The 67917-nt window shown below is 34.6% G+C and overlaps 12 protein-coding genes across 17 annotated transcripts in view; 5 read left to right on the plus strand and 7 right to left on the minus strand.

Moving 5' to 3' along the window:
• LOC120258816 (serine/threonine-protein kinase SAPK3-like) overlaps window positions 1–2097 on the minus strand; it is a 2728-nt gene extending 631 nt beyond the window's left edge. The window contains 7 exon segments of the mRNA XM_039266249.1: window positions 33–137; window positions 226–318; window positions 387–479; window positions 592–645; window positions 739–840; window positions 1391–1465; window positions 1746–2097. Of these exon segments, the coding sequence (XP_039122183.1) occupies window positions 33–137; window positions 226–318; window positions 387–479; window positions 592–645; window positions 739–840; window positions 1391–1465; window positions 1746–1868 (645 nt within the window). The 5' untranslated portion in view covers window positions 1869–2097.
• Window positions 2098–5060: 2963 nt separating this feature from the next.
• On the plus strand, window positions 5061–8484 carry LOC120259495 (calcineurin B-like protein 1). Of its 3 annotated transcripts, none has more exons than XM_039267108.1 (9): window positions 5062–5246; window positions 5318–5494; window positions 6273–6355; window positions 6627–6686; window positions 6833–6941; window positions 7026–7078; window positions 7213–7293; window positions 7366–7478; window positions 8158–8484. In XM_039267108.1, the coding sequence occupies exons 2-9, from the start codon at window positions 5416–5418 to the stop codon at window positions 8219–8221; spliced, it is 642 nt and encodes a 213-aa protein (XP_039123042.1). In that variant the 5' UTR covers window positions 5062–5246; window positions 5318–5415; the 3' UTR covers window positions 8222–8484. The 3 variants fall into 3 exon arrangements, with proteins under 3 accessions (XP_039123044.1, XP_039123042.1, XP_039123043.1); XM_039267109.1 differs by having other exon boundaries at window positions 5075–5133; XM_039267110.1 differs by lacking the exon at window positions 8158–8484 and having other exon boundaries at window positions 5061–5246; window positions 7366–7482.
• Window positions 8485–8663: 179 nt separating this feature from the next.
• LOC120259496 (tubulin-folding cofactor A) lies at window positions 8664–10773 on the minus strand. Its single transcript, XM_039267111.1, has 4 exons — window positions 10638–10773; window positions 10337–10491; window positions 9037–9123; window positions 8664–8972 (listed from the first exon to the last, which is right to left on the minus strand). The coding sequence occupies exons 2-4, from the start codon at window positions 10487–10489 to the stop codon at window positions 8874–8876; spliced, it is 339 nt and encodes a 112-aa protein (XP_039123045.1). The 5' UTR covers window positions 10490–10491; window positions 10638–10773; the 3' UTR covers window positions 8664–8873.
• Window positions 10774–10803: 30 nt separating this feature from the next.
• LOC120259492 (pentatricopeptide repeat-containing protein At4g17616) lies at window positions 10804–13487 on the plus strand. Of its 3 annotated transcripts, none has more exons than XM_039267102.1 (4): window positions 10804–10924; window positions 11075–11165; window positions 11240–13302; window positions 13402–13487. In XM_039267102.1, the coding sequence occupies exons 2-4, from the start codon at window positions 11097–11099 to the stop codon at window positions 13436–13438; spliced, it is 2169 nt and encodes a 722-aa protein (XP_039123036.1). In that variant the 5' UTR covers window positions 10804–10924; window positions 11075–11096; the 3' UTR covers window positions 13439–13487. The 3 variants fall into 3 exon arrangements, with proteins under 3 accessions (XP_039123036.1, XP_039123038.1, XP_039123037.1); XM_039267104.1 differs by having other exon boundaries at window positions 11240–13307; window positions 13402–13477; XM_039267103.1 differs by lacking the exon at window positions 10804–10924 and adding an exon at window positions 10925–10951.
• On the minus strand, window positions 13442–15080 carry LOC120259494 (uncharacterized protein At1g28695-like). 2 transcript variants are annotated; one of them, XM_039267106.1, is made up of 3 exons: window positions 14899–15080; window positions 14187–14555; window positions 13442–14118 (listed from the first exon to the last, which is right to left on the minus strand). In XM_039267106.1, exons 1-3 carry the CDS (start codon window positions 15055–15057, stop codon window positions 13624–13626), a joined length of 1023 nt encoding a protein of 340 aa, XP_039123040.1. In that variant the 5' UTR covers window positions 15058–15080; the 3' UTR covers window positions 13442–13623. The 2 variants fall into 2 exon arrangements, with proteins under 2 accessions (XP_039123040.1, XP_039123039.1); XM_039267105.1 differs by having other exon boundaries at window positions 13444–14118; window positions 14884–15080.
• Window positions 15081–16037: 957 nt separating this feature from the next.
• LOC120259132 (coiled-coil-helix-coiled-coil-helix domain-containing protein 7) lies at window positions 16038–17961 on the minus strand. The gene is made up of 3 exons (XM_039266675.1): window positions 17793–17961; window positions 17245–17321; window positions 16038–16385 (listed from the first exon to the last, which is right to left on the minus strand). The coding sequence occupies exons 1-3, from the start codon at window positions 17890–17892 to the stop codon at window positions 16341–16343; spliced, it is 222 nt and encodes a 73-aa protein (XP_039122609.1). The 5' UTR covers window positions 17893–17961; the 3' UTR covers window positions 16038–16340.
• A 1351-nt stretch (window positions 17962–19312) lies between these two features.
• LOC120258129 (SKP1-like protein 9) lies at window positions 19313–19786 on the minus strand. The gene has a single exon (XM_039265480.1). It carries the CDS (start codon window positions 19784–19786, stop codon window positions 19313–19315), a length of 474 nt encoding a protein of 157 aa, XP_039121414.1.
• A 360-nt stretch (window positions 19787–20146) lies between these two features.
• On the plus strand, window positions 20147–20656 carry LOC120258131 (SKP1-like protein 13). Its single transcript, XM_039265481.1, has one exon. The coding sequence runs from the start codon at window positions 20147–20149 to the stop codon at window positions 20654–20656; it is 510 nt and encodes a 169-aa protein (XP_039121415.1).
• A 310-nt stretch (window positions 20657–20966) lies between these two features.
• LOC120258865 (26S proteasome non-ATPase regulatory subunit 2 homolog A-like) lies at window positions 20967–28425 on the minus strand. Its single transcript, XM_039266316.1, has 25 exons — window positions 28266–28425; window positions 28075–28175; window positions 27418–27538; window positions 27282–27341; window positions 26802–26869; window positions 26425–26467; window positions 26241–26306; window positions 26074–26112; window positions 25918–26000; window positions 25384–25498; window positions 25228–25302; window positions 24877–25035; window positions 24323–24430; window positions 24125–24229; window positions 23896–24036; window positions 23660–23764; window positions 23357–23578; window positions 22898–23011; window positions 22594–22809; window positions 22424–22483; window positions 22236–22349; window positions 22062–22147; window positions 21839–21947; window positions 21550–21728; window positions 20967–21452 (listed from the first exon to the last, which is right to left on the minus strand). Exons 1-25 carry the CDS (start codon window positions 28332–28334, stop codon window positions 21377–21379), a joined length of 2634 nt encoding a protein of 877 aa, XP_039122250.1. The 5' UTR covers window positions 28335–28425; the 3' UTR covers window positions 20967–21376.
• Window positions 28426–29548: 1123 nt separating this feature from the next.
• Window positions 29549–32053, minus strand: LOC120257969 (10 kDa chaperonin 1, chloroplastic-like). The gene is made up of 6 exons (XM_039265283.1): window positions 31830–32053; window positions 31692–31742; window positions 30724–30789; window positions 30593–30640; window positions 30119–30148; window positions 29549–29839 (listed from the first exon to the last, which is right to left on the minus strand). Exons 1-6 carry the CDS (start codon window positions 31968–31970, stop codon window positions 29771–29773), a joined length of 405 nt encoding a protein of 134 aa, XP_039121217.1. The 5' UTR covers window positions 31971–32053; the 3' UTR covers window positions 29549–29770.
• Window positions 32054–36160: 4107 nt separating this feature from the next.
• LOC120259306 lies at window positions 36161–56417 on the plus strand. The gene is made up of 23 exons (XM_039266886.1): window positions 36161–36308; window positions 39776–40772; window positions 41227–41339; window positions 44682–44890; window positions 46174–46293; window positions 46817–46945; window positions 47053–47178; window positions 47358–47413; window positions 47517–47616; window positions 48064–48181; window positions 48339–48551; window positions 49205–49529; window positions 50668–50761; window positions 51189–51297; window positions 51432–51700; window positions 51817–51944; window positions 52611–52845; window positions 53517–53705; window positions 53800–54086; window positions 54285–54492; window positions 54569–54808; window positions 55089–55174; window positions 55951–56417. Exons 2-23 carry the CDS (start codon window positions 39937–39939, stop codon window positions 56096–56098), a joined length of 4338 nt encoding a protein of 1445 aa, XP_039122820.1. The 5' UTR covers window positions 36161–36308; window positions 39776–39936; the 3' UTR covers window positions 56099–56417.
• Window positions 56418–64739: 8322 nt separating this feature from the next.
• Window positions 64740–66174, plus strand: LOC120258134 (BOI-related E3 ubiquitin-protein ligase 1-like). Its single transcript, XM_039265484.1, has 4 exons — window positions 64740–64956; window positions 65020–65093; window positions 65173–65513; window positions 65613–66174. The coding sequence occupies exons 1-4, from the start codon at window positions 64910–64912 to the stop codon at window positions 66120–66122; spliced, it is 972 nt and encodes a 323-aa protein (XP_039121418.1). The 5' UTR covers window positions 64740–64909; the 3' UTR covers window positions 66123–66174.
• The last annotated feature ends 1743 nt before the right edge of the window (window positions 66175–67917 follow it).

The raw sequence follows: 67917 nt of genomic DNA on the forward strand, positions 1-67917 counted from the left end.
AGGCAAGCATAGGTTTAGTGTATGTAACTTACACTAATCGTCTTCCTGAAATTTCTCGGGTCTTCAGGTTCTTCAAATGGGTATGAACCCACAAGCATTACATACAATGTGACACCACATGACCAAACATCTGCGATCTGGACCAAAGAAGATCATGGTATTATCAAATTGATTGTTGAAACTAAAAACAATGCACTGGAATGAAAAAAATAAATAAATAAATACCTTGCCGTCATATTCGTGCCGGGACAGAACCTCCGGCGCTATGTAGGCAGGAGTTCCAACCGTTGATTTCGGTTGTGAATGCAACAAAGCAGACTGCAAGTTGTATTATAACCATGGACCATAAAAATCGTATAAATTACAGAGCAGAAGAAAAATAGTACCTTTGAATAACCAAAGTCACATATTTTCAGGCGAGGAATCGGACTTCCATCCAGGAGAGTATTCTCCAGTTTAAGATCACGGTGACAGATTTCCTACAATGTCAAGAAGGGGAACTGAAATGGGTCGTTGATTCCGCCAAACAAAAATTAAAATTCTCAGCTCAATGGTGGATCACAACCACAATTTACAATAAAATTGATATACCATTGAGTGACAATAACTGACTCCAGAGATCAGCTGCTGAAAGAAAAACCGGGCCTGTTGATGATGTAGACAACATCGAGTGATAATTAAATTAAACATATAATATAATGCAAGATGATTAGAGGAAAGTGGAAGACTATGAATAACCTCATCCTCACTAAATCGACCGGCACTACAAATTCTCTCGAAAAGCTCCCCACCGGCGGCGTATTCCATGACAATAGCTAGCTGGGTTGGTGTTAACAAGACCTGCAGTATCAACGTACCAAACCACCGAAAGAGAAGTAATTAAGTAAAGTGATCAAATGATAAAGTGAGCATTGAATAATCAAACTAGAATATGGATTTTTCTTCTCATGGTTTTACATGAGATGAGAAAATCAAAAAAAGATTTAGTGCACTGTCAGCTGGAAAGGGAGAACATCACACAATTGAAAAGAGAACATACAAATAGTCACTAATTGCATGAATTTGAATTGTATGATCAACAATGAATGTTTCCTTTTGTCCGGGGAATAAAACTTTTTTGCGCATGATAATGCATGAGATGCCCTTTGAATGCTAAATTATATAAAGTCATTATAAATAATGGCAAGGAAAGAGCTAGCCTGGAATCTGAAGCTTTAAAGTGTGAAATTCTCGACATCAAGATAGCATCAACATTAAGAACTCTATTGACAATGTTCTTCTATATGTTGACTATGAACTCAAGAAAGAATCTAAGCAACACAGCTTACAACCTGGTGATGATAATGAATGGACAGGAAAATAAGCCGCCATAAACAGGATTGGATTATACCTCGCGAAACCGAACAATGTTGGGATGCCTCAATGACCTGTGATTAATGATTTCTCTCTGCACATTCTCATCAATCTGAATCCAACCAAATGAGCAAGTTACAAGATGAATTTACAAACATTAAAGTCAAAATATCAAACAGAAAATTGTCTACAGTTAACACTCTGATGACACATGAATGTAAACAACAATTGATTGATTCAACAAAGAACAAAAAGACACTTAAAACTTAGTATTTGAACTGCATTACATTAGATTAGAGGTCAATAAACCATGAAACAAATTAACTTCAAGTAAAACCCTAAACAGAAACCAAGATTTTTTTCAAACAAAAATGGAAACTTTATCCCAATACCTTCTTCCCTCTCTCAATATACTTCACTGCAACAAGCTCCTTGGTCTTCTTATCCCTGACCAACCTCGCCACGGCAAAGTTCCCAGATCCCAGCTCCTTCAACGCCTCATACCTCTCCTCCATCACAGATAGAAGTTAGAACCAGAGGCAAAAAGAGAAAAACAAAGAGGAAAAGAAGAAAAAGGTGAGATCTTTGAGGTGTAAGAGTGGATAGGATTAGGTTATCTTTGGGTTTGAGAGGCGGAATTCATGGATACACACGGAGGGGATTGAGTGGCAAGAAGGAAGGCAAGCTTCTTCTTCTTCTTCTTCTTCGTCTCGGGGACGCGTGGGGTTTCGAACTCCATGGTCTTTTGTCGTCGTCCGCCATGAGCTTGGTGTTTGGTGGTGATGGGACCCATGTTGGTTTTTGGATCTTCTATTTGGTTCTGAACAGCGTTTTTCCTTCTTTAACAAATAGAGTCTTGCCATCTGGCGTATTTTTTATTTACTCTTGAGTGAGTTTTATTAATTAAATAAAAAAATGAATTATAAATCCATCACAGTTTTTTTCTAACATTTGAATTTCCTAAAGAGATCCTCAAATTTTCAGTACACGTTTTTCTTTTGTCATTGCAGTTTACTCCCTATTTAATACACTTAATATGTTATTTTTTTCTATTTAATATTTTGAGTTTTCTCTTAAAATTTGACGTTTCCGTTTAAAATTATGTATTTTCACTTAAAAAACAGAGAGTCAATTCTGTCAACATTAGCCACATTTATGCTATAAGATCTGAAAAGAGATCTGTTAGAAAAAAATGACCCTCTGGGAATACTCAAAGTCAGAAATTTTTTTTTGAATATCTTAATTTCAGAGGGACAATTTGTTCATCACCAGAAAATATAATCACAACATGCTTCTATGTTTTCTTTGAAATATTAATGTAATAATTTTTTTTATTTATGTACTAGATTAAATGTCTTGTATAATGATGATTAACTAGAGACATTGGTAAAGAATTAGGCTCTCTCACCTCTTTGGAAAAGTCTAAAATTCTTGGGGTTTGCCATGTAATTAGCAAATTACCTTTCCATGGTAGTCTGTTTGGACAATAACGGTGCGATATTTTGAACAGGTGATATACTTTTGATGGTAATTGTTTTTTTTTATGTCACTAATATTTATGTACTTATGTTTCAGGCTTCTATTATATTTGATTTTTGTCATTTTGATCACTTCTACCTTATATAATCAATTATCTCTAATTATTTTTTTTCTTACAAAATTATGTTTTATAATTATATATATATATAATTTAATTACCAAATTTTTTGTTTTTGTCAAGAAAAGATTAGATTGACGACTATATTTATTTTTTATAAATAATAATTGAGATGAACTGTTTATCATAAGTTAAATATAAATAACAAATTTTACACCAAAACATAATAATGATTTACTTATGTGTATATAATCTTATATAGTTAAAAAGAAAATGGTTGGTTTGATAATGTCTCCACACCAAATTGCATTAATTTGAATGGAAAAAGGTGATTACGTTGATATCCAATAATTTATACTATTAATTTCAAAGCAATATTATTTACTATTAAGTGACCAAATTGGGTGAGACTTCAAATCAAAATTAGCTATTTCATTAAAAAGATTGGTGCAAATCTCTGATGGGACAATGGCTTTAATTAAGAGCTTAAGACCGACTCTTAATAAGACTTAAAACACACTCATTAACATGGCACAATCAATACCACAAACCGCCCATTTAATAAAAGTTTTATCAAAATTGTTATTAAACAGTATGACTTGATTTTTGTTCTTTTATAAGTCTAACAAGATGCCATTGCACATGATGCATGTTCTCCGTCCAATCAACAAAAGCATCACAATTTATTTAATATATATATAGATATACATTAAGCACTATAATTAACCTAATATAAAATCCAAGTAAATTAATTGAAATCCCAAGCTATTTAAATTTTCAAATACTAAAATTTGGAGGAATTGATTGCGCTTTTACATGTTGTTTTTGTTTCTAATATAAAATCTTCGACCCAATAATTATATTTAGAACATGATCTATCACCTCAACAATAAAAAAAATTAATATTTTATTATACTTCTAGATAAAGACGGAGAATTTTATGTAAAAAAGCTAATATATAATTTTATTTATTTATTGTAGGTATTAAGATGATATTTTATATTTCCCTTTTATCATATGTAATTTAATAAAATTTTAAACAGTTGTAAAATAACAAATTTGTCTCACTAAAATAAACTTTCAACTTTTAAAAACATTAAATAAAAAAACTTATATATATATATATATATTGAATTAAGCATATGCCTTGTGATTATATTTTTAGAATATTTTATAAATATACTAATAAAAATAAGAAAATTAGAATAAGTTGAATTAATTAAACAAATCAAATTGTCATTATTATTATTATTTATTTTTATTTTTTTTTGTCAAGCCAAAAAAAATTATTAAGCACAAAACATCTCAAAACATACACAAATTATAAATAAGCATCACCAGGCTACATCACTAACATTTAGAACCAGTCCCACAATTAATTAAACTAATAGAACTAGCATAACTACTCTTACAAAAACAAAAGATTTGAGACAGAATAAAAACAAATGAACAATATAAAAATAAACCTAACCACCATAACATGAAACTTATTTATACCCATTTAATTCTGATTAGAAAACTGAACACTGTACTTCTAAATTACAATTTTCTTAATCTATTTATACACATCCTCCTCACTAAAACTTTGGTGCTGAAATTTCTACCTTTCCAAATAACATAAAATACAGTAAGTAAAAGTTGTTCTTCTCATTTTAGCTAATAAAGTTTTGCTCATAATCTCTCTTTAGAACCAATTGATCTCTTTTCTCCAATTAAAAGACTTTCTCTTCACATTAAGAGCATGTAAAACCTTCATCCATACATAATTTGAAAACTGGCAATAAAAAAAAAACAAGTGGAATTTATTTAACTTAAAACAAGCTTTAAAAAAATACAATAATTGATCCCACTGTGACGTCACAGTGCCGACTAAACAGTTGGTCAGTGACGTCAGAAAACGGTAAACAAACCCCGCGTCACGACAAAAACATGCCGCTCGTTTTCACGGTCGTTCAATTCCTCGCTGGCGACTCAACGGCCTCTTTAATTCCTCGCCACGTATTTGTACTGTGACTCAGATCACATCACCACCGTCCGATCCTCAACACCAGCTCTGGAAACAATCCTCACCGTCCCTTTCCTCTATACAACGGTTTCCTTTGGCGAGCTGGAGTTGGTCGTGGAATTCTCCAGGTTAGGGTTTCACCATCCTCATTTTCTCCATTAAAGCTCTGAGCTTTCAGGTCGTGAATCGAATTATTCTTTGCATATATTGTCCTCGTTGTCCTTAAGGCCTGGGTTGTTGATTTCTGGGGAGTTGGGATCGTGTTTGGCGTTGAATCTTTCATCCAATTGGGTATTTTTTGTTTGTTTATTGTTGGTCATGAGGTATTGGATTTATTAATTGGTTTTTTTATTTGATTTCAGATGGGAGATTGGGATTTGTTTTGATGGAGGTGTTGGAGGTGGAGTGGAGGTGTTATCTGGGGCACTGAAAGCTTGGATTTTGGCCAGAGTTGGTGTAAATGGGTTGCTTCCAGTCGAAGGCTCGGAGGCAATACCCGGGGTACGAGGATCCAGTCAATCTTGCGTCGCAAACTGCTTGTAAGTCTCAAAGACCCATCTTCTCTTGAAAAATTTTCTCGTTTGTGGGGAGCTATTGAAGTTTTGGTTGATTGATGTCTTTCCATGACATTTGATCATCAATCCTCAAGTATATAATTGCTAGGTGTTTTTGGGGATCCAATTTTGATTGTTGATCAGCTCACAACTTTTTATCGGGATGTTGGTAGTGCTGGTGTTTAGGGCTAGTAATAAATGTGTTTGTTTGTTTGTGTGTTTTGTCGTTAATCAAATTGAACATCCAGAGTGGCGGTTTGAACTGTGTTTGCTTATGCTGAGAAAGATTTAGCTCATGGAATATAACTTAACTGAGATTCTTTTCTTGCTAAACTTTAGAGGAAGTGTTGTTGGCTAGGTGTTTCTTTGTCGCTGCCATATTTGCTTTAAATAATAGAACTTGGGCTAAGAGAATGATGGGAAAAATTAAATAGAGACAAGAGCTTTACTGCATACTTCTTTGATTGATAAGTGTGTATTTGCTTCTGCATTTGCTATGTTGGTATGCTGAAAGAAAGATGATTCTGTAACTCTGGGAAATGATTATCAAAGAGTTATAACCTCGATAGAAGCTCCTTTCTTTACTTTGTAGTCAAAATCACTGCTTTGTTTTCATTAAACCAGGTTGCTGGAAATGTCTCCATAATATTAGATGGCATCTTACCATTGCTTCTAAGTACAAAATATTAAGTACATGTTTTTAATAGGTAATCTTATTTGATTCCAATTTTTTATTCTATCTAAATGTTCTGTAAATTTTTAGTCAGTGTCAGTGAAGTTGAGGCACTGTTTGAGCTGTTCAAAAGCATTAGCAGTTCCGTAGTTGACGATGGGTTGATAAATAAGGTAACGAGAAATACTATTAAACATTTATGGTTGTGATCTTTTCTTATTTTACCTGTCTTTTGGATAAAAATTCCTAAATATAAAAGTTCCATCATTAGCTGGGAATTTGATGAGTCTTTCTCTGTGATCTTTTTCATGTTTTCAGTTCTTCATTTTCTTTCCATCAAATTCTAGGTTTTCTATCTCAGTGCTGTCCAAACAAATGCACATGCTATATAATGTGTTCTTCTTTTTTCCTATTTCGTGACCTTGAATTTTACTTCTTTTGCAGGAAGAGTTTCACCTTGCTCTATTTAAGAACAGAAAAAGGGAAAATCTTTTTGCCAACCGAGTATTCTACTTATCTGGACTCTTTGAATCTACTTTTACGTTTCTTTCCTAATATGCCAATGTGTACTTTATGTTTCTTATGCTTATTTTTGACCTAAAATATTGTTTTAAATTTGTATTTCACACCTTTACTTTGTTGGCATGCAGATATTTGACTTGTTTGATGTCAAGCAAAAAGGAGTCATTGATTTTGGAGACTTTGTTCGATCTCTCAATGTATTCCATCCAAATGCTTCGCACGAAGATAAAGTTGATTGTAAGATCAGATAATGTTGAGTGTTTGATGTATTACTATTAAACCATTTCCACCATTCTTACTCGATTTGTTATCACTTTGCAGTTTCATTCAAGCTCTATGATTTGGATGGTACAGGTTTCATTGAACGGAAAGAGGTGCCCCGATCATGTCATCTTGTTGTTTGTTATAAGAACTGATATTCTGTGTTTTATTTATTATTCCTATTTAAAGCATGCGGAAAGTGAAGCCTGCAACAAATTTCTCAGTATATGTTTTTCTGACTTTACAGGTGAAGCAGATGCTAATTGCACTTCTATGTGAGTCAGAAATGAGATTGTCGGATGAAACTATAGAGATGATATTAGATAAGGTAGTCATGCTTGTGTTTTGAGTTTTAGTTGGGCCATAGTTTTAATTTGAACTTCATGTTCACTTTAAGCAGACCTTTTCGGAGGCTGATGTGAATCAGGATGGAAAGATTGATAAATTAGAATGGCAGGAGTTTGTGTCTCGGAATCCATCATTGATGAAGATAATGACTCTTCCATATCTCCGGTAAGGAACATAATTCCACATCAGACAAATCACCCAACAACATTGTTGACCTTAAATAATGTATGACATTTCTATATTATCTGCAACATGTAGTCTTCCTTGCAAAATTTTATTTGTTGGCTTCATGTTTAAGTAGAGGAAGATCATCATTTTCCATCAATAAGGACAATCCTTGAGATAACCAAGATTCCATATACCATAGAACGCTATTATAAAAGAATAGCTTTTATTAATGGTGAACCCATCTGTGATTATTTGGTACTGAAGTAGGTAGCTATGAAGTTTAAAGTGGGTGTAAGAGATATTATTCTGTTGCTCTTAATTCTTTTTGTTTTTGGCTGAAAACCTAGCAGATGTTCTTAATTAGGTCTTAAATCACCAACACCGAGCCACCTACTAACATTAGATGATGATATTTAATTATTCATGACAGCAAAAAATAGGTAAAGGCGGTAGGGTGACAATCACTATTATTTCTAGAAGTTTGCAAGAATTAAACTTACAGAGCAGGAAAGTCAATATTGTCCCACCATATAGAATGCAGTATGTCTAACGCATTCTTGCATCAATAGTCATATTCATATGGACCCTTTTTTTTCACTTAATGATGCTTGCTCCTTGAAAGATGCGAATTCATGCCTGTAATCTACTTAATGTTGCATCTTGTCAAAATTTGAAGGGATATAACAACAACATTCCCAAGTTTTGTGTTCAATTCGGAGGTGGAAGACATTGCCACATGAGATAATCTTTTAAAAGTGATCACAGCTTCGATCACAGTACAGATGAACTCATCTTCATTTTCATGATGAACCTCTGTATCAACATTGCCATGGATTGTTTTTCATATTTTGTTGTATATGGGTATGTATATGTAAATTCCTTCACATCCCGAATGTAATGTGTCTGCAGAGCTTGTCATTGTTGCAAATATTGCAATTCTCGGTTTTTTAGTTGAATGATGTCCCAAGTTGTACTCTTTTTTGGTTGATGTTGTTGCCTTGTATTTTGTGTATGTGTGCTCATGAAAAATCATGATCATTAGGTTACTGAATTGTGAGAAAACAGAGGAATGAATGAAAAATAATTATTGATACATTCTTCCCTTTTATTTGCACTGATTTTTTCAAGAATTGTTATATAAGGAGCCAAAAATTTCTCACAGGACAAAAGGGATGAAAAACATAGTACAAAAGAAATGCAGCAATCTTTATCAAGTATCAAGTTGATGCTTGAGATAACATTGTTTATAAGCACTCAAGAGATAACATTGTTTATAAGCACTCCAGAGTCAACATTGTTTATAAGGATATAATGCTTGAAATGGGAACAGAAGAAAGGTAAACATTGTTTATAACACTGGATCAACATGTCTCTTTTGATTAAGTTTGTCTCTCATTCCTCTTCAGCTTGAAATAAAGTTTCAACATCTGCAATGGTGTTCTCAGCTTCCTCAATCTCAACTCCCTGTTCATTAGATTCCTTCAGCTCAGCCTGTACTATAATGAGGTTAGTAAAAGTTCAAAAAGTAAATTGCATCTTGTAAAGATGTGCATACCAATGTTGCTTTCAAATCTGCAAGTGAACTTTCCAATCTTTTGCGGCAATCGGGAATCATCATTCTCGATTCGGCCAGCACATTCTCCTGCTTATGAAATAACAGATGAAAAGAATAATTTGGCAGGTGTTTGTCAAAACTGACACACTAATTTCCAAAGGAACAATCTTATGGAAGAGACATCTGAAGCTTAAAAATAATTGATGTTTATTCATCATGTTGCAAGGATTGTAGGTTGTATATGATGTGAGAATTTATAGCCACATTCACAACACTGTCTTGAACTTGAACATCATTGCTTACTACTGGCACTATCAAGTGTTGACATAAAAACAAAAACACAGAAGATTATGCGCAAATGAGAAGAAAGCTCTTTTGATACATGTTGTTACATTTATCATTCAGAGTTTCAAACAAACTAATGATATACTTTCCCTGACGAAACAAAATAAGATCTGCATAAAAGCAAAAAACTCAATTGATACATCTTCTTATGTTCACCATTCCATTTTTCTTTCATTCAACCAAACATGAGAACAATTTAACCTTCTTGTGTTTTCATTCCTTTTCTTCTATTTTTCCACAACACAACAAACCCTAATCCTAATACAATACATCAATAAACGAAAAGGAACAACTACGTAAATGGGGCAACGAAAATGCATTAAAACGAAAACTATAACAACAAATTTTGCTTCCATTTACCAAAATCAATTCTTTTGCTTTCCCTTCATCCAAAAACACCTTAATACAATACTTCAATAAAAAAACAACAACTAAATAAATAAGTAAATAAATAAGAAAACTATATCAATAAATTTTTTTTTTTTTACGAATAAGCACGCCCCCATTAAATGGATTACCAAAGAAACAAACGGATAGAGTTTCACTAATTACAGTGACTTAAAAACTTCTTAAAAAAATCCATATATCATGCAACCATGGAGTGATAAAACTACTATTTCTCTCACGGGGGACCCATGCCATTATCCGATAAACAGTACTGATACACATACCCAAATCCAAATATACTGCGTGTACAATATAAGAAACAATACTTCGAGGGAAGGATTCGCATACTTCGCTCCTCTTTCACTCTTATGTCTTACCATTGGATCATCCAAACAGTAATTTCATTCAATCAAACAAAAGAGACCAAATTTCCTTTTTTTCCCCTCAATCCAAACAAACCCTAACAAGATACTTCAATGTAGGAAAACACAATCAAGATCCAAAATAAACAAACAAATATATTATGCAAAGAAAGATGAATGCACTAATAAGAGGAAGAACACAAGACCTGTTGCTTAAGATCATAGAGATCAGCACCCTTCTCTTTCATATCTGCAGTTTTAGCAGCTTCTCTCTCAACCTCCTTCTCATAAGAATGAAGCTCTTTGACAATGCGTTTGCAAGTGCTTGTCTTGATTTTCAGGTTCCTAATTGTAGCCATACCTAATCAATTCAACAAGTTTTGGGTAAAATCACCATCAAAATCTCTACTTTTTCATTCCAAAAACACCAAATCACCAAATCATTCAAAGCAAGTCCTTGCAATAAGAAGCAAACTGGATTTCAGAGATGAAGTGCGAGAAAGGAACCTGGAGAATCAGAGATCCAAAGAGAAGAGTGAGGTGTGTCTCTCGCACTGGGAGCGCTGCGAGGGCTTCTTCGTAGATCCCAATTAACTCAAAAAAACTCTTTTGGATCAAGAGATGAAAGCTAATCTTGAGGCAAGATTGTGAGTTCGAATCCCGAGACAATCAATTGTGTATAAAGCCACTGTTTGGACTTTCGAGTTCACGATGCGCTCTTGCTTTTGCCTAGCCCGGAGGTACTTCGCCATGACCTGGGATGCACGCATGATGTTCGACGTATGTCCCCAAAGGCAAGATTTGCACTGCATAGTTGATTGGTTTGCGAATTCTTGACTTTTATTTTCTCTCAATTTAAAAACATTTTATATCTCATTGAACTGCTTGTGAAAATTGGTTTTTTTATATCATGAAAGTTGAGATTTGCCCTTTGATCTTTGCAGTATGATGTTGTAATTTTCCAACATGAGAGGCTTCTTTGGGTTGTATAAACTCGGCAATCGGTGTTTGTTATTGGCATCTTCTGCTAAAAATGTAAGCTTGGTCTTTAATATTCACTTTTTTGAAGCCAATTGTTTATCATGAATAATTTGTGACCTTTATTTCAGGTCAATTATGCGCAAGCATCCTTCTGCCAATGGAACAGACTCCATGCATTTGTTTTACATGGCAATGTGCGTTGTTGTACCACAAGCAGTTCTGTGAGGTTTTCATGGGAAGGTTCCTCGTCTTTTGCCTCCCTGATGAGCAAGCTTGAAGCTACTCTGAAGGATGATTCAGTGGATGAAGCATGGGAAGCTTTCAGTAATTATAGAAGGTTGCATGGTTTTCCTCAGAAGAATTTGCTAAACAGGATGATTATGTTGATGTCATACTCATCAAATCCTTACTGGCTTCGCAAAGCATATGAAGTAGTCCTCGTGATTCTTGAAGAGAAACCCTGTTTGTTGCATCATGATCCTCTGACAAAGTTAGCTTTCACTCTTGTGAGAAGCCAAATGCCCGTCCGAGCTGCCACAATTATAAGGATCATGTTGGAGAATCGTATGTATCCTTCAGTGGAGGATGTATGGAACACCTTGTTCTTTCACCTTGTAAAGACAGAAGTAGGGTCCTACCTCGCATCATATGTCTTGATTGAGATGTGTGAGCATGTTTCACACCATAATGCTAAAGACAGAAGGGGAAGGCAGAAGAAGCTGAGCCTCCCCAATTCTACAACTTTCAATCTTGTGCTGAACTCTTGCATGCAACATGGTTCTGTATTGAAGGCACAACAGCTGATAGAGTTGATGCCACAAATGGGAGTTGTAGCTGATGCAAATTCAATCATAATTATTGCAAGGTTCTGTGAGATGACAGGCCAGCGGGATGAGTTAGTAAAACTAAAAAAGCATGTTGATGGTGTTTCTTCTCTGACTTTAAGTTGCCACTATCAGCAGTTCTACGATAGCTTGCTAAGCTTGCATTTCAAGTATAATGATCTTGACGCTGCTGCAGAGCTTATGTTTGAGATGTATAAGCGTTTGGATTTGCTTCCTTCATCCAGTGGGAAAGGGAAAGGTAGTCACTTGCAAAGGCAGTCTCTTATCCAATTTGGATCAAGCAACCTAAGGATGGGATTCCACATTATGGTGGAGCCTGAGCATTTGTCAAACAACTTTGTCGTTGAGGCAAAATGCTATTCAGGTCTCATTCTTTCTAGCAATGGAAAACTTGTCCCCAGCAAGAAGGCTCTTGCAAAACTTATTGACGGCTATGTGAGAGAAAGAAAGGTGCGTAAAATATCAGACTTTTTAATTAGAATAGAGAAGGAATTAGATTCACAAGAAACTAAGTTGAGTTTTGAAGTGATGGATGCTTGTATACAATTGGGTTTGTTAGAGACCGCTCATGATATTTTAGATGATATGGAGTCAGCTGAAGTTTCTGTTATACCCTGTATATATGGTTCACTACTCAGAGAATATTGCAAACAAGAAATGCTGGATGAAGCTAATGTGTTACTAAAACAAATGAGAAAAGTAGATTTCTTTGTAAAATTGTCAAATGTGAATGTAAGCATGCACGAAGTGATTGCTGAATCCTTGCGTCTCTTTGGGGATGATTATGACTATGTAATAGGTTCAGTCAGGAAATCAGAGTTGACTGAGCTGTTAGACAAAGAAAACAGGAGTGCAGATCCACGGTCCTGCTTGCTTTATGAGTTGAATTCTTCCATTCTTTTCTTCTGCAAGGCCAAGATGATGGAGGATGCTATGAGAACATATAAGCGAATGGAACAGAGATATGTATATCCCACAGCACAGACCTTTATCCATATAATAAATGGATTTTCTTCGTTGAAGATGTATCGTGAGATCAGTATAGTGTGGGGAGATATCAAGCGGAAACTGGAAGAGGGGGTTTTAATTCCAGATAGGGACTTGTTTGAATGTTTGTTGTGGAATTTTCTTAGAGGAGGATACTTTGAGAGAGTGATGGAAACAATTGATTTTATGATTAAGCATAAGATGTTCATTGACAAGTGGAAGTATAAAAAAGACTTTCTGAAGCTTCACAAAGATCTTTATAAGAATTTAAAAGCGTCACATGCCAGAACAGAGGCACAGAGTAAAAGGCTTGAGCATGTCCGCGCTTTTAGGAGATGGGCCGGCATCAAGAGGAACTTGTAAGGTCCCTTTCTATTGTTTTGCACTATTTATGTTTATGTTTTTCTAGTGCACAGGCGTAGTAATAAAAGAAGTTCTATTTGCTTCACATTTTGCAGTCAAACAAATTTTAGGAGGTACAATGGAACACATTAACTTTTGATGAAAATTGACCTTTTTGTTATCTGACATGCATCTGAGAACCGAATGGTGCAATTCATTTTCAAAACATAGCTTCTTTGCCTTTATGATTCATCAAGAGCTGTGACACAAATTTGAAGTTCAAACAGATGCTATAGAATTACACATATGGCAGCATAAGTATCGGAGAGCTGAAATGCCTATATAACAATGTTCTTCTTCCATGAATTACGGCATGCATCATGTGAGGGCCATCTGGCTGTTGCCGTGCCATTGAATCTCTTCCAAATTTGAAGAGCAGCAGTAAGGTCAACAAGCTTGGCTTTCACAGTACGGCAGCAATTTGCATGAACAGTGCGCACTTCTCTGAAATCTCTACTCTTTTGACAGAATCCGCTGAAGAACATTGTGTCCAAGAACCTTACTTTCATGCCCAATCTCTGGAAGACACCTCTGGTTTTCATTTCAGCCAGCACATCTTGTTCTTTTACGCCTGCTGCTCCATTCCTTGATTTGTACCACCAATCAAAGAGGGCAATGGTTTTACTATTGGATACCACAAAGTAGAAACCAGTATTTATGCGGTTGGAATGATCGAAAGGCCTCCCATTGAACCAATCACAGCTTATCTGCATGTCTTCTCCTTGGTGACCGAATTTCGGAAATGGGCTTCTCAGCCATAGAATATCCATGTCCTGTTATGCGAGGGAAATGATAATGTAAGAGAAGATACAACAGTATTGAACAACATCCTTTATCATACCGTGAAGATGAAATTGTAGCCATGCCGAAGAACATCTCCAAGAAAGAGTGTTCTTCTCCACATCATCTTGATAAAGTCGGTCGACATGTAGAGTTCTTCTTTGGAGAAATCGACTCCGTCTGTGACCAGTTTGTAGCAATGGAGCCCGAGAGATTTACACCGTTCAAAGGATGCCTGATCAACTGCCACTAGTAGAAGGTGTTTGATCAAGAATTCAGTGTCATCCCCATGCTCGAAGCTGCGAAGAAAAAGATCTAACATGCCATTTTCCTTGGCATACGCCTTGTTTAACACACTGATGACCACTGTTCTGTCATCCATGGAAGCTCCTCTTAAAGCTACTTCAAGTTCATCCTTTGCGAATGCACTCTGTACATAAAGAAGAATCTCACAGGTATTCTATTACAAGAATTTCAATTTTTTTCTTGATGTTCTTTATAGTTACAATGTTCTTGTCACCATTTGTCATGCATGTCACTGTCTAACCAAAGCGCAAAAAAAAGGCGAAAACTTTGCAAAGAAAACTACAATTGCATGCATATAGTTTCATAGATGTCGAGTTCTATTTGCTTCACAAATCAAACAAACAATGAAGACTTGTTACCATCTTTGATGTCTGTATGCCATCATTCAACCAAAAAGAGAGAGCAAACTAGCTACAATTGCATGTATAAGCTTTCGTCAACAATATACTTACACCATTTTTACATACTGTATTTTGCTGCTGTGGTAAGAGAAAGAAATCTATCGACGAAGTTGGCATCCACAAGAGCGTGTACAAAACCACAGAGATAACAACAATCAAAGCCATCAACATTGCAAAACGAGTAGGATTTACAGAGAAATGCATTGCTCTGGTAATTATTTTCATTCCTGCTGAAAAATTTTATTCAAAGAGAGATATATTTAGGAAAAAAAATGAATAGAAATATTTCAAAAAAGATGCGTGCATGTCATGGTGCATGAATTTGTGCAGCAATGCAGTGCACAGGTTAGTCATGCTTTAATTGTTCAATCAAAACTTTTTTGCATGCTTTTAACATAATAGATTTAGCTTTAATGACTGTCCTTTTATTGAAGGATGTTTTTTTGTAATGAATTTTGTTGAACGATTATCTATTTTGAGAAGATTTGTGGATCTTAAAAAAAGTACACAATGGGATAAGATTGTGATCAAATTATTCATCTAGTTAGATATAAAATTATATATATATATATATATAGAGAGAGAGAGAGAGAGAGAGAGAGAGAGAGTTAATTACTATGGAAACGGGAAACTTATTTTTGTCTGTCTGAATTTTATGTAGAAGATAATATATAAACTTTTTTAAAAAATAAATCATAAGATTAAGAACAAGAAGAAATGAGCTGAAGAAAAACCTACAAGAATTCAGTCTCTGGGGATTAAAAGCTTTAAAAGCAGAGAACTCCTCTCACCTTACAAAAATCTTCAAGCAATTCAGTGTATCTGAGGATTAAATATTTCTCAATGAAAGACATGTATATATATATATATATATATATATATATAAATAGAGAGAGATAGAGAGAAATATATATTAATATATATAATTGGAAAAATATTAATTTATATTTGTAAATATATACGTTGTAATGAAAAAGAAGAGGAAATCTCGCTATTTTTAAAAAAAATTCAAAGTAGCATAAAATTCGGATTTTAAATTCAAAAAAATTAAATTGAGTAGTTAAGTTGAGCACCTCAGAGCATGCGAGCCGTCCGATGAATGATCCAATGGTCGGAGTTTGAACTGAAAACTCGTGCACATAATTGATGGTATGAAATATGATTTTCAAGCATATAATAAAGAAACAATTAACCATCGCAGAGGTGGTTGAATGATTCCAAGCTCAAGTATCATCAATTTACAGCAATTCAATAGATAGACATGTCTGAAAAACCAGGTTTTTTGTAATGAAAAATTTAATTTGTCATGCCATTTAAAAACCATCAAGTTACAGAGCCAACCAAATTTATTTTATGATGAAACAAAGAAACAAAGGTACAGAATTCACATTCTCATTTGCAATTGCATGTTGACTCCTGTGAATTGCCTTTCTTTTTTAACTTCTGTGTGTATAGTTTGAAGTTGTTGGATTGACTGTTTTCGGTGCAGATGCATCACATAGCTTTTATTAGAAAAAGGATTTTTTCCGATTGCGTTCTAAGCGAGCTTCCCTCTAATAAGAAGCAATATGAAGAACATCATTAGAACATGTATTACTTTGCATGAAATCAGCAATGGTTTACTAACAATGGTAGTCAAGATAAGAATCAAATAGGTACTAGCAACTTTGGATTTCAAGACATGTCAATCAAGTAATGCTGTTCGAAGACGTAGAATATCAAAAATATGTAACAACCACAAGAAATTTAATACACAATGAGAAAAAATGTAAGCAGGGAACAATAAGTGGTAATAACATCAAATAGCAAATGAATAAGTAGAGTAATTTAAGGGTGGCAAAATAATCATCTCAGCTCATTTTAAATACCATATACCTCAATCTCTAAACTAGAAAATCAATCCTATAACTTTTTATCAGGTTTATACATTCACTCGCTCCTTGAAGTTGTTAAAGAGAGAGAGAGAGAGAGAGAGAGAGAGAGAAGGGAATATAAACCATTTTAACAAGCTATCAAGTGTACTACTCATAAGGGTTAAGCTAACACTCCTACAAGCTATCTCTTCACAATAACAATCAGTCCACAAGGTTTTTTCTTTTGAAACATAAGACATTGAAGATTGATTGCATGCTAAGGCAAACCTTTCTTTCTCCCTGCCAAGTAGAGTAAATTATCAAATCAAGGAAAATAACCAAAACAATGGCATTCTAACATCAAGGTCCATTTCACCTCAAGAGTGCAAGAAGCCATGAATGCTCTAAGTGAAACATACTCAGAGTTTTACATATCACTATAACAATCTTTAAATTCTTAGTATCTTAAATGAATGGCAATTGTGTGTATCGACGAAAAAAAGCACATTTTTGTGATGCTTCTTCGAACTAGAAAAAGAACAAGAAAGAAAAATCAAACCTCTTTCTTTCTACACTCTTTATAATCATCAAATTGTTGCTGACATTTGCTTTTGTCCTGGTTGGATTCCTCTAAACCTGAAAATTCATTTAAAAATGAAATAAAATGTTAAAGAACAACATATAACATCACAAACTCTTAAATTTACACACAGATCATAACTTGTCGGGAGATTTAACACTCAACATTGAACCCAAACCAACAAACATCTTGGGAAAAAAAAATTCTAAAAATCGTGCCTTTTTAATTTGGACAAACTTCCCTTAATCTATCTTCTCCGTAAACAACAAATTATAGAATATAAAACATTGTATAAACTTGTATCATCTTTGCTTTTGCCCTAAGAACCCAAATTACAAATAACAAAACCCTAGAAACCAAGTAAAAATCCGAAATCTTACAATGAATATTGTCCCCCATACCCAGACAACAATAAATGCATAATTATCCATGAAACCTAGAATCAGGTCATCAGGGATACAACTCCAAACTTAGAAACAGGAAAATTTTCAAAGAATCATAGTGAAATTGGGCAACAATGAGCTTACATCTAAGAGAGGCGGAGTACTGAGGGAAGCACGGTGAATCGGAGATCCTCGCGGCGCTCGGGTACGCCGGCGCCGACGATGAAGCTGAGCTCGCCCCCATCTCTCTCTCTCTCTCTCTCTCTCTCTCTCTCTCTCTCTCGCTATCGCTTTCGCTCGCTGTTCTCAACTATCTTTCGATTTGTTGATGGTGTTATCGAGATCAGCATTTGAATTTATATTAAATTATAAATCATAAATAATTGCCTTTATTTTCGGTGTTAATTTTGTTTTTTTTACATTTTAAAAATGGAATAATAAATAAAAATTATATTTATATATTCCCTTCAATATCATAATTTTTTATAACTAATATATTAATGTAAGGCGATGATTTTTAACCTTTTTTTTTAAAAAAAAAAATCTCTAATCTCTACGATGAATAATTTTTAGGCAGCATTTTTTAGAAACTCTGTCATATATATATATATATATATATATATTTTCTTATCACTGTAGTTTTTAGGTGGCTTCACCTATATTTTATATTATATCTTATTGTCTATTTACTTATATTTCTTCTAATACATTTTGAAGTTTTTTTTCAACAGGACAGACAAATAAAAATGGTTGTGCATCAATTATGATGGTTTATTAATATAAAGTTTTGTCACATTCATGCCCAAAAAATTCAAGGGATGCAATTCTTGAAAAAAAAAAAAAACTAATAAATTTTTTTATATGTCATACAAAAGAGAGAAACAACATACTCTCACATTAGATTCAATAAATAGTGAATGTTATTACTTTAAAAATATATTTTTAGGTAGTTTATATTTTTTTTTCAAACAAAACAGTAACAATAAAATAGATATCAACTCAAACAGAAATATTATGTCTCCCATAAAACAAAGTACTAAAAATTATTGATCTCTATTTTTCCCATTAATAAAAATAATAAAAAAATTATGTTTTGACTAATTTTTATTTTTGTCATTATATTTCAATTTGTATCAAAGTGGTCATCATAAATCAATTTCATATCACTGAAGTCACTCCTAGATTTTTCGGTCAATTTTATTAAAAGTGGTAACCGGGAATGCTATAACAAGTTCTTAATACCTAATTGGACTGCACACATTAGCGCCAGTCCACGTCATGTTAAAAAAATCTACTCAACATAGCTTCCCCTCTTCCATGACATGGATGCTGAGTTTAATGTGGGTTAATGTGCCACATAAGATAATATTGACCAAAAATCTAAAAGTGATCTTTTTTTAATACAAATTGAAACACAATGACCAAAGTAAAAGATGGGACTGGCGCTGATGTGTCACATAAGATAAAATTGACGGAAAATCCAAAAGTGACCTATTTTTAATACAAATTAAAATATAATAACCAAAGTAAAAAACCGCTAAAATATAAAGACCTCCTCAAAAATTTACCCCAGGCATACAATGTAAATAATAGTAACATATTCCTTAAAAAGGACAATGAACTGAAAACCCATAAAAACAACTAAATAAATCAAATAACTATCACTAAGAAACCCAATAGTTCTCTCTCGAAAGCGCCTCCTCTTCTTCAGGAGTGAAATCATTCTGAATATTTAGTATATCACGCAAAGCCTGAGGACTGTTATTATTAGCCTTAATCATGTCACCCAAAGTCTTGCATGTCAAATCAAACAAGCTCTTAATTTCAAGATAATCAGAAGCCAAAATAAGTTTATAATGCATATTAATATCAATATTTTTCATGAACTCTTCATCCCACTTTGCAACCTCTTCATCATCAACATCAACATCAACATCAACATCAACAGCATGCTTGTTGCAGTACTGAATAATAACAGCAAGAACTTCAGCAGTAACATTGGAAACAGTAATCACTTGATCATTTTCATCTTGATCAACAAAGTTACCATTTCCCATTATAGCATTTATCACTACTGATTGCTTCCATACCTTTTTGTCCACAATGAATTCCTTCCCATCTGAACTCCTAAGTTTCATCTCTTTTTATATATATATATATGTGTGTGTGTGTGTGTGTGTGTGTGTGTGTGTAAATATTTAAAAAAAAAAATGAGATAATGTTGAGTGTGGATAAGGTCCATATATATAACGAATATAAAATGGGATTTGCATTGCAATCCTGATTAGTTAATTAAGTTAATGCTTATTGATTAACTTGGATTTGCAAATTAAGAATTATCAAAAATATTCATTTTTTTTTTCAATTTTTTTTAATGAGATTAATTAATGAATATATGGACTATATAATAAGGGTATATATAGACAGACACAGACACATGAAACAAAAACTAAGGCAAGAGTTTCATAGTTGAGAGAGAGAGAGAGAGAGAGAGAGAGATGGCGAATGGGAAAGGGGAGAAGATGGTTACGCTTGTAAGCAAGGACGAGAAGGAGTTCAAGGTGGAGGAGAGGGTGGCAAAGAAGTCAAATTTGTTGAAGACGATGATCAAGGAAGAGGTCAGCATGAATAAGCCAATAAGAATCGTCATTGTGAACGGGGATGTTCTCGGCACCGTCTTGGAGTACTGTGAGAAGCATGCGAAGGCTGGGGAGGGGGAGGGGGAGGAGCAGAAGGCGATGATGGATGAGTTTGATCAAGAGTTTATGGAAAAGACGAACCTTGATATGCTTTATGGTCTGATGGTGGCTTCAAATTACTTGGACATTGAGGGATTGTTGGAGCTCACAACGCAGAGGGCTGCCGATTTGATCAAGGGCAAGAAACCTGAAGAAATCCGCGCATTATTTGGTATCAAGAACGATTTCGATCCTCAAGAGTATGCCAAGATTTCTAGGGATTTCTTCTGGGCTTTCAAAAGTTTGAACCTCTCTTCAAAGGAGGAGTGATAACACTTTCATTTTTAATTTTTAATTTTTCATTTTTTTTAGGGTATCTTTTTCTTTCTTTCTTTTTTACTTACTTTTTTTTTTCAATGAATAATATTTTTCTTCGGGGTTTTTATTTCTTCTTGGTTTTTTTTTTGTGAATAATTTTGTGGATTTCTTTAAAAGAATATTTCTTTTCAACTAAACAAATCAACAAAATCTAAGCTATAATTATATTGACAAAGGATTATTTACAAGTTTTAGTTTGACAAGAGATTTATAAATCTGCTTAGTTTATTTTAACTTTAATAAAAAAATAAAAAAAGAAACATAAGATAAATTTGGCCTCTATTAAATTAATTATAAAGTTTATCCAAAGCCCAAAGTCTAAAACCCTGGTAACACAACTTGAAATGATTATGATGTTGCAAACTCACTGCAGCAGTAAAATCATGGAATTGAACAAAAATAATAATAATAATAATAATAATAATAATAATAATAATAATAATAAAAGCATTTTCCTTCCGAAGCTTGCAAAAACAGAATTAATCAATGTCATCTATGACCACCACTCAGTGGTAGTGGCACGTCCATGAGTTTTCCAGGAAGAAGACCCAACTACCTGCCTGCCTGAAATGACCAACTACTTTTGGGGTATAATATAACAGCTCCAGCCTAATCACATCAGAACCCCACCGCCAACAAGCATAACATTCAGTAAATGTAAGTGATTGGGTATCAGTTATCTTCTTTGTAATCTGGGTTCTCCTTCAAGATAACAAATCCCTCCAGCACTGGAGTCAGAGGTATATATCTGCACAGGAAGTAGTAGCATATAGTAAACATCCAAATCATAAAATGGATTGCACATCGGAATGGGCGAACAAAAGAGTGTAATAAGAAATGGTTACTTCTCTGTGGCCAGCTCTGCTCGGTCGCCGGCTGCAAGCAACACTGGAGTAGAGTGCGTCTGGAACCCGGTGATGGTCTTTGGTCGACCTGCTTGGCCCACAACATCAACTGCCTGACCAACTCGAACAGGAACTGACAGAGGCTTCAGATTCTCATCCACTGTCATCAGCATCCTAGGCTGCAATTGTTTCAGGCATTACTTAAACTATTAGACTTTCAAAGAAATAATCTTTATGAGATAAATAGGAAAGTTGGCTGGAACAAATTGAGGTTTCTGATGCTATACACCTGCATGGCTAAGACAAGGATGTAGAGCATGTAATGATATTTGCCAATGATGATAGACTTCATATCCAGACAAGCATGCATCACAGTCACCAAACCAGCAAGGGCAGTCCTGGAGGGGGGAATAGAAACAAAAAACGTAAAACAGAAAAGGATTCATAATCAGTATTATATCAGAGAAGTAACAACGGAGAGTAGTCATGGACTACAAAGGGGAAAAACTTACGGTGACAGCAGAAACCGATCAGAATGGTAAGGAGAAAGTGTTAGCAACCCTTTTCCAAGATGTACAAGACCTTGAGCAATTCTAACCTGCATGTGTTTTCAGCCAATTTTGCTTGAGCTAGGAATAATTTTGCATCTAGACAAACATACTAACGAGTGCAGACCATGTGCTTACACAGAAAAGATGCCCAGCTTCTTTGTAGTAATAGCTGGAAAGGTTTCGGAGCATCCCTGCTATTCGCGCATTATTGGTCCCAGCCCCTATGAAGCCCAGTGAAATTATTGCCGCCTGTCAATTTACAAGTTAGATTAGAAGAGCAATCATAATAAGCACACAGCATTCTAAACAAAAAGAAGAAATACCATCGACACTTCTCCATCTGCATCATGACTGAGTCGGCTTAGTGTGTCCATAACATTGACCTGATCAAACAGTAAAATGAAATGTTTAATGTCCAGGTATTGAAGGCAGCTTCTAGTTTAAGATAAAGAAAAAGGAGAAGGTTACAAGCCTAGTTCCACAATACAGATACCTTGGGATTGGATATGCAGAGGATACCAAGGGCTAAAGGCACTGCTCTTCTAATATTCTGTTCTCCATATTGTAGAAGGTGCTCCAAGGAGCGAATGGCCATATCTAGACCTAGCTCTTCTGCCATAGCCACAAGGGCTATCCCAAGAACCGCAGGTCCCTGGTGGGTCTCACCCTTGTCAAGATGTTGAGCACAGTATCCAAGCAATTTTTGGATCTGTCAGGAAGAAAGGATGATAATTGAATAAAGTGCTTGGATAGCTTCTATTCTAAAGCAATTCAGTAGTAAGGAATGGACACACAACCTTAAGCACATTTCCAGTTCCAGCATATGCTAATGACAATAGTGTGACATCACAGTATTTTCTGATTTTATCATTAAATGTCTTTGAAACCTCTGCAGTGGCCTCAACACTTTCCTGTCAGAAAGTTCAACACAAAGAATGAGGAAATATATATATATATATATATATATATATATATATATATATAACTGCTTAGGCCATCCAAGAAGTCCTAAGAAAAATTAAGAAAAGAATGATAAACACAAACAGAAATAGAACATCAATATACAACAATGGAATATTTCACATGGAAGTGAAAATCTTGTAAATTATAAATGCACTAACTCCTTTTGCATGGAAAAGGAAATGAGCATCTCCTAAAATCACAAACTACTAGAATAGAATAACAATGATAGAAAGGAAACAATGAGTATCAAGAAAAATAATGCATCCATCATGGAAGGCTGGTTGAATTATTACCTGCTTTCCAAGATACAGAAGGCCAAGAGCAACAGGAAGCAGACTAGTGAGAGGCTCACTCAATTCAGTCTCACTGCGGTCCATCAATGCAAAGATAATAGATTGGGCAATTTCTTCATTGCAGGAGCCAACAAACACTAGCCCCAGTGTGATTGCAGTAAAGACATGAACTTCAAGAGGTGTCTTTACATCACTCAGAATATTGGTCAACTGAATTCTAAGCTGTCAACAGAAGATAATATCAGTGAAAGATCTATGGCAGGAATCAGGAAATAGCACAATTGAATATCACAACTGTCAAACCTCATCTTTGTGTGAGCCTGCATATGCTATGCCAAGGCCCAGAATGGCCCCAATCCTGGTTATTGTATCATCTTTGACGATATACTCCATTAGCAATGCCATTGCCTGGAAAAGAAAAACAATCAAAGATAATGTGAGAAGAAATGAAAGCAAGACAACAGCTTAAAAAGAGTAGGAATATGAAAGAAAGAAATATATATAAAAAAATAAAATAATAAAATAAAATAAAAACTCACAGGGTCACAGTCATTCTTGATACCACAGTTGACAATGCCTACACCCAACAATGCACCAGCAACAACATGATTGTCATTGCTGTGCAAATATTTGTCAATTTGTGCAAGTCCAGAGTCAACATCCCACAACAGGACCATTCCCTATTGCCAAGATTAGAAGAACATCAATATCTGACAAAGCCACAGAGAAGAAAACCAGCACATATCAAAGTGTGCAACTAATTACTACCAGACTTGCGGCTGCACTGGCCTTCCCATGTTCCTTGTTCTTAAAAAGCCAACTACCCGAAGATCCACTGCTAGTAGATTCTGATGAAACAGTCATCAGTTTATCCTGCACACAAGAAAACAGAAGGTTCAACGTCAATATGTCCTTAGCGTATACCCTTATCAATAACTCATAAGAACACAATTTCCACTACCCTACCTGACCAAAACCTGCATTTACAAATGCATTTACAAAGGTTGCAGCCAGATTCTGCCTGGCTGAATCAAGACTGGAACTTGCACTTGTTCGGCCATCAATCAAATGTACCTGCAAATGCCATAAATGAGTAAAGAATGAGAATATGCAGAGATCATAAAAATAAGCAAATATATGTTGAAATTTGTAGAAGCATTTGGCCTTCAGCGTTTTCCTCCAAATTATGTGCAAGGATCTCAAACCATACCAGACTTCAATACTATATGCAGACAAAAAAAATATGCCACTGAATGACCCACCAGAACATGCTTTGCCCTTTAAAAATGAGTTTGAAGTGACATTCATCTAAATAGAAAATCTCCACCATTGACTTTCCAAAATCCTCATGCCATAACATTCAACAAGATAAATCATTCATGAACCACAACCAATTGATATGGTAAACCATGCGCAGTGACACAAAAGTATGCATGCTGAAAGAATACACCACTCAAAAACTACATGCCAAACAGGCACAGAGGAAAGCATTACAAGTGTTCATCATATGATGATGATACCTTATAAATATCTTCTGGGGATTTCGGTTCCATAACCTCAATATCTCGAGCAAGTGTAAGATAACCTTCACTTAATTTAGTGTTGTTAATTATATCCTGCAGTTGATCCCTGTCCTCATCCTTTGCAACCATCTCCTCATCAAGTTCCAGTGTATGACCCTAATTTGCAAAGTCATCCACAAATGAAGTACAGTAAGCAGAAAAAAGTATAGAACAATGTTGATCAAAATCAGAAATTAATCACTGAAGAAGTGATGGACCATGTCTTTAGTGGAAAATGCTGGAATCAAGAAAACGGAAACAAAAAAGGAATTCAAGCCCAAGAATTTAAGAAATAAATCTGTATCTTACATGGCGGGCCACAATGTAAGAAAATTGCTTCTTCAACAGCAGATCTGCAGTGGATGTATAGACCTGCTTCACATACTGCCATTGCAAAGATAGTGTGTCATGAGAATATGTTCAAGACAAAGTCTGCACATATAAAAAAAAGACTGGCAACTATACCTGACTGTTATCTAGAAATAGTGCTATACGAAGGGCACTGGCCAAGTCATCGAACTTCATATATATTGTATATGCTATGTCCAATGCTAATAGATCATCAGGCCCAGGTAGATAGCTACAAGATCATGCAATTTGAGTAAATAATTCCACACAGAACAGCATAAAGCAATCAAACAAAAGATTATAATATCAATTGTGAGAAAACAACAATCGAACAAACAATAAAAAAACAATATGAAAGGGAAGGAACCAACTATAGTACTGCCAATACAAAGCCATGCAAAAAACTAAAAAAAAAAATATGGGCAGGGAATTTAAACAATTACAATGGCAACACATCAACGCATTCCAAAACCTGCTTGGTGAAGCAAATTCAACCAGTAATTAGATAATTGTATTCATAAAAGTACATCAACACTGTGTCATCGATAGAAGAAAATAGTTAAAGAATATACAATAAGCTAACTGCAAGAATTCATATTTAAATTATTTAATATAGCTCAATGTTCTAAATACATAAACAAATTCAGATACCTAGAAGAGCTTGTTAGATACAAGCATGCCCTCTTATAGTTTGAAGCATCAACATGTTCAACCAACAAATCAAGATCTTCAACCTGAAATAGATCAGAAATGCATAAATAAGAAGTTTAACATACAATAACCATGAAGCATATGGCTGCAACTTACCTCCATCAGAAGATCAACAGCTTCCGGCTCAGCATTATGCTGCAACAAAAACACATCCTTGATAAGAAGGAAAATATACAACAATAGAACTATTGTAAAGCACTCAAGTAGTGAACGACATAGCAGATGAACAGAATATTGTGCTAACATTTCTGTTTAAGACATACCTTCATGTGAAAAGCAACAATTTGTTGCACAAGTTCCATCAGATTATCTATTGGCTTGTCCTCATACTATGAGAAAAGAAGGGAAAAGGATGAACAGTTAAAATATGCTACCAAGTGCTACGGAAAAAAAGAAGTAACTAAAATATGCCTTCAAAATATAAAAACCAAAGACACTGGGGCTAACCTGTCGTTTTGTAAACTCTTGTGAAATTTCACCAGCGAGGTTCCTGAATAATAAAATAATAAGAAAGGTGTCAAGAAACATGCATAATACTTGATTTAGATAGGTTTGATAGTTTTGATTCTTGGCTTCTGTTGTTGATCAAGTTAAAGAAAACTCCCCAGAGCAATTATTTAAACAGCATAAATCATAAAGTAACTAGAATACATAATCTATCAAGAAATAAAAAATGGCCAAGATGATGCTAGAAGAAAACTTGACAATTTATATAACACCTGCTTACGAATTTAGTAATTAAAACTAATGTCTGGTTTTACCTTTTAGCAGAAATCACCATATGTGGGTTTTTTTTTTTAAAAAAAAAAAGTGAAGTTTCTAACCTCACATATTCATGGCCCCAAGAACCAATGTCACCCTCTGAACCTAACAACCTGTACTTCAGACTCTCCTGAAAATAAGACATAAAAGTTTTGAGATTAAGCTTCTCATAGATGATAATTGCAGAAATGCCTATATGCACCAGAAACTGCAACAAACCATGGTGAGCTCAATAAACACATTGAAAAAGTTCTTATTGTAATGAAACCATTTAAACAACAAATGGGACCTAAATTTCTGCCACATATCTTAGATGTATTTAGATGCTAGGGGATAGGATACACTGGCCCCCACATAAATTCAGTAGTATGACCATGCTAAATGACAAAAAACTCATGGCCTCTTGCAATCAACTATCAAGATGATTTTACAATAGCCCTTATCTTGCAGTTTTGTCTTAAAGTTTACATGAAAAATCATGAGCGGATTCAGCCACTTTCTCAACAAAAACAAAGAAGTTCAAAGCTAAGGTTTTTGCATACCCGCTCTCCTTCAGCAGACATGGTCAATGCCAAGACTGAAAGTATATCAGCAAGGTACTTCTGCAGTCCATAAAGCAAAGTGAGCAGCATGTAAAGAAAAAGGAGAACATAAATATGAGACATTAGTGGTCAGTACCTTCAGATCACAGTCAGGCATTGTCTCATAATATGCTTTCAGAGTGCCATAATGAGGACGGAGAAACTTCAAAGGTTTAGGAACTGATGTCATTGAGCTAGTTGAAGTGCGGATCTCCTGCCTGCACTCAAAATCAAAGTGTTCATAGTCACGAGCTTGGAAAAAAAAAAAGAGCAACAGTCAGCAATATGTTTTTAAGAAAAGGAGAGATTTTGTAGCAACGCACACCGGTAGGAATAGCAAAAGCCAATAAAATTGCAAGCTTTAATTACATAATTATGATTTGATTTAGAATTCCAACAGTTAACAATAATCAAATACAGCCCTAGTTACAGTCAGCTTTTTCAAACACAGACTTCATTCTTATAGCACTAATCAAGAAAAGGGTGTATGATGCACAAAGCATTGTTGCAAGTACAGTATTGGCTTTAAAGGAAGAAGAGAAAACATGCTTATGACCAAATGCTAAGTACTCTTCCCCTGTATAGATGGAGATCATCATGGAGCAGTGAAAGCTAAAATTTTTCTCTTTTCATGCTATACTATGACCCCATCTATCAGCTTTCAGACAGAAGTCACAGAGAATTGAGGTTAGGGTTTGTTATAGGGCAAGAACACTAAAACATAATAAACCCTAGAAACCATCGAAAAACTCACCTCATGCTCTCGAGGGCAAACTTCTGGACACCGGGATCGGAATCTTGTACTCGCTCGACGTAAAGCTCCAGCTGTTGCTTGAGCGCAAGGTCCTCCTCCGACTGCCGCACAGATCCAGGTTTCAGATTAGAAGGAAATACCAACGAAATTCAAGAAAAATAAAGGAGGAAAAGAAGAAGGAGAATGACTACCAGATCCTCATCCTTCTTATCGTCCTTCTTCTGCTTGGGATCTGGCTTCGAGGTCGAGGTCGTGGCCATGGCGATGGAATGGAGAACTAGAGAAGAGTCGAAGGTGTGAGAACGAAGGAGTGGGCGGCGATGCTGTGCTTTATATCGATTCGATTTTGAGATGGGATCGACCCGACTTGCGAGACAAGTCATTGAGTTGCGTTCGACTGCCAACTGGTTAGACCCATTTTTGGAATATCACCGTTTTTTTTTATCTTGAAAAATTATTTAAATAAATATATTGTAATTAAATTTTTTAATATATATATGTTAATAACATGTATAACTAGTTTTATTAGTTACTAGGAAAAATAAAAACTTTGACGTAATATATTTCATAATTGTTAAAATAAAAATCAGAGTGAATAAAGTTTCCTGTTTTTGGAAGCCAAGTAGATGGTTTGATTCATAATTGATTTGTATAATTAAAAAAAAAAAATTACATAAAGGGATCAATAAAATATAACAAAGTAAATTAAAAGAAGATAGTTATGGATGATAAAGTTATATATTAATATTATAAACAATAACCTCCACACCTCTAAATTATTGAACCAGTTGTAGCTTTAATTATAAACAAGCCATTGACATGCATGCAAATAAAGACATGGATTCATGGGCTTCAGTACATGATAGCCATGTAGCTCACTGATGTTTCCACTAAAGATCTTTTAATTCATAACATAGATTGTATGAAGATAATATTTGGTTATTTCATTGCAAGCTGTTTAATTAAGTCAAATGCAAAAAAAGAAGAGCTTGTGATTGAGATCATAGAGAAGTATGCAGGTAAGATTGCAAAAGATGAAAGTTTGAGGAATGATGAGTTTGTGAGGTTTTTGGGTAGAATTAATTGTTATGTTGAATCCTTTAGGGAGGCAGTTATGATGAGGTGTATTAATCAATGGATATATACTTGGATTTGCATGGGGATTTAAAACCCTTAAAACATGGCTTTTTTAGCAAACCTTACTCTAATTTGCCTTCAATAACTTCAAACCTCCAACAAAAATAGACCCTTAGGATAGGAAATATAAATTGGATCAAAGAAAGGATTCAGGGGTGGGTGACTAATATTTATAAATGAATCAATATAAGTACCTCGCATGTCTCTGTAAAAAATTTTAACAATCTTTATAAAATACTAAAAAATCCAACATTTACACAACAAATAACCAGCAAATAGCTTACTCATTAACTGTGCTCCATAATGAGTTAAAATGCGAGATAAAAATCAACCACAATTGACAATAACTTAAGATGGTTTCTTTCTTAATCTCAATTCATCCTTAAATTCTTATAGCTGTCCATACAGTGCAAACGAGGAAGACGAGAAAAGAGAGATTAAATCTAATGCCATACATAAAGTAGCATTGTAGTGTCTATTGAGCATCAACCCAAAAAACCAGTCAAGCAGCAAAAGAACAGGAACAATGGACGCGCAGCTACATCAAGAACTTAAAGGACTACTCAACAATGGCAAGTAAATCGCTAGATCGGCAGAAACAATGTTTTGCATCTGAACCCAGATCCACCTGCAGGAATACATGTAGCAAATCATTCCAATATAGTTGTTATCAACTCTCAATTCCTAGAAAGCAGAACTGGTATTTATTTATTTATGTTTTTTTTTTAATAATTGCAGATGAACCACACATGAGGGCCTATGCATGTTGGGAAAAAATAAAATAAAATTGAGATCAACATATAAGCTTCAAACTTCATGGAACCAGGCGATACTAGATGATTGAGTTTAATCAGTGTGTGTGTGATTACTTTGAAAAGGGAGAATTTTCTAAAAGCACAAGACTAACCTCATATGCATTGACATCTGAGAACAAAACCTGCAACAAAACAGAGGGCATCAGCCTTGGAAGTAATTAAAAAGCAAAGGTATTTTTATTCTTCATTGTCCGCTATAAGCAATATGTTGCATATCAAGAAGTGTTATGGCTGAATGTTAACAAACATTTAACAGATGCATTCTCCATCTAACATGCAAATATGCAGTTAAAAGCATAAGCTTGGTTAAATAGAAAGCAGGCATGCGACACTTACAGGTAAATTTAAGCTCTTGTCAAATGTTAAGGTCTAAAAACAGGAAAATCATGCAGAATGACGCTCATAGACAGCAAATCGCAAAAATGGAAGACAACAATAAAAGAAAATAGTATAATGTCCCTGAACTGCATGCTTTGTTCCAAAATTGCTATTAGTTTTAAATCTTAAGTAGCTATCTAACCAGGTTGTCAGACACGTATTACCAACATAAAAATCATGCAGCCTACCTTCTTTCCAGCTTCCAACTGACTAACATCAGAGCCCACTGACAGAATCTGTTGGGTGCCGAAAACATGAGTAATTATCATCATAACCAACAAAAGGAGAACTTAGTCAAAAGATTATCTAGCTTCCTCACCTCACCCATTAGATACCGTTCAAACTTTACAGCTGATTTTGGCATCAGAACTCCACCAGCAGATTTCTGCAACAAAAGGTTCATCAAAATGAGAATCTGGTTCAGGTAACAAATCTGCAAACTTCCAATGCATGCTAGCCGTATTATGATTTGATGTCAAGTTGTGAAATGATAGTGTATGCATGAACAATTGTCACCTTATGAGACAAAAACATGCTTTCATCACAACAGAGGCTTAAGATTGCATGACAAGAAACAAGCAAAAGGTGTATTGCTAGCTAGAAAACAATAACAAAAATGCAGAATTACAAGTATTTCTTAAGTAAATCAATCACAATATTAGAAAGGTTCATGTTTTGAAAGTTTAGCAAATTTAGCTGAAGAAGGGGCAATTTAAAAAATAAAAATAAAAATAATTAACCACCATTTGCTTCCTAGAATAACTCAACAACACTGTTTAAAATGCAATCTCACATAGCAAACTACCAACAGTGGTGTATTTTACCGAGTCCAGGCAAGGCTTCCTTCCCCCTTTGCTACTCTCCACTTGATTTTTCACATAAATTAAGTTCCCTAAAACCAATACTATTGAAAGCTCACTCTTATTTTATGCCTCCTTCATTTGGTGTTAACACTGACATCAATTTAGCAGTGTATCTGATGCAAAGTTCAACTTCAGGGATTAATAAACAAAGTGAGTTTCTAAATTTTAGATGTGTTCAAACACCCAAATGAAATACTACATATTAATAAAATTTCTTCGCTTTTCCTTCCATCAATATACATTACTTATGTTCAAAGGAGTTCCCCAAATTCAAACACATTCTACAAACACATGCCTACCAAACATGAAACACAATTGAGAAAAGGGGGAAAATCAGCCAGCCGAACAAGAACCAGGCACATCCATTGCCCTAACTCTTCATCTCAAATCATAATATAGATTGGACTGTAAAGAAGAACAATACCTGGGGTAACTCCTCCAGACGAATAAGAACTCTATCAGCTTGGGGAACCACCTGAGCTCAAACAAAAACACCAAAATTAGAAAAACAACAACTTGAGAGAACAAAGGATAACCTAGATCGAAATGAGAAAAGAGAGACCTTGGATGGCTCCAGTTTCTTCCCCGCGACTGCAGCTCTGACCGAGCAGCGTCGCGGCACAGCACAAAGAGGGCGCGAGCGAGATGGAGACGGGTGGGCGAGAACGAAGGGCTTGATGGATGCGAGTAGAGAGGACGCCATGAGAGCAGGGGATGAGAAGGCGTGGAGAAAAATGGGAGCAGCGAAGCGAGCGATGAGATGGGATTGGGTCGCGGCTTTGCGGGTGGGGTTTTGATAGAGGGTTCTGGAAATGACCGCCGGGTTTCTAGATTGTTCTATGGATCCGGGTTTAATTTGGATCCGACCCGATAAGGCGTTTCCGGATTCGGGTTTGAGATTGGTCACCCATGTCTCGTTTCATTTGATACCTCTGTGGGTGTCTATTCCTCCCTCCTTATTATGAAATACTAAGCCGTTTGGTTCGTGTTAATGACATATTACCACGTAACGAAATTATCATGGTAATATGAGTGGGAATGTTATATGGGTGGGAATATTGCGGTAATTTAATATAACCATGTTTGGTTGGGAACTCTTATTACTTTGGTTTTCATGGTAATCAATTTGTTAAAATATAAAAAGTTATAAGATTACCACGGTAATCCAAGATAGACACCAAATTTGGTGGTAATAGGATTACCACTTTCTTACTAATATTTATAAGTTGGTAATGTGATATTACCATATAAATTACCACTGATACAATGCCAAACATGGTAATATTTTCAGATTACCACGTAACACATGGTAATCCTTCTACATTACCGCGAACCAAACGGCCCCTAATGGTTTTGAGGAAAAAAAAATTATTTCAAAATAATTGTAGTTTTATAATACAAACGTAATATTTATTTATTTTTATCAATTTTACATTTCTCTAATTTTCTATCTCACATATTATTTTGTCATCGGTTGTTGATATATAACCCAAACACAGTACATTAAATGTAACATTTTCCATCTTATCCAATTAAATTCTTTATCTAAAAGCAAATTAACATAATCTATGATTTTTTTAACCCATATGTCCCCTCTCTTTTAGTTTTTTCCTCTGTTTTTACATTTTACACAATTTTCTTTTTATTCAAACTAAGCTGATGACGCGTAACACCTTCCCTATAACATCAACCACGTAATAGTTTCCTTTTTATCCATACCAAACAAATGATATGTGAAACCTTCCACGTAACACCTTTCCACCTAATTCCTTTATTTTTATTCAAACAAATTAGATGACATGTAAAGTCTTCCAAGTAACGCATTGCTTTTTATTCAAACCAAACAGGTGACATGTAATTGTAACCCCTTCCACGACTACCTTTTTATTAAAATCAAGATGACACGTTCACATTACTACTTCATTTTTATTCTAACTAAGTAGATATCACATAACGACTTCCTTTTTATCCAAACCAAACACTTGATCTAATACGAGCAAATTAACATAATCTATAATTTTTTTAACACTATTTATTCTCTCTTTTTTTATGCAGACATTTTACGCCGTCTGCTACACTGCACCTAATCTAATTCGAGCAAATTAACATAATTCATTATTTTTTTAACACCATTTGTCCTCTCCCTTGTGTTATTTATTTATTTATTTATGCAACGTAATTTGTTGTTGACACACCAAGAAGATATCATGTAATGCCTTTCACGTAAGGCTTTTTTTTTTTTTTACCCAAACCTATTGAAAATTCGAGTAAATTGACATAATTCATGATTTTTTATTTTTTCCATTTATTAAATAATAAAATTCTCAAAAGCTACATACGACCTTATTATACACACATAAGTATCCACACATCAACATGGTTTAAATCTAAATGATAGAGGCTTTTGAGATCTAATTTTTGTATACAATAAGTACTTGCGGATATATAGGCCTATCACTTACAAAGCTGTCAATCCTTTGTTCTTAACAAATAAATGTGTCATTGATTAAAAAAATATATATACATATACATGCATATTTCATGGACTATATTTGCAGAATGTCTGCCTCAATACTGTAAATTTGACAATATATATATATATATATATATATATATATATATATCTATCATTTAAAATACATGTATATGTATATATCTTGGTTTGTGTTTTTTATTATAAAAATCTCTATACATACACAAATTATATTTATATAAAATTATAAATTATAAATCTCACCTGGCTGCGCGTTCCCAAATAGTGCAGGAGATGCAATTTCATTTTTATGCAAACCAGACACATGAACCTAACACGCGTATGAGAACACCAAAACATCCACATCAAAGTTTTTGCGGATGTTTAATTAATACATAACAGCTTATTTTTATCCAAACAAAGCAAATACATTCCACGTAACACCTTAGCGCCTACTAAACAGATGACACGTATTGCTTTTGATAAAGCTTTATTTCTATCCAAACAAAGCAAAATGCCTTCCACGTAAGACTTTACCGTTTGTATTGTTTATAATAAAGTTTTCTTTTTATCCAAACCAAGCAAATGCCTTCCACATAACACCTTAATGTAATAACGTCTTCAAAACAGATGACACGTATTGCTTATGATGACATTTTCTTTTTATCTAAACTAAACAAATATCTTCCATGTAACACCTTAACGCCTCTTAAGCAAATAACACGTATCTCTTACTGATAATACTTTTATCTAAACCAAGCAAATGCCTTCTATGTAACACTTTAACGTCTCCCAAACTGATGACACATGTTTATTATTGATAACGGTTTATTTTTATCTAACCCAAGTAAATGGCCTTCCACGTATATGTCTTAACACCTACAAAGCATATGACAAGTAGTGCTGCGATAAGTAATGCTTCTTTTCTAAGCAGATAAAACATAACGTTTCTTTTTTTTTAATCAAAACTAAATATAGCAAATCAACATAATCCATAATTTTTTTTATTTATTAAATAATAAAAATCTCAAAAGCTACATACAACCTTATATACACATATATATATTTATACACACTAACATAGTATTTTTTTTTATCACTTACAAAGCTGTCAATACCTTGTTATAAAAAATAAATGTTATCATAAAAAAAAAACACATACATATACATACATGCTTCGATTACTGCATTTGCAGAATGTATGGTGTCAATTTTATTTTATTTTTATACGCAATACTGAAAGTTTAGCAGGTTTTTTAATAAAAAATACAAACCGATAATATTTTAAATGATAATATATATATTTATAGATAAAAAATTATAAATCTCACCTGCGTATTGACACGTATCCCCAAATAACCCTTTTATTCAAACAAAACATCAGATTCTGAACACGTGTGACGACATGAAAACGTCCACATCAACGGTCCATTCAAAATCCAACGATCCCAAAGCTTCCACGTTGACATCAACGTGACCCCATGCGTCACCGGATACACAGTGTAACATCCGGTAATCATCCCCGCATCTCGTAGTATTAAAATAAGAAAGATCCGATTACCGGTCCGGATCCGCCACGTGTTCAGCATGCTCTAACGGTGTAATGTTCATTATCTCAAATATTCTCCAAGGGGTTATTACTAACACTTTTACATTTTCACCCCCATCGAACTTTAAATTCCCAACCTCGTCAAGCTTCTTCCTTCATTTGAAAATATATAATCAAGGAGATGGTAACCGGTCAGGTTCGGGGCTGGTTTTGTCTACCCCGCACCTGTCTCCTCTCCCCGCACCCATTCCCCTTGATACCAGCCAGGTTTTCCCCAAATTCGACGAGGAGTCGGATACTTGTGGGACTTGTCCTTGCCCCTAATCATAAAATATTTTTTTCATAATATATAAAAGAAATATTATAATATTATAAAACTAAAATAAAGAGAAGAAATAAAAAACCCTAAGTTGTTAAACATATTGGTGTATATAAAAAGAATTTTCATAATTTTAAATTTGGGTCATATTTAGGGATCGATTATGGCATGGTACCAAAATCTCCAGACCTGACCGCTTAATAGAAGTCAGGTTTTATTTAAATTTGGCTTGAAAATGATAAGAAGGTTTTTTTTATATCAAAATTAGATCAGATCCGGTCGAATCAGGTTTAGAGATATTTGTCATCTCTAAATTATATAATTTAAATATTATCAAGGGTATAATAAAAATTGAATTTAAAAAAAATAAAACGTAATTAGTGGGAAGTTAAAGGGTTAAAGGGAGAAATAGATGGGAATAATAATGAGGAATAATTAAGTATATTTATTACTAGGGAGTGAAGTAAGAAGAGAACGGTTAGAAAAGCAGCTGGAGAATGGTCCAGCGAAGCAGAGAAAGCCCAGTTGGACTTTTGTCGAGACTTGATAGTCCATTTAACAGTATAAAATCTTTTTAGAAATTAAAAGGGAAACCCTCTTTCTTTCGTTCTCTCTCTCTCGCTCGCTGATCTTTGCTGATAAAGAGAGGAGCATTTTCTAGGGTTTCTATCTCCGATTCGATCTTCGATGATCTAGTTTGGTACTTTTTTCTTCTTCTTCTTGATTTGATCTTGCTTTTGATCCTATTTGTTATTATTATTATTATTTATTTATTTATTTTTTGGGTTGATGGATTTGTTGATTTGGTTTGGGTTTTGATGGGTTTTGTAAAGGAGTTTGGATCTTGGAATTGTGTTTTTGGTTTTCTTTGTGGTTCTTTAGGGATGGATCTTGATTGAGTGGATGATCTTGGTTAGGGGTGAGTGGCTGAGTGGTTATATCCTTTGGTTTGTGTTTGTTTGAGAGTTTTCTAGGGTTTGTTGTGGTTTTGGTATTAACTTGAAATAATTTTTAAAGCGGTTTGTTTTTCTTGTAAATTCTTGAAATTGAATTGGAGATATCCAACTGTGGTAGGGTTTTTGTGATGTGTGTAGGTGCGGCTAGGGATAAATGCAGGATAATGCTTATGGAGTTAATTTTGGTGGTCTGCTAAAAATGCTAGCTAATATGAATTTTAGTAACTGGATAAGAGCACAATGTTGTTAGTCACTTGATGATACTTCTTGGATCACTTTGCAGTCTAATGTCTACTTAGGATTTAAATGCAGTGCAGTGTATCTTATTTCAGGTGTATTTGCTGTCACAAGAAGCTGTGGTAGGGTTTTTGTGATGTGTGTAGGTGCGGCGAGGGTTAAATGCAGGATAATTCTTGTGGAGTTAATTTTGGTGGTCTGCTAAAAATGCTAGCTAATATGAATTTTAGTAACTATGTAAGAGCACAATGTTGGTAGTCACTTGATGATACTTCTTGGATCACTTTGAAGTCTAACGTCTACTTAGGATTTAAATGCAGTGCAGTGTATCTTATTTCAGGTGTATTTCTTTGTCACAAGAAGCTGTGGTAGGGTTTTTTTGTGATGTGTGTAGGTCTGGCGAGGGATAAATGCGAGGATAATTCTTGTGGAGTTAATTTTGGTGAGTCCGCTAAAAAAATGCTAGCTAATATGAATTTTTAGTAACTCGATAAGAGCACAATGTTGGTAGTCACTTGATGATACTTCTTGGATCACTTTGTAGTCTAATGTCTACTTAGGATTTAAATGCGGTGTATCTTAGTTCGGGTGTATTCTTTGTCACAAGAAGTCGTGGTAGGGTTTTTGTGATGTGTGTAGAGTCTGGCGAGGGTTAAATGCGAGGATAATTCTTGTGGAGTTAATTTTTGGTGGTGCTGCTAAAAAATGCTAGCTAATATGAATTTTAGTAACTATGTAAGAGCACAATGTTGGTAGTCACTTGATGATACTTCTTGGATCACTTTGAAGTCTAACGTCTACTTAGGATTTAAATGCGGTCACGAGTGTATCTTATTTCGGGTGTATTCTTTGTCACAAGAAGGTCGTGGTAGGGTTTTTGTGATGTGTGTAGGTGCGGCTAGGGATAAATGCGAGGATAATGCTTATGGAGTTAATTTTGGTGGTGCGCTAAAAAAATGCTAGCTAATATGAATTTTTAGTAGCTGATAAGAGCACAATGTTGTTAGTCACTTGATGATACTTCTTGGATCACTTTGCAGTCTAATGTCTACTTAGGATTTAAATGCAGTCAGGTGTATCTTATTTCAGGTGTATTTCTCTGTCACAAGAAGTCGTGGTAGGGTTTTTGTGATGTGTGTAGAGTCTGGCGAGGGTTAAATGCGAGGATAATTCTTGTGGAGTTAATTTTGGTGGTCTGCTAAAAATGCTAGCTAATATGAATTTTAGTAACTATGTAAGAGCACAATGTTGGTAGTCACTTGATGATACTTCTTGGATCACTTTGAAGTCTAACGTCTACTTAGGATTTAAAATGCGATGCGAGTGTATCTTATTTCAGTGTATTCTGTTGTCACAAGAAGGCGTGGTAGGGTTTTTTTGTGATGTGTGTAGAGTCTGACGAAGGATAAATGCAGGATAATTCTTGTGGAGTTAATTTTGGTGGTCTGCTAAAAATGCTAGCTAATATGAATTTTAGTAACTGATAAGAGCACAATGTTGGTAGTCACTTGATGATACTTCTTGGATCACTTTGTAGTCTAATGTCTACTTAGGATTTAAATGCGGTGTATCTTAGTTCAGGTGTATTTGCTGTCACAAGAAGCTGTGGTAGGGTTTTTGTGATGTGTGTAGGTGCGGCGAGGGTTAAATGCGAGGGATAATTCTTGTGGAGTTAATTTTGGTGGTGCGCTAAAAAAATGCTAGCTAATATGAATTTTTAGTAACTATGTAAGAGCACGATGTTGGTAGTCACTTGATGATACTTCTTGGATCACTTTGAAGTCTAACGTCTACTTAGGATTTAAAATGCGGTCACGGTGTATCTTATTTCGGTGTATTCTTTGTCACAAGAAGCTGTGGTAGGGTTTTTGTGATGTGTGTAGGTGCGGCGAGGGATAAATGCAGGATAATTCTTGTGGAGTTAATTTTGGTGGTCTGCTAAAAATGCTAGCTAATATGAATTTTAGTAACTGATAAGAGCACAATGTTGGTAGTCACTTGATGATACTTCTTGGATCACTTTGTAGTCTAATGTCTACTTAGGATTTAAATGCGGTGTATCTTAGTTCGGGTGTATTTTCTTTGTCACAAGAAGTCGTGGTAGGGTTTTTTTGTGATGTGTGTAGAGTGCTGCGAGGGTTAAATGCGAGGGATAATTCTTGTGGAGTTAATTTTGGTGAGTCTCGCTAAAAAAATGCTAGCTAATATGAATTTTAGTAACTATGTAAGAGCACAATGTTGGTAGTCACTTGATGATACTTCTTGGATCACTTTGAAGTCTAACGTCTACTTAGGATTTAAAATGCGGTCAGGTGTATCTTATTTCAGGTGTATTCTTTGTCACAAGAAGTCGTGGTAGGGGTTTTTGTGATGTGTGTAGGTGCGGCGAGGGATAAATGCAGGATAATTCTTGTGGAGTTAATTTTTGGTGGTCCGCTAAAAAAATGCTAGCTAATATGAATTTTAGTAGCGATAAGAGCACAATGTTGGTAGTCACTTGATGATACTTCTTGGATCACTTTGTAGTCTAATGTCTACTTAGGATTTAAATGCGGTGTATCTTAGTTCAGGTGTATTTGCTGTCACAAGAAGCTGAACAGTGTCTTATGCCTGTCATTTGTTTCATAAATATTTTGTGTGAAATTTATGGTAGTTTACATTCATGGAAATTAAGAGGGTATTCTCAATTGAATGAGCTCTGATAGAATTGTAAGGCATTATATATGTGGCTGTGTTGCTCCCACATTCCATGGATTGTATGACTTTGGAGTTTGGATGGGGTCTCTGTTAGTATCTTGTGCAGGTTTGCTTCATATCTTTCAACTTTTTAAATACTGAATCACATTCTATTGCAGCCTTTGAAGTTTTTATAACAACACGTAGACAATATCTTTGATATTTGCAGGTTCACTTTTGTGCTGGTTGCCTCTCCCAAATTACTGTTTTTCATTGACAATATTTTTGACATTTGCAGGTATGAAAGGGTATCCAAAGCAGACATTTGCAGCCCCGTCTACGTTTGATATACACAAATGTTTTTGCCCACATCCTAATAGCTACTAATGTCTTGTGTTACATCAATACTTCAAGGAAAGAACCAGATTTCTGGTACGCCCATTGTGTTTATGAAAAGTCATGCATCCAGAGCGGACAAACGGCTACTTATTCTGGGTACTTTTGTCGGTTTATGTCTTTATGCTTTTGCTTGGATTTGGGAATTGTTCGGATGATGACATATTTTCAGAACCGCTGTTTAAGAACTCTGAGCCATTTCTGAATGACAACTATGGTATATTTCCGACGAGGAATTTTGAGAAGTTGCCCTTGTTGTTGTCGCATAGCAATTTCGCATCTTGTGAGGATTTGAGTGGTGTTGGCTCGCTGAATGGAACTTGCTTGCTAAATTCAAGCTTGCAGTTGGTTAATGACCTTCTCATACTAGGAACAGGAAGCCTTGAGATTGCTCCAGATGTTTTAATCACATGTCCTGTCAAAGGCTGCTTAATATCTTTTAATATATCGGGCAATGTTAAAATTGGTTCACATGCTGCTGTAGTTGCCGGCTCTGTAGTTTTCGATGTGGCCAATCTTACGTTGGATTATCACTCAATCATAAATACGACAGCTTTAGGTGGGGCACCACCATCACAAACTAGTGGCACTCCAAGTTTGTATGACGGAGCTGGTGGAGGGCATGGTGGCCGTGGCGCTTCTTGTCTGAAAAGTAACAAGACTAACTGGGGAGGGGATGTTTATGCCTGGTCATCTTTGTCTGATCCATGGAGTTATGGGAGCAAAGGTGGCAGTACTTCTGCTGAAAAGCAGTATGGAGGGGATGGGGGAGGTCGTGTATTGCTCAAAGTGAAAGATACTTTGCAGGCAGATGGATTTGTAGCCGCAGAAGGTGGCAATGGTGGTTTGAATGGAGGTGGTGGATCTGGTGGGAGTATCATGGTCCATGCTTTCAAATTGTGAGTATATTAATCACTCCCTTCTATTTTCCTTATTGGTCATAATTTCTGATTTTTCGGTTGTGGTTTGTTTCTATCATTATATCCTTGATGTTGTGTGTATTTATAAGCATATCTTTGTTATGCTTTCAAAGTGACCCATATCCTCATTTGTTTTGGAAAGCCCCTTTGCTTGCTTTTGTGTTGACCATAGAATAATTGAGACTAGATTTTGCCTGAATGTTTTCCTCTTGTAAGGATTTACTACTTTAGCCATACTTTGTTGCTTAAAAAGTTTCATATGAAACCTTCTTTTAGTAATCAGATTGAATAGTGCTGACAATGTTGTTTTGGAAGTTGGAACCTTTCAGTTGATTTTGAGAAATTTTAATGAGCTGTGGCATCTGCTTTTAACTTTAGAAAGGTTGATTTTTTTATGTATTTCTTTTTAATTATTATTGTAAACAATCTTTAGGAAAGGCAATGGTACAATCAGTGCTGCTGGTGGGAGTGGGTGGGGTGGAGGTGGAGGTGGGAGGGTATCTTGGGAGTGTTACAGCATACAAGATGTGAAGATCACTGTCCATGGTTTGTACCTACCATATATGTTTAGAAGTGCATTAATCTCTTTCTGATGAATTAAACTGAATCATGCCAGCTTGTATTTTGTGTGCATGCGTGTGTATAATTTCTATTTGTTTTGCTGTTGTCGTCATTGTAACCTTTTATCCTTTCAGAATTATAGGCTACTTGTGTCAGGATATGAACATCTGAATCTTCCTATGTAGTCTGACTGTGTTAGCTTTATGTAGCTCTTGCATGTTGTGAGAAACTTAGTTTTCTTTAAGGAGACAATCAGTGTAGAAAGGTGCTCGCCTAGGCGCTCAGGCGAGGCGAGGCCTTAGCGCCTCAACATCCTCAGGACGAGGAACCTTCAATGAGGCGAGCGCTTTTTGCCGGGCATCAGGCATAAATAAGGCGTGCCTTTCTTTCTTTCTTTCTTTATTTTCTTCTTTTTTCTTTTACTGTCTACCTTATATGTAATGCTTTCAATTAGTGTTAATTGGAATTTTAAAAAGGCGCACTTACTAACAAGGAAGAAAATTAAATTTAGGGAAGAAAAACTAGGTGATTTTAAAAAAGCACGCTTACTAATAAGGAAGGAAATAAGTTCAAGAGAGAAAAATTAGGCGATTTTAGGAAGACACGCCTACTAATAAAGATAAATAAATCTAGGGAAGAAAACTATGTGATTTAAAAAAAAAAGCACTTGCTAATAAGGAATGAAATAAATTTAGGGGAGAAAAATTAGGTGATTTAAGTGTACAACTGGTATTTTTTAAAAAATAATGAGTAAATTATGGAATTAATTAATTAATTAGAGGAAATTAAAGAAGCAACAAAAGTTGCACTCTAAATCTATTGATGGAATTGAAGCTAATTCAGATGATGAGGATGATGATATTGTAGAATTAGATGATTTATAATGATAGAATTTACACTCTAAAAGGTTGAGTAGTTCTAGACTTCTAGGAAGTGTTTTGCTTGGCTTTATAATATGCTTTGTTTAACTTTATGTTTTGTTTTACTTGACTTAAATTATTCCAATCTATATAAATTATATATTAAATAACGCTTTACTTCGCTTGGGCGTGCGCCTTTCGTGGCACCTTTCGCCTCGGGCAATAAAAAGTCTTGGTGGCGTAAGGGCGCCTAGCGCTTTTAATTACACCGGTGATAATAGGGTATGGCCACAGAATAACAACGTTTAGGTGCAAAGAGAACTCGAATTTTCTTTTGATGATTCTCTATTTTAGAATTGAGATCATCTATGTTTGTGTGAACTGCTATATTTTTTTACAGTTTTTTGATGTAATGCTTTCAATTAGTGTTAATTGGAATTTTAAAAAGGCGCACTTACTAACAAGGAAGAAAATTAAATTTAGGGAAGAAAAACTAGGTGATTTTAAAAAAGCACGCTTACTAATAAGGAAGGAAATAAGTTCAAGAGAGAAAAATTAGGCGATTTTAGGAAGACACGCCTACTAATAAAGATAAATAAATCTAGGGAAGAAAACTATGTGATTTAAAAAAAAAAGCACTTGCTAATAAGGAATGAAATAAATTTAGGGGAAAAAAATTAGGTGATTTAAGTGTACAACTGGTATTTTTTAAAAAATAATGAGTAAATTATGGAATTAATTAATTAATTAGAGGAAATTAAAGAAGCAACAAAAGTTGCACTCTAAATCTATTGATGGAATTGAAGCTAATTCAGATGATGAGGATGATGATATTGTAGAATTAGATGATTTATAATGATAGAATTTACACTCTAAAAGGTTGAGTAGTTCTAGACTTCTAGGAAGTGTTTTGCTTGGCTTTATAATATGCTTTGTTTAACTTTATGTTTTGTTTTACTTGACTTAAATTATTCCAATCTATATAAATTATATATTAAATAACGCTTTACTTCGCTTGGGCGTGCGCCTTTCGTGGCACCTTTCGCCTCGGGCAATAAAAAGTCTTGGTGGCGTAAGGGCGCCTAGCGCTTTTAATTACACCGGTGATAATAGGGTATGGCCACGGAATAACAACGTTTAGGGTGCAAAGAGAACTCGAATTTTCTTTTGATGATTCTCTATTTTAGAATTGAGATCATCTATGTTTGTGTGAACTGCTATATTTTTTTACAGCTTTTTTTGATGTAATGCTTTCAATTAGTGTTAATTGGAATTTTAAAAAAGGCGCACTTACTAACAAGGAAGAAAATTAAATTTAGGGAAGAAAAACTAGGTGATTTTAAAAAAGCACGCTTACTAATAAGGAAGGAAATAAGTTCAAGAGAAAAAAATTAGGCGATTTTTAGGAAGACACGCCTACTAATAAAGATAAATAAATCTAGGGAAGAAAACTATGTGATTTAAAAAAAAAAGCACTTGCTAATAAGGAATGAAATAAATTTAGGGGAAAAAAATTAGGTGATTTAAGTGTACAACTGGTATTTTTTAAAAAATAATGAGTAAATTATGGAATTAATTAATTAATTAGAGGAAATTAAAGAAGCAACAAAAGTTGCACTCTAAATCTATTGATGGAATTGAAGCTAATTCAGATGATGAGGATGATGATATTGTAGAATTAGATGATTTATAAAGATAGAATTTAGACTCTAAAAAGTTGAGTAGTTCTAGACTTCTAGGAAGTGTTTTGCTTGGCTTTATAATATGCTTTGTTAACTTTATGTTTTGTTTTACTTGACTTAAATTATTCCAATGTTTATAAATTATATATTAAATAACGCTTTACTTCGCTTGGGCGTGCGCCTTTCGTGGCACCTTTCGCCTCGGGCAATAAAAAGTCTTGGTGGCGTAAGGGCGCCTAGCGCTTTTAATTACACCGGTGACAATAGGGTATGGCCACAGAGTAACAACGTTTAGGTGCAAAGAGAACTCGAATTTTCTTTTGATGATTCTCTATTTTAGAATTGAGATCATCTATGTTTGTGTGAACTGTTATATTTTTTTACAGTTTTTTGATGTGCATGTTTTTACAATGTCTCACATGTTGCATTTTTAGGTGACATAATATATTTAACATGTCTCTTGTAGTGGAGTCTATTTTTTGTAAATTGATTCTCATGATAACTGAGTGATATGATAACGCATTTTGCAATTGAAAATTGTTCTCCAGTTATGTGGTTAACTCACATTCTGCATGAATATTACTTAAGGCATTGCTTCTCTTGGTTTTTCTTTTTCTTTTCTCCTAAATATCTATCAACATTCACCTCAAATATTTGGTTGTCGTGGTTTTATCATTTGTTCTGTTAATGAATCCGAATACTTTATTGTCAGTGTAAAAGTAGCCATTATTATTTTGCAACTTGAATGACAGACTACATTCTACATTTCCCCTTCTTTGGTCTAGGTGGGCAGAGTTATGGATGCCCTGAAAATGCTGGTGCAGCTGGTACAGCTTATGATAAACTATTATCAAGTCTGAAAGTTAGTAATGATAATTTCACTACTCATACAGAAACTCCGCTCCTTGATTTTCCCACAACTATACTTTGGTCTAATGTTTACGTGGAGTGCAATGCAAAAGCTTTAGTTCCTTTGCTTTGGAGCAGAGTTCAGGTTAAATTTTACCTCCATTTGGAATTATTTTAGTTGCTTATTGTGCTGCATGTACATATTAATTATTTGTTTTAAGTATCCATTATTCATTTCATTGATTATTGTTTTGATGGGCAACACAATCATTAATTATGTTATGGAATTATTTCGTCCTAGTTACCACTTCAAAGGATGCTTGTTTATATTACAAGGTGGGATAAAAGTATTTCTTTGTAACTTCGAATATAAAAAACGGTAACCTTGATGTGTGCAGTGTGCTTGGGAAGAAATTGATTTAAAGGGTCATGCATTACCTGTGTTGGAATGTAGTGATATTGGCTTTGACATGCAGATGTTCAAGCTGAGTGCTGCGCATGTTATCTCATGCATTAAATAAGATTTTACAGTTAATAAAGAACATTACTGAAATATTAAAATTATTCTTGCAGTAGAACAAACAGTCAAATTTGTATATATAACTTCAAATGTCATTGAAAAAATAGAAATATTTAGGGAAGCTTTGGGACCGGTTTATTTTATTTTTTGCTTTTAGCTAATAGAATGTGTTAATCAATTAGAATCGTCTCGTTTTGTTAGAGTGAAGAGCCAAATTGTGTGTTTAGCTTTATATGATCAAAAAGCAAAAATATTTAGGGAACAATTAGGATTTGAGAAAGGCAATTACATCCTGGTTAGGGTTCTTTAGACGGTATCATACATTGAGTCTTCTTGTATAGTGTAACTGGTTTTCCCTTTTCTGCACTTAAAATTTACATTGCTGATGGATGAATTTTACTGTTTGAAAGCATAGGCAGATTACTTTTACTAATATTACGATCCATTTGTGATTAAGCTATGCCTTAAATGGAGATCTACATTCTGTCAAAGTAATCTTAGCCGTGGATGAATGTCTTTTTCTTCCATTGTGCAGCAACAACGAAAAACTTTATGGTTTCTATAATATGATATTGAGCCCAGCAATAGAATTAGTGTATGTATTCTCTTTTGTAGAATATGGTTATGTCATAGCCTATAAGAAGCACATGTTTGTGAAATAGTATAGCTTGGAGAAATATGGTTTTTATTTGTGCATTTTATGAACTTCCACGCAGCAAAACCTGCAGGTTTCTAGTAGCTGATAGCCTATTTGCCCTTCCTGTAGTTATTATATACTTGTGTCTCATTGGAAATTTAGTAAGCTATGTTCTTATTTCAATTATAAATTCTGACACAAGTATTTCATGACCCTTCAATTACCACCAATTATTGGCTTCATGTTTGCAAGTTTAACTTTTGTTGTTAAGGTGAGAGGACAAATCAGATTGCTTGATGGGGGTAGCATATGCTTTGGATTGTCAGAGTATGGGGTTTCAGAATTTGAGCTGGTTGCTGAAGAACTTCTTTTGAGTGATTCTGTAATACAGGTAAGTATTTGTTTTCTTTAATTAAAATACAGGAACTTTTATACTTTAGGATTTCCTGTGAAGTTAGATTGTCAGATTTTCAAGTGCCACTGATAAAGCATAATTTCATGTTTGTAGCATGTGTTCTTCTTTTGAACAGTTGATCTTCTTTTGAATGGTAATAGTAAGAACGTAACCTCTCTTCTTTTTATTTTGAATTGCATAAAATGTAAGAAATCATCAAATTTTTCAATGAATCCTCATTCTTGATGTAAATTTCTGAGGTAATAAACCAAAAAAAAAAATGTTTCCTTGTGAGTTTTTGTGGACATTAACTATAAATAACTGGGCGCAAGTGCTCATGTAGGTTGTCTATGTTCTTTATCTGGGTAACTTTCTGTTTTACTTATCTATGCTTATCTATGCTTGTGGCAGTTTGGCCTACCATTACTCAGTTCTTAGTTGTTTTGTTTTCTGACTGTGATGTGTCTCCCATTTTGGAAGAATAAGGTGGTTGTTCTAAATTGTTTCTTTTGTTTGAAAGGTTTATGGCGCGTTCAGGATCTTTGTTAAAATGTTGCTCATGTGGAATTCTAGTATTCAGATTGATGGTGGTGGCAATAATGATGTCCGTACATCTGTGCTTGAAACCAGAAACTTAATTGTTCTCAGGGTATGATTATCTGAAAGCTGATTCTCTGAATGGTAATCATTGTATGTTTGGGTTGCTACTTGAGTTTGTAAATTGTTATGTAACAGTCATTTTTTTTTTCTCTGCAGCAAAATTCTGTTATTTTTTCAAATGCAGATTTGGGTGTTTGCGGCCAAGGGCTTCTCCGATTGACTGGTTATGGTGACGCTATTAAAGCTCAGCGGCTGTTCTTGTCCCTATTCTATAATATAGAAGTATGATCATTGTTTCTATATTTATCTGCTTGCTTGCTGTATTGTTGGTAATCAATAGCTTTTTACTGTGGCATGAATTGGCAGTCCTGGGGGATAACATATGCTTATTGATAAATTATAAAAAGATACCCAAAAAAAAAAAAGGTGTGATGAATCTTATTAGGCAGTTCTCTGAGCAGGTTGGCCCCAGTTCCTTGCTTCAGGCTCCATTGGATGATGATTCAGGTAGCAGCTTGTAAGTTTCTAATCTTATACGATGAGCAACATAACTCTTCAATATTTCCTTTCATTAACACATTTGCCACTAGGATCTTTGACCTGAAAGTTTTCTTCATCAGGGCCACACAATCTCACTGTGATAGTCAAACATGCCCAATGGAGTTAATAATGCCTCCTGATGATTGTCATGTGAACAACTCCTTGTCTTTCACATTGCAAGTAAGTAAATTTTTCAATATTTGGATATTTTGCTGATTTTCTGTCCAAGAACATCTCAATTTGTTTTCTTATGCTCCTTAAAAAAGTTAGTCATAAGTTGTATTACCAAGCGTCCTTAATCCATTTACCTAACTTGATAATCAATCCAGTTTTGCTTGTTTTGTGTGATTTGTAAAGAAGCTTATGTAAATGCTTCTTCTCTATATTTTATGTGTTGGTATAATCATTTAATGTAGCATAAAGGATAAAACAAATGAATTAACCTTTTTGCTTTCTGCTTCTTTTTTTATCTTCTTGTTTTTTAGTTATTCAATTTAGCTCTTGATTGCTTCAAGTTATCTTCATTGTATTCTCTGCTACCTCTGACACCTAGTTGGTTCTTAGTGCTTTCCTGTTTGACTGAGTTCTCCTTGGGTATGAAACTCACGGGCTCTTTATGTTTTTCAGATCTGCAGAGTTGATGATCTCACTGTCAATGGTGTCATTAGAGGAACCATCCTTCATATTCACAGGGCAAGGACTGTCACCATTGAGGCTGGTGGTGTAATAAGTGCATCTGAGTTAGGTTCGTCATCTTTGCAATTTGACAGAAGCAACATGTTTATTAATTGTCGCAAAGATCTTTTTGCTATTGATTTAATTAGGTGTAAATGTTGTTGTTGCTTCTTTGAGGTAAAATTCTTTCTTTCTGTCCAGTCATTGTCTTTTGAACATTTTCCTAGGTTGCAAAGAGGGTATTGGTAAAGGAAAATTTCAGAAATATGGAGCAGGAGGAGGTGCTGGACATGGAGGTTGTGGAGGCTCAGGGTTTTACAATGGAATGTTAATCGAAGGTGGTCAAGCATATGGTGATCCTGATCTTCCTTGTGAATTAGGAAGTGGAAGTGGTGGACCTAGTGAGTCACTGGAAAATGTTGCTGGCGGGGGAATGATAGGTAAGCATTTTTTGTTGTCATAAGTAAAAAAGTATGCGTTGATTTACCATGTGGTGATATTTTATTATACAAATTCCTTTTAAAGCTCTAGTCTATTGTAAATTGGATTCTGGCTAGTGTGACTTCACCTGAAACTCTGACAATATAAAGAGTAGGCCATGGGAAGCTTTAATCTGGCACTTGGAGAGTAAGTTGGGATGAACTATCCAGACTTGCTACAATCTCCTCAATCGAATGCTACCTTTGGAATTATAAGAGTAATTAATAGTTTGGTTTGCATCTTACTGGAATGACTTGGAATAACGACAACTTTTTTGTATAAATTTAATTGAAGGGTTATAATAATTAATTCAGGTGTAAAGAAGGTTTTGTTTCATGGAATTCATGCTCTAGTTAAAATATTTGTTTTCGAGGAAATTTCACTTTGGTGATGCTTCTGTGGAGCATAAATGGGATGCCACTGGTTTCGAAATGCATGCGTTGTATGTATTGAAATCTTGGTGTGCTCTGTAAGTTATGATTTATGTAATGATCCTTGTGTTATGGTTATTTTGTTAATACCCTTTTTTTTTATTATATTTCATGATTGAATCTTCTTTTGCCAACTCAACAACTAGTTCATTTGTTTGAAATGTTTCCATTTGTTCTTCTAGTAATGGGTTCCATCAAGTGGCCGCTTTCTAGCTTGAAGATTTATGGATTGTTGAAGGCTGATGGCCAAAGCCATAGTGGTTCTGTCATAAACAATAATGGGACTTTGATGGGTGGGCTTGGAGGTGGCTCTGGAGGGACAATTCTTCTTTTTCTACAAGCGCTCACACTTGAGAAAAATTCATCTCTATCAGTTGCTGGTGGACATGGTGGGCCTGTTGGTGGTGGTGGAGGTGGCGGTGGTAGGGTGCACTTTGATTGGTCTAATATTGCCACTGGAGATGAATATGTTCAGATTGCCACTGTAAATGGTACAATTATGTCAAGGTATTTATCTTTCAAATAGTATGATTTATTTCTTCATTTGGTTAACAAGAATATGAAGTTGCCTTGTTTTGATCTCCAATACTACAGTTTTGGTCAATTTAGGTTATATTTCATACTCAACTTGTTTTCTAACATTTAAATAACAGATGATGGTAACATTCAACCCTTGATTGTGAAATATACTTTGATGAAAGTCAATTATCTATTTTGTCCTCTAATTCCTGTAATCTTAGGTGTTTAGTGATTTTGAATGTTTTTAAAATTGCTCATATTTATTTTAAGGCTATGTGGCTACAGGCCTACATCAATTAGTTGTTTTTTAAAAGCTAAAAAAATCAAGGCATTTGCTTTTGGATTGTTTCTGTTCATTCTTTTAGCATTTCAATGCTAAAAATTTGTCTACCAGATTTCTTGTGCTTTCTGTAGCTTTCACCTCCTTATCGATCTCAAGAAATTTATGACATATACCTATTTTGCTTCATGTTAAAAAAAATTCTCATAACCTTGTTGGATTTTCTTTTATTAAGCAAATGTTGATATTGCCACTTGTTCTCATAGGCTCATAGCCTTAGCATGACTTTGGATCTCCTCATCTCAGAAGGTTCTTTGAGAATGTTTCCTTTTCCATTGTGCAATCCTAATTTTATATGCAGGAAAATTAGAGTCAAGTAAATGAGAACACACTTTGGTACTTTTGTCTTTTCTTGAAGTTTTCTAAAGTTCTGGATTGTTAGCAATTAGGAACATTATTCTGGCATTATCTGATTTGGGTGAGGTTTTTGTGCAGTAAATCTTAACAAGAAAACCTGACATTAAGTTATAAATTTGGGCTGTCTAAATTTGTAAGTTTTGGCAGCGTTCATAACTTTGTATGGAAGGTGGAGCTTTCAGAAACATTAGATAGTGGTCTTGTATGTTGTAGCATATCTACAATTGAGAATAAAAGAGAACAACTTCTAACCATTAAGTCAAAGTGGGTTTCCTTAAACTTCTACTATTGGCACATTTTTATTACCTTACATGGACCAATATAGTGGTTGTTCCAAAAGCAATTTAAGTGGAAAAAAATTTGTAGTGCTTTTTTTTTTTCTTAGCTAACAGGCTTTCCATGTTATTTCACTGTGTTGTTGCTTGCCAGTGGGGGGACTGGAAATAGTGGTGGTCAGTCTGGGCAAGAGGGAACAATCACCGGAAAGGAGTGTCCAAAGGGTCTTTATGGAACTTTCTGCGAAGTATGTGTAATCTGGATGCCTCCTTTTTCGTATGAATTGTTTTTACTTGTGTGAGCTCTCTTCTAGGTTATCTTCACATCAACTAATAAAATTCCTTTTTTTTTTTATGTTTTTAACTTGTATTATCTAAAGCTCAACAAAGAGGATGACAGTGAATGATTTCTTAATAAGGGGAGCAGTTTCTTTCCTACCAATTTCTATGCTTTTATGGAACAGAGATGTGAAATAGCTTTGTTATATAGTGAGATTGTAGACGGGTGGTGGGTGATGCACATACTCAAATTGTACAAACATGAAACTTGTCACTTGCAACAAATACACTGAATTGATGAGCTGTCTATAGTTGGTGATGTAGGAAATTAGGGTAAACTCATCTAATAATGAGGATATTCTTTCCACATTATTTAATGATCTAAAATGTGTTCAGGAGTGTCCAGTTGGCACATTTAAAGATACTGTTGGATCTAATGCATCACTTTGCATTCCTTGTTCGCTTGAATCTATTCCTACACGTGCAGACTTCATATATGTGCGAGGTATCTTCTTCCTAAACTTCTTTCTTGTACCACTATTAAATTTTGCATGCATTTGGTAGATCATAAAGATTTTTTGCACTTGAAACCTGCCTTTTTTTTCTTTCTTTTATTGTATTGTTATCTATTCCATGCAGGTGGTGTTACTCAACCATTTTGTCCATATAGATGCTTGTCTGAGAAGTACAAGATGCCAAAATGCTATACACCACTTGAAGACTTGGTCTACACTTTTGGTGGCCCTTGTCCTTTTGCACTTCTTGTATCGTTTATCTTGGTGCTACTTGCTCTACTTTTGAGTGCTTTACGAATTAAAATGCTTGGAAATGACTTGACTTATCAAGCCAGCAGTCCCATCCAGCATGACGATTCCAATTCTTTCCCATATCTCTTATCTCTGGCGGAGGTAACACTATAAGACCAACGCATAGCACATTGTTGATTTTTGAACTTATTTACTTTTTAAACTTTTTTGGATATGGTAATCTGACCATCTTCTCTTATGATCTAACTGAACCCTAGGTACCGGGGGCCAGCAGGGCTGAAGAAACTCAGAGCCATGTGCATAGAATGTACTTCATGGGTCCAAATACATTCAGAGAACCTTGGCATCTCCCTTATACTCCGCCTGATGCTATTATTGGACTTGTGTAAGATGGAAACAATACATCATATAAATTACTGCGTGAAAACTTAAAACATGACTCTGCTACTTCCTCCATATTCATATCATGCATGTTAGTTATTTTCAGTGACCATACTCATCAGCAAAGTTTCTGCTGTTGTATCTGTAAAATATTTTCCTTCATCCTGCAGAATCCTTTTTTTTTCTTCTACAACTGTAGGCAGGTAATTTATTGGGCAGCCATAGGAAATTCCACTGCAGAAGATAAAGACACTATTTTATTAGCTTTTCTAAGTCATCTGAACTTGACACCCTTTCTTTTTATGCTTGTTTTATAGTTGTTTTCAAAAGTTTGTTATCCATTTAAGACCAGCATAATGATTGGAAATTTGTTGTCGATCTGACTTGAAAATCAGCTTTAGTTCTTTTAAAATCTAGACCGAATTGTTCATTTCCTGTCATACAGAACATTGAAAATGCCAAGCACTGGTCACCACCTTGCAACTTGCATATGGTAAAACATTTTCAACTTAAAAACAATTCTTGGAGTATTCATCATTTAAATAATTTTTTGCTTGTTTGGGCTTGAATTTCAGTTGGTGCACAATTACCTTTTCATAGCTAGATGATTTGTGCATACTCGTATTTAGTGAAATGTTTTTATTTTATTTTCTGGCATGGTTGTCTCCAGGTATGAAGATGCTTTTAACCGATTTATTGATGAGATCAACTCTGTTGCTGCATATGAGTGGTGGGAAGGGTCAATTCATAGCATACTATCAGTGCTTGCGTACCCTTGTGCCTGGTCTTGGAAGCAGTGGCGTCGAAGAAAGAAAATTCTACGTCTTCAAGACTATGTTAGGTCAAAGTATGACCACTCATGTCTGCGCTCCTGCAGGTCACGAGCTCTTTACAAAGGGATGAAGGTGATTTTTTTTTCTTCTTTTAGGAAAATTTTTATCTTATTAAAAGCATTTTTTTTTGGCCAATGTAATTTGTAGAACATCGGGTTTTACTTTATGATAACAATGTTATATGATGAATATAATCGTAATAATCATCTAATTTATATAACAAAGATACTAAAAAGAGCTCCAGTCATGTCAAACCTTCTTGTATTTATATAAACTATAAACGATGTCGAACCTTCTTGTATTTATATATTTTCACTATCTATATCTTGAAAAATTTTACCTGAGTTCATGTCAAATTTGCCCTTAATTGAAGTCTCAATATTTTCTCTTCCATGGTAAGCCACTAATTTTCTAAAACCTATGTCAACAACTTCTACTGAATGGAACATACGACTGTGAATGTTAAGCTAATTGTACTTGGATTTGTTGTAGAAATCAGGTTTCTGGGCTTAGATCTAAGTGATAAGGTTGAAATGGTTCTCTCTGGCAAGTGTATGCTTGTTAACTTCTGTATTTTAGGTTTGCTGGATTGAAAATAATCCATGGTTCTCATTTGTCAAACATTTCAGTCTGAGCATGGTTGATCAGAAATAAAATGATCAAGTTTAGTTATTTGAACATCATTCCCGTTCTGTTCTAACATTATTTCGTATGATGTGGCTTATGATAAACATTGACTGCAGGTTGGTTCAACCCCTGATTTGATGGTTGCATATATTGACTTTTTCTTGGGTGGTGATGAGAAACGGCTAGATGTGGCATCTACTATATTGAAGAGATTTCCTATGTGCATCATTTTTGGTGGTGATGGAAGTTTTATGTCCCCTTACAATCTTCACAGTGATGTGCTGCTGACTAATCTTATTGGCCAGGTAATACTAGTGTCTGCAGTTGTTTCATATGGTTGAGTTCAATAGTTAAGTACGTTGGCCTGACCCTTCTCTGAAACCACCTTCTTCAATGTAGTATGTTTCCACAACAGTCTGGAATAGATTGGTCGCTGGATTGAATGCTCAATTAAGGACTGTAACTCAAAGAAGAATCCGCTCGGCATTGATTCCAGTGATAACATGGATTAATAGTCATGGGAATCCACAACTTGATAGCCTCGGTGTTCGAATTGAGCTGGGTTGGTTCCAGCCTACTGCTTCTGGTTACTATCAATTAGGCATCTTGGTGGTGGTGAATGAGTGCTTCTTCAACAGTGCACATCAGCCAGAGAATTTAGAGACCAATGTTACTGACCGGACAAGGTATACTGCTACTTGGTGGTGACTTGGTCGTGGTGATCTATATTCAATTAATAATTTCATATACATGAGTAAATCTTGCTACTTGCCTTTCTTTTTGCTGTTGAACTCCTTATGGCTATCAGTGAAATTTATCAGAGATTTATCATATGCCAATTTATTTCTGATTGGTATGATGTCACATTGAATTTTTCTCCCTAGGAAAAACTCTGGAAATTCACACAAAGGCCTTGCACAGTCTGAACCAAATCAACCTTCAGTCAGCAATATAAATTCCCGTAAGAGAATGACTGGAGGAGTAAATGGAACGATAATAAATGATGAAAATTTACAGTCTTTACATTATAAGAGGGACTTTCTCTTTCCATTTTCCCTTTTATTACAAAATACAAGGCCTATTGGCTTCAAGGTAGATTCTCATCTGAAACTTTTTTTTTGGGTGCATAAAAAATTATTACGTAATGCTGTAATTTTTCTCCCCTCAGGATGCATTGCAGCTTCTAATCTCCATTATGCTCTTGGGTGATTTAACCATCACACTTCTCACATTGCTTCAATACTACTGGATGTCACTTGGGGCTTTTCTTGCACTCTTGCTTATTCTCCCTTTATCATTGATCTCTCCCTTTCCAGCTGGTATAAATGCTCTTTTCAGTCGTGGCCCTAGAAGATCTTCTCTTGCTCGTATATATGCATTGTGGAATGCTACGTCAATATCAAATATTGTAAGTTATCCTATAAACCAATGTCTGATTTTTTTTTATCATTCTCATAAGAATGTACATATAAGTGAAACTGATGATTGGTAGTATTTACTTCCATTTTGTGCTTGTACATCCACTGGTCTATGTTATGGAACTTGTATAATTCATTTCTTTCTGCCAATATAAGCAGAATATGGTTTGGCAGCTCTTTCACTGTTTCTGTATTATCTAATTTTGTTCTAATCTTCACTGTATCTCATTCAGAGTTTTTGTTAATTTGATGAATGTGAATTTTCTGCAGATTGTGGCCTTTATTTGTGGAATTTGTTACTATGGTTTTTCATCAGCAGATATGACTTCAAGGACAAGTAAATGGAATACTAGAAGGTTTGCTTTTGGCTTGACTTCAATTTTGCTTTTGGTTATTACTTTGGCGATGATGGTATAACTTACAGTTTAATAAGAAATCTACATATGATTAATAACAATCGGTAATAATTCCTCTGTTTTCTACTCTGCTTAACTTCTTCGTTGATGGAATCAATGAGGAAATAGAAGACTCTATTCGGGGAAAATATTTTCTCAGCAATACAATCGGTAATAATTCCTTTGTGACAGTAAAATTTGCAATTTGCTTTAAGTGAACCAATGTTCAGACGCATAGCTCCAGTTGTTCCACCAACAAGTGGATTGCTATGAATGTTCTTGCAATAGGGTAAGGTTTAATGCTGTAAAGTATAATTCTCTGGAGTAGATACTATTCACATAGGAGGACTTCATGATAATGTTCAAACTAAAGTTACTAAACTATTTAGGTGCTTTTGCCCCTTCTTAAATTTCGTGGTGGGTAATATTCTCTTAATGTGTGTGTGTGTGTTGTTAATTCATACTCCCAGGGGAGTTGTTTAGTTGCTTGCTTGTCATTTGTGTTGTGTTTCCTCTTCCATGTGGATTCTAGTATAATGCCCTGTACCAGTCGATGCCTTTTCTGCACTTCACATCTCCAAGTTATTGTTAACTAGTCCCTATGGCAGAGTTTATTCTGGCTCATGCATCTGAATATCAATAAATTACCAGATCTCTTATTCTGGAAGCATATTGGAACAATATTTCTTTATTTTGCGGTTGAGAAAACTAATTCATTCTGTTTCTTTCATGCATAGGGAGGACAATGAATGGTGGGTTCTGCCCACAATTCTGTTTCTTGTTAAGTCATTGCAAGCAGGCTTTGTGAACTGGCACATTGCCAATCTGGAGATGCAGGATTTTTCATTGTATAGCGAAGATCCTGAAAAATTTTGGGAATGTTAAGACTGTTTGTCAAGATAATATACCCAAAGTGCCGCCGGGCTATGATGTTGGGCAATCCTTCCTGAGGCTGGACATAAGTAGGTGGTTCCTTGCACAGATTTTGAGTTAGCTGTAAATATGTTTATTCTTTGTAGAAGTTTGTTCCCTTTTTTTCCATTGTGCGATGTTTATCCCAGGGAAGGACACTTAGACTGAAGATCCCAATCTGTTGTGGTAAAATGCTCAGTGGCATTCACTGTCAGTTCAGTCGACATGTATATCAGTAGTCGTTGAGTTGCTTCCCAATCTTGAAGTGGTCAAAATTCTCATGTTGTTTTAATCTCATATGTTGTTCATTGAAAATATAGTGTTTGAGGTCACTGACTGTATTTAAGGTATTTAAAGATGATTAGTTGACAAAAGCTAAATTTTGTTTATTAATAGTCTTCTATTCATAATCCATCCAGTTGTGTTCTGTTTGTTAATCTTCTTGCCGGTCATTCATTCTGTTGCTGAATTGAATGTGTTGAAAGCCTTACATTGTATGTGCCGTGTGTGACAGTGTGCCATACCTGAGTGTGTGTATTAAAGGCTATTTAAATTGACTGCAATGGCATGACCATTGCTGCTTGTACTCTGTAATGCATGTGTAATTAATCTGTTTTCATGCTGAAGAAAGAGTTGACTGACTATTTGTCATATTTGTTTCTGAATTTGTATTGCTTGAATTTGAATGTTTTTTAGTTGCAAATGGCCTGTGTTTGTGCTACTTGAATTTGAATGTTTTTAGTTGCAGATGGCCTGTAACAATATGAATGTTTTATTTGCAAATTTCATTCAGATATCATGAATTCTTCTTAGTTGACTTTGTACACAGGTCTATAGTGTGGGATTGAAAGTAAGAAAAAAAAAAAAATGGGGTTTGCTCATAATAAGCACTGATGAAGGTGCCTGTTACTTTAGTGCTATTTAGGTGGTTATTTTTTTTGATAGATTGAAAGTGGAACAAGCCCAATCATGTTATGCCCTTTTTTTATCTTTTGCATATTTAAACTACCTCAAGTCACATTCAATTATCAACATTTAGAAATATAATTTAGAGCTCACATTGCACATTAACACCTCACTAGAGCTAATTTGATTGTCATCTTTGTAGGTATTTCTTTTCATCAATTATTCAGGTGTTTATTTAGGGTAATGATTTATCATTCTTTGATTTTATAGCTCTTGATTTATCTATAAACATTTAGGGAAAACTAGAAAGGAAACTAGTTATTTATACATATATGCATACATACATTTCTCATAAACTTAAAAGAACCACACCAACTCCTCCCCTGTGCTTTAGTGACTCAACCTCTCATGGTTGGTATGCATTTGCATGTCTACCTCTACAGTGCTCCATCAGAGTTTCTTTCTGAATGATGCCTTTCTCTTTCTTTCCTTCTTTTTTCCTTTTTCCCTTTTTAATTAATGACTTCTCATGTTGGTACTCTTGGTAGTTGCTGGTGCACTGCTCTCAAATCAACAAGTGATTCCCATCTTGGCTGTTCTAATGGACTGAATTATTGTGCAAAAGAGGAATCCATGCTTTCTGATCAAATGCTTACTTAGATTTTTTTTTTTTACTTTGAAACCATTATATTTGCATTAGTATTCATGTGCTTGAGCTCTTTCTTTGCTTTATTTTCTTTTCTTTTTTTTTCCACCTTTATTATCAGCTGCTCTTTTCTAGTGGATGTCCAAATAGATTATTTTCCTTCTTCATAGAACAATAGATAGAGATTCCAAGCTAAGCATGCATTATCAATTATCTACAAATAATAGTTATAGTTAATTATTTTTTTAAAACTTCATTTATCATGTCACCAAAGTAATCTTTATAAAGAGAATAATTGTTAGATTATATTCCTTCATGTGATACTCTTTGAGATGTGTGATTAATCTCTTATTATGCCATTCTGTACTTATGATTAGTACTAATTTTATTTGTCAGTCTCCATAAGAAAAGAATCATGATTATTGTTGAAGATGAAAGCATCTTAAAGAATGCAAGTTGTGTGTGCATAGTTAAAGGCATGAGATTAATGAAAGTATATTTGGTTGGTTAGGTCTCATGGCAAATTTCAATGAACCCATGCCTTATCTTTGTTTAAAGTCATAATCTATATGACAATGTCCCTTGGTGTATTTGCATCCATATACCATCATCATCATCATCATCATCATCATCATCATCATCATCATCAAGAAGCATGCCAAAGACTAGTAAGCAACTATTTCAAGCCAAAAGTCTTATTTCATGTGCATGAAATGGACCTTCATTGTTATATGCAAATTAGGCAATTAAGCAATTAGCATGGAAATGGCTAACCCTCTACCTTTTTATTTTTCTTGTTGATGGAGGCTCAAGAACAAGAATTATGGGGTGGTTTTTGGCTTTTTGGTGAAATGAAGACATAGGTCCAAATAATGAGTTATAGAGGAATCAAATCAAGTGGAGACACTGATTGCTTTGGAGTTGGTATTCATTTTTAGGCAAATGGGAATGCACATCTATTGAAAGAACATGTCTTTTGGACTACTTGTTGGTAAATTATTTATACTTAATAACCCAATGCCCCCCTAATAATATAATTCAATTCACCATTTTCCATAAATCTAGAAAATTTAGCAATATATATGATGTCTGGTAATTTAGAGATGTCTTTAGATTTAAAAATTTAGAGGCGTTCCACAATTATTGTTTTATTATAAATATAACCCCGGATGTGGGGTTAGTATCACTAACTCCACCTCCGGGATTAGTAATAAAACAACAGCCGATAGATTGGGTTACCATCACTAATCTTAAAAAACATATTGTGATATATATAATAATATATAAAAAAAAGATTTATCAGTATGAATTAGTTCAAGTAATAAAAACTTAAGTCATTTAAGTGGCTCTCAGTGCTTCACCCTGGACTAGTTTAGAGCATATGGTTTCTAAAAAACCATTGGGTTAAAAATTTTAAAAAATATATTAATAACAATATATACAAGGTTTGGGGGGGAGTAATACATGATACAACAACTCTGCTTCCATAATAATATAATTAGATATATAAATGCATGGTGACATACATATGAAGACTAGCAAATTCCGGTGATTGCTCAAATGTATGTTATTTTTTAATAGTGATAATGAAGGGTTGTGGTGTGTGTCACCAATGACTCAAACTATTGGATTTATCCACATTAATTGTCTTCGTTTTCTATGGTTTGTGTTCATACACATTTCCAAAAGAGCTCATAAAAATAAAACCCCCCAAAAAAAAATAAAATAAAATGCATTGTAATTGACCCATTAAGGACAGTACGGTTACAGCTCTGCAATCTTCAGAATAAAAATAAAAATAAATTTTTTTAATCAAAATTAATTAACTATATTTAACATTTTTATTTATATTAATGTTAATGTTAATATTAATATCCATATCATCTAACATTAATTACATTATTACATATATTACCGTCTTAATTTTAATTAATTCAGACTTTGATCATATAAGTTTACTTTTCAAACCCTTTTAATTTAATTTATTCCAACTTTCCTATGAACCTCATGCATCATTATCAAATATATATATGTATATATATGTTTTTATTTATTTTGTTACAGTTTCATTTTCATATATATATATATATATTTAATTTTAAAATTTTTGATATATATGGGCAAGCTACAAACTTTTACTATTGCATTGGAAGGCAGTAGAATTTTGAATTTTTACTCAAAAGGAAAATAAACTATTACTTTTTATTGTAGGGATAGTTATTAGAATATTAATGAAATAATACAGTAATATATATATATATATTTATAAAAATATGAAGTAAGATAACTAATATGCAATCCAATATTTGTATACATATTATTATTATTATGTATAAATGTTATATATAAATAGAAATGAAAGGATGATAATAAAGTAGCAACTCTAAGCTCACTGTAGCAAGTCTGAGTCTGAGATGGCAGCTACCCTTTTTTGCCTCAGATTTCCAATTCCAATGTCACACCCACACATGGCTGGACAACCTGGTGGTCCCATAAAACCCTAACCCTAACCCTAACCCTAACCCTAAAGGATGGAGAATGAGACTGGTAAAACGTGAAGGAAAGAGTCAGCATTGGCATCCCTGCAAAGACATTTAGAAAAAGAACAAATGGACTGGTGGCCCCAAGTAACCCTACACCCCTTAACCCTAACCCTAACCCTAAAGTGTAGTCAAATAAAGAGGGAGGGTTTAGGGTTTAGGACTTGGGCGAAAAGACCGGGGCAGAAGAAAGGGATGCATGGCCATGCCCTTGATCTTCTTTGGATTGTGTTTGGATGACCCTCACCATCACATTCACTGATTCACATTGCACACCAGTTACTACTACCCCTTCTTTTTTTTTCAGTCAATATCCATTATCAACAGTGCCATTGAGGTGGGGTAAAAAAAAAATTTAAATAAATAGAAGATTTAAAAATATTAATAAAAAATAAAATGATGTGAAAGAATAAGTAACTTTAAAAACAAGAAGTGATAGAGATTACTACTTATGAAATAATAGACTTTTATTTAAAGATGAGAGGTTGTCATCTATGGTTTATCTATATTTCTTAAAAAAAAAAATTATTTAGAATGTTGATAATTTAGATCCTTCTCTGCTTAGGAATTAATGATTTGATCTTTATTGATATTTATTGAAAAAAACAACATGAGAAAAGAAATGGAACAAATCCTATCCTCTAAATGGACATTCATAGTTTCTAGATGGTGTGAAATAAACCAAGCTAATAAGTCATGCACCTCTTTCTCTTTTTCTCTGTCTCTCTTTGTGTTCATATAAATCTAAATATTTAGAAAACTCCAAAAGGACATTAAAAGAGAAAATACCAAAGTTCCTATCCTACTAATAAAACTAGCACTCATAAATGCTCATCAAATCCACACAATTATACATCATTAATTTTCATTAGTTTAATTATAATACAAAAGTTTAAGAAAAACACAAGAAGATGAGATGGAGCTGAATGATAAAACCTAGAAAAAGAAATTGGAAAAAGATTGAAAATTTTTGCCATATGCATTATTGGATCTTTTGTTTGGTTTCTTTTATCTTTTTTCCCATTTTGACAATGAGACATGCACATATATATTATTATATGTTTCACAAAGTTAGATGCATTTAAGTAAAAGAAATGGAAATTTGGGTGCAGTTGTCCACTTGGTTGTTCAGATGGTTGTGGAGTCTGTCCATAAAGATATCCACATAGATTCTTATCATTTATTTTTATTTTATTTTGATTTAATTTTCCTTCAAGTTATAGAAAAGAATAACAAATATATATATTTTTGTGTTGCTGATTTATGTAGCCATGCTGTTTTTGGTAGAGGTGGGTGAGAGGTCTTATTTATTTAAATACAAGGTGCTAACTTTGGAGGATGGTTGAATGATTTGGTGTTATTTTGTATGGTTTTTCTTGGGTTTTTCTTTTAATGTAATGTTTTTTTATTAGTTCTCCAATTAATTTATGTTTATGGAAAAAAGGTAAAATTTTATACTTCAATATTAGTTAAATATATGGATTTTTTTTTTCTTAAAACATAGCTCACTAAACATCTATCAATGTTACTAGTGGCACATTGGGAGAAGACTTTGTCTCATTTTCTCTCAGGATTCTCGATGTATTGTTTAGTTTGTAGTTCTTCTCTCATGTGTATCCTTAACACCTTATTGTACTTTTATCTTTTTTTATTTATATGATTTTTTAAATTCTACAATTATATTAGTTGAAAAGGCCTAACATCATCATTTTGAAATGATTAAGATGAGTTATTTGTCGCAAATAATATTATTGTCTAATTCACATGTCAAATTTATGTCGATAACTAATTAAAACCGAAAACCTAAATATGATAAACTCGTAAGTTTTACAAGATAAAATTAAGAATCAATTGCAACTTTTAAATGTTTTAATGAAATGGGGCCAAAGCATGACCGCATGAATGCATAGGCAGAGACAAACTGTTTTAATTGCTTTGAAACAAAGTACCTTAAAAAAATTTCCCCTCCCAATAAATAAAAAATAATAACAATAACATATAAATATAAACAAATAAAAAAAAATCAAAGGAACTTCTCATTCATCTTTTGGTTCTTTGTCATCACTCTTATTTATGGCATCTCTCTTTCTTTGCCCATGCAAGGGAGCCTATCTCTCTCTTATTGCTCTTCTTGTTCTTTGAGTGCATGTGTATATATCTTGTGATGTAATATATGTTGCCTTTTTCATTTAAGTGTATGTATATCATTTGTAGAAAAATTATTTGATGATGCTTCTTTTTTCTTTTTTAGTATAATTATTTGTTATTGATATATATATAATTTCTAAAGAGTTGAATAATGGAGGGAAATTAAAAGATATGAAGATATAATGGTTGGTGTCCAATAATAAAAAGTTAGTAAGATGATAATGATTAAGCAAGGTAGTTTTAATTAATAAGAGGGAGAGTTGGGTTAGTAGTGTGGTAGAGTTAGGTTTAGGTTGGGAAGCATGATGGCTTTGTCTACCAATAAAGTAACAGATATATCCCCACTCACCCCCTCTTAATAAGACTCCATTACTCTTTAATTTATTACTCACATTAAGTCCATGAACCACCTCATTTTTAGTCTTCCTCACAAGAATTGGTGCTGGTTTTTTTTTAAATTATTTCTTTTATTTTATTTATGTAATCATTTAGTGGATAAGATTACCATATAACTATAAATAATTATATTTTGATAATAAATATTAATTTTGTATGTTCAAATTTCAATTAGAAAGAACAAACTCAGAAGATGGAGATGAAAGAGATTTATATAATTTTGTTAGATAAAATCTTTGTTATATATATATATATATATATATAATTAGATAAACCACACCATAGTTAAATTTAGTGAAAAAATTATATCAAATAAATCAAATTAAAATATTATATAATACTTCAAATTTTGTAAGTATTGAAGCCGACATTTAATAAAATAGACATAAAACAGGTCAAGAGGACTGATGACACTAAAAAAACAATCATCAAATTAAGTTGATTATCCAAATCTCAAATTTATGTTAAATTTAAAAATGCTGAATTGAGTAGTATTTATATCAATAATAGTGATAATTAAAAGAGAAAAAAAATAAAAGGTATAGAGAGAGAGAGAAGAAATAAAAAGGAAAAAAGAAAAGAAATAATAGTAGAGATGGTGAGAGCAAAGAGAGTCAATGAAAAAAAAAAAACTTGGCAGAATTGGTGGATTGGCATTAAAGAAAAAGGCTGAGAAAGAATGAAGTGATGGGGGGAACTGAGAGAGGGTTGTGCAGCTGCTTCTGCTTCTGCTTCTGCTTCTGCTTCTGCTTCTGCACCACCATTTACTTGCCTTCTTTCATTGCACATACATCACTTACACCTTTGAAAATCATCATCATCATCTTCTTTATCATGCCTTCACCCATAAAGAAACCAATCTTTATATATATAAATATATATATATGAGTGTGAAATTATTTATTTATTTATTTTATTTGACAGTAAATTTGATTTAATTTGATTATTAATTGAATAAAAGAAAAGAGGGGAAAAAAAAGGGGGTTGGGGGGCCACACCATGCTCTTCTCTATCTCTGTGAATGGATTGATTCTATGCTCTGTAGGAGGGATTGACAACAACCCCCTCTACATTGGAACTTATTATTGTGTTACTATACTTCCAAAGGGGCCACCCAACCCAACCCAACCCAACCCAACCCCTTATTGAAAGAATCACATGCCATTCCCCCCAATTCTTCATCATGCAAGCGATCCATTTCTCTTTTCTTTTACTTATTTATTTATTTATAATATTGTTTATTTTACCTTCTTTTTCTTTCTTCTCCACTTCAATTGTAAGGGAAGTGAGGTGGGTGGGAATCTTTGATTTTAATTTTTTATCTTTCTCATCTTTCAACACTAGTTGCATCAAATTTTAGGAGGTTGTTTGGTGCATTGGATGTATATTAATATCATGAATTCTTATTAAGTAATTCTTGATTATATATTTTTTTCTTTTTTAGAATATGATCATGAGAAGAAGCAAAAAGAAAATATCTCTAGAATGTGATTCTTGAGATAGACATATAAATATACACACAAAATGTCCTCTGCCAACATATAAAGAAATTTTAGATTTGTATCTTGATAATATTTCTTTCAAAAGTTTTTTTTTTTTTTAAAAAAAAGTTTATTATTTTAAAAGATAATATTAACACATCAAAATAAAAATAAAAAGGTTAAAAAGAGGTTGTAATCCAATCTTTTCCATCAAGTTTGAATAATTCTTCATCTTCAATCCCAAGATAGCATATTAGTAGCTCAACTTAATTAACAATAAAACACAACAAATAAGCCTAATGCTATCCCTCCTCTCCCTCACCTTCACCCACATGTCCCCCCAAAACCCCCTTAATTATTTTTTTCTTTTTATTGTTATTCCTAATTAATTATATCTTAATCCCCCATATTTATATCATTTATTATTATTATTATAATTAATTACTAAAATAAATAAATATTTTTAAAATAAATAAATAAAATAAAATAAAAAGGCCATGAAATAAGCCGAGCCGTTCCAACGTGAAGGAGCGCGTGTGTTGGAAGAGCAGTAATAAGAAAGAGCCCGTCTTTTGGACCCATCCTCGCTCTTCTTCTTCTTCTTCTTCGACGAACTCCTCCTCCCTTATGCTCGACGGCGACATCGACGACATCGACGACATCTCCAATGGCGGTTCAGGCTCAGTACCCTCCCAATGCTCTCTTCCTACATAGGTCTGCTACTGCTTTTGCTCTTCTTCTTTCTTTGGGGATTGGTTTGATGGTTTTTGGTTGCAGGGCTGAGACGGAGATGAAGACTATGGATTACTCGCAAGATCAGTCACCCGCTGCCTTCTTTGCAACCACTGGAGGTCTCGTAGGACTGAGTTTTCTCTTTGAGCTCTCTCTCATGGCTGTGGATTCATGGTTTTTTTTTTTTTGGGGGTTCAGGTGGTGGGAATCCGAGGAAGAGAGGGAGGGAAGCAATGGCGGTAGTAGGGCAACACGGAGGAGGAACGGTGAGTTTGTTCTCTTTGCAACCTCAGCCACCGCCTCCTACGGTGGTGAGTCTTGCGCAGTTGCAGATTCAACGGCAACAAACTTCGGCGCCGACGATCGTGTCCACTGGTCTTCGATTGGCGTTTGAGGATCAGACCACTTTCGTCTCTTCATCTCCTTCTCCTTCGCCTTCTTCCTCACTTCCTCCTTTGATTTCATCTCTTTTGTCTGATGATCTCGCTGCTCAAATTAAACAACACAACGATGAGATCGATCGGTTTCTTCGATCCCAAGTATGTTCATTTTTCTTCTTGATTTCTCACGCTGAGAATGGATTCATGGATGATTGATTGATTGATTGATTGATCGATGATGGGTTTCTCTCGTTCCAGGCCGAGCAATTGAGAACGGCATTAACGCAAACACGGCATCGGCACTATCGTTCACTCCTCGCTGCGACGGAGGAGGCGGCGGCGCGTCGTCTCCGTGACAAAGATGCCGAGGTGGAACGCGCCACCCGCCGTAGCGCCGAGCTTGAAGACCGTCTCACTCGACTTCGCTCCGAGCTGATGGCGTGGCAATCCAAGGCTCTTTCCGATCAAGCCACCGCTGCTTCTCTCCACGTTCAACTCCAGCAAGCTACTGCCGCCGCCGCCACCGCCGGCCCAGTCCACGGGGAGACAAACGAACCCCCAGCCGATGACGCCGAGTCAGCTCACATCGATCCAGCGCGGACGAAGCCATCACCGAAGGCTTGCCGGGCGTGCCATTCTCGGCCATTGTCGGTGGTTCTGATGCCATGCCGGCACCTCTGCCTTTGCTCCGCCTGCGACGCCGCCGCCATCTCCTGCCCCGTTTGCCGCTCCGTTCGGACGGGCAGCGTCCAAGTCCTCCTTCCCTAAAAAAAAAAATTAATTAAATAATTATAATCACATATTATTAAAAAAAATGAAATATTAGAGCCTCTTTTTTCCTTTTTCTTCACTGTTTTCTTTGTTTATTTTTGCTGAAAAATCGTGAAATATATTAATTCTTTTATTTAGGAAATAGTGATACTATAGAGATAGATGAACACAATGCTGCGTCTTTGGATTTATTTTTCCATCTTGGAATTATTATCATTATTATTATCATTATAAAATTTTTATCGGTTTTGGCGTGACGGCATGGTACCGCGAGGTACGAGAATGGCTTTTTGCTCATTTCTCTGGTGTGATACGGCGACGTGCGGTGCGGTTAAGATAACCGGCACCGCTTTGCTTTTACGTAATCGCTGGGCGCGTTCCGCTGCGTCGCGGGCGCACATGGCATTGATGGGTCCTTGACTTGCGGGGCCGTCCGTTTGCAAACGCTGGCGCGCGATGTGTAACCCCACGTGGCAGGCACGGTGGTTGTATCCTGTCCCGCAGCGCACCGTATCGTCTGAGCGGTTATAGGTTACAGCGCATTAATGGCGCCACGTTTTCACGTGGGCTTCAAGGAATGGGCTGGGCCCATAACTCTAATTGGTATGGGCCTTAATAATGAATGGTCCACTCAAGTCTAGCATTAGTACCTTCTTTGCGTGTGGTTGTAAATAAGACTTGATAAGAAGAAGAAGAAGTTGAGAACTAGAGTTCTTTGGAACCCTAAAAATCTGAACTAGGGTTTGTTTGGACTTGAGAGGTTGATGGTATTGATTAGACAAGAGGGGCACACAAGACATGTGGCTTTTCAATTATTTAGTTATATTAGTTTTTGCAAAAGTGTGAGCAGAGAGAGAGAGAGAGAGAGAGAGAGTGAATGAAGGAAGTGGTTGCTTGTCTTGGTATGGCAATCCTCCACATGACTAAGTTTTAGGTTTTCTAGGTTTGATTTAACTAACTTAAGTTTTAATTAAACTTGTTAATTAAAAATCATCAATGTCAAGCCACTTGCAAAAGAATTAGTGCTTTTTATGAGTTGCTGAGTGGGAAGCACTGTGACATTGTTGACACTGTAACTATCACTATGAAATACATGCTTAATGGAGTTTCCATGCTTTTTTAAAGTTTTCTTTTCCATTAATATTATTCCCTTCTTTTCTTTGTGTATATATATAATGTCTTCCATTATCTCAATCTTTCTCTGATCAATGTCTTTGTCTTCACCTTCATCATCACTATTATGTTAATGCATTGCCACCCAACTTAATTGAGATTTGAAATCTTCTCACATTGATTTCATTGAACATTTCTGAGTAGTTGGTAGAAGGTAAGGAGTTAAAGTTGATTGAAAATGTAGAGCAAGTACCTTTTTCAAGTGAGGCTCATATTTTCACAATGTTTGAATTTCAGAAATCATTAATGCAAAGGTCTATTCAATTTTTTCTAAGTATGTTGAATCAATTCAACTTGCTTAGAAACTTCAGGGAGGTGACATTAATGGGCTCAAATGTCCAACTTGTGACACAAGTTCAATGCAAACATTTTACTGACACTGAAGAAGGGTCTATAGTCAAACATGGTGTTTCCTAGAACTATGTCAAGCAAGAAATTTGAAGTTTAATTGAAATAGTTTTGTTGTTATTATTATTATTATTATTATTATTATTATTATTATTTTATAAAATAATTAAAATTGATATAGATGAAAAAAATACATCAAACCAAACACAAAACAAGCATATAGAAGTGTGCTCCAATGAAATGATCATTAAATGTGAATTTTTAATCAAAA

This window comes from Dioscorea cayenensis, chromosome 4, assembly GCF_009730915.1.
Source record: "Dioscorea cayenensis subsp. rotundata cultivar TDr96_F1 chromosome 4, TDr96_F1_v2_PseudoChromosome.rev07_lg8_w22 25.fasta, whole genome shotgun sequence".
In the NCBI taxonomy this organism is placed as follows: domain Eukaryota; kingdom Viridiplantae; phylum Streptophyta; class Magnoliopsida; order Dioscoreales; family Dioscoreaceae; genus Dioscorea; species Dioscorea cayenensis.

Coding starts and splice junctions, on each gene's coding strand:
- LOC120258129 (XM_039265480.1), bottom strand. CDS start 19,786: ATGAAACTTAGGAGTTCAGATGGGAAGGAATTCATTGTGGACAAAAAG.
- LOC120259306 (XM_039266886.1), top strand. CDS start 39,937: ATGCATCCAGAGCGGACAAACGGCTACTTATTCTGGGTACTTTTGTCG. Junction 50,762..51,188: donor TTTATGGAACTTTCTGCGAA/GTATGTGTAATC, acceptor AAATGTGTTCAG/GAGTGTCCAGTTGGCACATT. Junction 51,298..51,431: donor AGACTTCATATATGTGCGAG/GTATCTTCTTCC, acceptor TATTCCATGCAG/GTGGTGTTACTCAACCATTT.
- LOC120259494 (XM_039267105.1), bottom strand. CDS start 15,057: ATGAAAATAATTACCAGAGCAATGCATTTCTCTGTAAATCCTACTCGT. Junction 14,556..14,883: donor ATACAGTATGTAAAAATGGT/GTAAGTATATTG, acceptor CTTTATGTACAG/AGTGCATTCGCAAAGGATGA. Junction 14,119..14,186: donor GCTACAATTTCATCTTCACG/GTATGATAAAGG, acceptor CTCGCATAACAG/GACATGGATATTCTATGGCT.
- LOC120257969 (XM_039265283.1), bottom strand. CDS start 31,970: ATGGCGTCCTCTCTACTCGCATCCATCAAGCCCTTCGTTCTCGCCCAC. Junction 30,790..31,691: donor GTCTGGAGGAGTTACCCCAG/GTATTGTTCTTC, acceptor CTTTTGTTGCAG/AAATCTGCTGGTGGAGTTCT. Junction 29,840..30,118: donor CAGATGTCAATGCATATGAG/GTTAGTCTTGTG, acceptor GTATTCCTGCAG/GTGGATCTGGGTTCAGATGC.
- LOC120259495 (XM_039267108.1), top strand. CDS start 5,416: ATGGGTTGCTTCCAGTCGAAGGCTCGGAGGCAATACCCGGGGTACGAG. Junction 7,079..7,212: donor GTTTCATTGAACGGAAAGAG/GTGCCCCGATCA, acceptor CTGACTTTACAG/GTGAAGCAGATGCTAATTGC. Junction 7,479..8,157: donor ATGACTCTTCCATATCTCCG/GTAAGGAACATA, acceptor CAAAATTTGAAG/GGATATAACAACAACATTCC.
- LOC120259492 (XM_039267102.1), top strand. CDS start 11,097: ATGAGAGGCTTCTTTGGGTTGTATAAACTCGGCAATCGGTGTTTGTTA. Junction 11,166..11,239: donor TGGCATCTTCTGCTAAAAAT/GTAAGCTTGGTC, acceptor CCTTTATTTCAG/GTCAATTATGCGCAAGCATC. Junction 13,303..13,401: donor GCCGGCATCAAGAGGAACTT/GTAAGGTCCCTT, acceptor CACATTTTGCAG/TCAAACAAATTTTAGGAGGT.
- LOC120259496 (XM_039267111.1), bottom strand. CDS start 10,489: ATGGCTACAATTAGGAACCTGAAAATCAAGACAAGCACTTGCAAACGC. Junction 9,124..10,336: donor TCTATGATCTTAAGCAACAG/GTCTTGTGTTCT, acceptor TTTCATAAGCAG/GAGAATGTGCTGGCCGAATC. Junction 8,973..9,036: donor CAGATTTGAAAGCAACATTG/GTATGCACATCT, acceptor ATTATAGTACAG/GCTGAGCTGAAGGAATCTAA.
- LOC120258134 (XM_039265484.1), top strand. CDS start 64,910: ATGGCGGTTCAGGCTCAGTACCCTCCCAATGCTCTCTTCCTACATAG. Junction 64,957..65,019: donor AATGCTCTCTTCCTACATAG/GTCTGCTACTGC, acceptor TTTTGGTTGCAG/GGCTGAGACGGAGATGAAGA. Junction 65,094..65,172: donor CTTCTTTGCAACCACTGGAG/GTCTCGTAGGAC, acceptor TTGGGGGTTCAG/GTGGTGGGAATCCGAGGAAG.
- LOC120259132 (XM_039266675.1), bottom strand. CDS start 17,892: ATGGGGGCGAGCTCAGCTTCATCGTCGGCGCCGGCGTACCCGAGCGCC. Junction 17,322..17,792: donor GTACTCCGCCTCTCTTAGAT/GTAAGCTCATTG, acceptor ATGAATTTTCAG/GTTTAGAGGAATCCAACCAG. Junction 16,386..17,244: donor AAGAGTGTAGAAAGAAAGAG/GTTTGATTTTTC, acceptor GCTTCTTATTAG/AGGGAAGCTCGCTTAGAACG.
- LOC120258865 (XM_039266316.1), bottom strand. CDS start 28,334: ATGGCCACGACCTCGACCTCGAAGCCAGATCCCAAGCAGAAGAAGGAC. Junction 28,176..28,265: donor ATAAGAAGGATGAGGATCTG/GTAGTCATTCTC, acceptor TCTGTGCGGCAG/TCGGAGGAGGACCTTGCGCT. Junction 21,453..21,549: donor GCAGAGCTGGCCACAGAGAA/GTAACCATTTCT, acceptor CTTCCTGTGCAG/ATATATACCTCTGACTCCAG.
- LOC120258131 (XM_039265481.1), top strand. CDS start 20,147: ATGGCGAATGGGAAAGGGGAGAAGATGGTTACGCTTGTAAGCAAGGAC.